The sequence below is a fragment of the Rutidosis leptorrhynchoides genome, chromosome 10 (assembly GCF_046630445.1).
Source record: "Rutidosis leptorrhynchoides isolate AG116_Rl617_1_P2 chromosome 10, CSIRO_AGI_Rlap_v1, whole genome shotgun sequence".
Classification (NCBI taxonomy): Eukaryota; Viridiplantae; Streptophyta; class Magnoliopsida; order Asterales; family Asteraceae; genus Rutidosis; species Rutidosis leptorrhynchoides.
Genome location: NC_092342.1, coordinates 133,370,545 through 133,442,633, shown reverse-complemented (window position 1 = coordinate 133,442,633; position 72,089 = coordinate 133,370,545).

Genomic DNA, 72,089 nt, shown 5'->3' with positions numbered 1-72,089 from the left:
AGAAACAGAAGCAACATTAATGACTGCAAGTGGTGATGGTTTGTGGTAGAAATTGAAGACGGTGGCCGGTGAGGTGGTGGTTGGTTTGGGTCGTTCATGACTGAAAAGAAACAGATGGTATACAACAGCTTTAAGATATTGTTGATCGATGAGAAGGAACTAAAACAGAAAATAAAATATAAGTGAGTGTATAGGTGAAGGTGTACGGTGGTATACTGGTTGTCGTGGTGGGCTATGGTGGTGCAGGTTGATGTGGGTGACGGAGATGTAAGATGGTGATTTACGAGTCTCTTATGGAAAACAAAGTCTTGGTTGAACTATGTATCCTTCCAAATATATGTATAATATATGCATACCAATTATGAATTAGATAATAGGAGATAAGAAAGAAAGAGTGGATTCTCTTTTAGTAATACTAGTCACGGATCAAACAAGAAATCAAAAAGAAGAAAATGACGTATAACAGAAGTTAGACAAGAAGAATCAATTTAGAAGGGAAAGTAGTAAACAGACAATGGAATTTATCTGATTTGTACGATCCTGATATCAATAATTATCAAGAAACAAAAATCATAAAACTTGAAAGTGATCTGTAACAGAATTTAATAATTTGTATCTGCTGTTATATATATTTTATATCAATAATAAATAAGTATAAATTCATTAATAATTATAATACATTTATTAATATTAGAAGTAATAAAATTACAAATATTACTAATAATAGAAATAATAATAATATTAATATCAAGTATAATGATAATTATTGATAATAATGTTAATAATGATAATAATAATAATAATAATAATAATAATAATAATAATAATAATAATAATAATAATAATAATAATAATAATAATAATAATAATAATAATAATAATATTAATATTAATATTAATGATAGTAATATTAATAATAATATCAGAATAATGCTAATTATAATAAAAGTAATAATAATAATATCAATAATTTTAAATAAAAGATATTTTTAGTTATTCATAATAATAATAATAATCACGATAATAACTAAAAATATAATTTTATTACTAATTATAATATTAATAATGATAACAATAATATTATTAATGCTGATACAAATAATGATTATTAATGATAAAGGTAATAATAATATCTAATGATAATACAAATAATATTTAGGATATAACAAATTATATATATCAAATTTTATATCTACATAATGTCTATAATATAACTAATACTGATATTAGTTATTAATATTAGTAGTCATAATAATGAAGTAATAATATTACTATTATAATTTAACTTATAATTAACCTTATTATATTAGATATTAATATTACATATTATTAATTATATAATATCATACATTAAATATTCAATAATCAAACATTATAATATAGGAATCATATTTTTGTAACAACTTAATAATTTTATGTATTACATTAAATATTCAATTAAATTTAAATGATTAAATTGTATTTTATTATCTCAAATTATTATATATATATATACTATTATTTATATTTACCTATATATATGTATATACATTTTTATTTACAATAATTGTTCGTGAATCGTCAGGAGTAGTCAAGGTCAAATGCATTCATGAAAAATAGTTCAAACAATATGAAACTCGGTTTAATAGACTTTGCTTATCGTGTCAGAATTCTTATAAAGATAAAGTTTAAATTTGGTCGAAAATTTTCGGGTCGTCACACGGACCATTTCCAAAAGGCCGAGGTAATATAATCATTTATTTTCTACCATATGCTACTTAAATCAGAATCTTACGCATACTCTGCACACGCAGGAAACATCAAGTTTTTGATTGTTGCAATTGACTATTTCACAAAGTTGGTGGAAGCAAGACCGCTGTCAACAATTTTAGGAAAAAGAGTGCGAAATTTTGTATGGGAAGACATTGTCTGTCGATTCGGCATACCAAACGAAATTATTAGCAATAATGGAACGCAGTTTACGGGGGATCCTTTTTGAAGTTAGTGCGCGGGGCTTAATATTAAGCAAACTTTCACGTCCGTCACGCATCCGCAAGCGAATGACCAGTGCGAAGTCACCAACCAGAATATAGTAGCTGGAATTAAGGCTAGACTGGGCCACAGTCGCATCGGTTGGGTGGACGAACTACCAAAGGTATTATGGGCGCATAGAACAACACCTAAAGCAAGCACTGGTGAGACTTCGTTTAGTTTGGTATATGGATCAGAAACTGTGGTACCCGTAGAGATTGGGGTACCAACGTTACACATACAGAATTTTGATGAGTAAAACAACTCAGAAGCTTTGCGGGAAAATATTAATTTGCTGGAAGAACACAGACTCTCTGCGGCGATTAACGAAGCTAATAATAAGCAAAAAATCGCAAAGTACTATAATCAGCATGTGCGTTCACGCTCTTATAAGTGCGGGGATCTAGTTTGGCGTCAAAACAACGCAAGTCATTTAGAAGATACTGGGAAGTTGGGCCCCCATTGGGAAGGTCCGTACAAGGTGGTAGGAGCAAGCAACACCGGGGCATACCATCTCACCACATTAGATGGAAAACCTGTGAAGCGCACTTGGCACGCGACGTTGTTGAAAAAATGTTACATGTAGCTGGTTGGACCTGATCACTCCAAATATTTTAGCACATTATTATTTCCTATGTAATTTTTGTTCGTTTGGATGTGTCGCGGTTGTAATTATGATTAATGCCAATTAAAATATTTACTCGCGCATACACTTTCTATATGTATGTTTCTTTTTGTATCCGGTTCCTGCCTACTTAAGGGGTGTCCTCTAGACCCCGCATGACAGAAGCCTGTTTGGTTACATGGCTAGACATAAACGGCAGGTAAAGGGAATTGGTTTTCCCCTAACCAAGCGCCACGCAGACTAGATGGCTGCCAAGTCGACTTAAAAATACAAGCATTGGGTTGCTTGTGCGTGATTAATCTCACATTGGTTTGCTTGAGGAACTCTTAAGTATAAAAGCATTGGTTTATTTTTAGTTGTGTTGCTTACCATACAGCTAAAGTGCACCTCTAGCACATGAAAAAGCAAGAACGCAGTAGCTTTTGACTCTAAAAATCTAAGGGTAAATTTGCTAAAGTATTGGTTTATTTTACGCAGTACCCGCATATGTGCATGAGTTTTGGTTAACTTACGCGCATAGGCATGCGGTTTACATTTTGTTTTAATTCGCAATATATAAACAATGAAATACACAACAACGCATGCATGATACGAACATATATAGCAAAATAAGTTATTACACATACAAATTGTTTTCAATGCCTGCCCAACAAGGGACTTAGGGCTCAACAAAAAATAATAATTACACATTGCCCGCCTAAACATAGGACTTACGACGCGAAGGATTAGTTAATTGTTCAAATTAAAATTCTTCCTCGAGGAAGCCATCAAGTGACATATTCTGGTCCGCAGCAAAATAGTTTAGTACGGGGATTGGGATGGACTGGATGGCCTGCTCAGCTTCAAGTAGCACCGCAGCTGTACCCTCCGTCAAATACTTCTGTACAATTTCGGGGTACGGTGGTATAAGGCTGCAGCCTGTAATCACCTCTAGCATTACCTTGTTGCGGTCATGCTCCTTCACTGCATCAACATAGGCATTGATTTTTTCGGATACGGGCTCCGAGTCCATCACCTTTTGCGCAATGGTAGGAAGGGAGGTACGAAGCTTCAACAAGTCCGCCTCTGCCAGCTCGCGGCCAGTCACTACGTCATCCTTCTCCGTATGCACCTTTTCAAGCTCTACTCGCAGACACTCAGTCTCCCCTTTCGCCTGATCAACTGCCCCCACTAGCTCACGATTTTTCTTCCTTTCATCAATCAATGCGGTTTTTGTCTCAGCCGCAGTCACCTCCACAGCTTTACGCGCCTCTTCCGCGTCCTCCCTGTCTTTCTTTACCTGATCAACACCCGCCTGCAGCAATCCTAGCTCCGTTTCCTTCCGCAAGGCCACTTGGTACAAATTGGTGGCACGGTGTGCGTGATCTGCAAACATGCCAAAGAACACAAGTCCGTTTTGGATAAAGGCATTATGCGCTTGGTGGAAGGGCAGTGCGGCTAGTTGCTCGCGGAATTCAGTCGGAAAAATTTATTGCAAAAAAGCGGACTGCTCTGCGGCATTTTCGGCGGAGGACTGGGTGAGCTGCGCCAGGTTTGCTAATCAGAAGCTACCGCGTGGTGAAGTTGGTGTGGAATCAGAGTCAAGATGTATCGCCTTATCTCTTGACGTGGCAGTGGCTTCAAGGTCTGAATTTCCTCGCGGTGGCGTCTGCTGAGTTTCCTCAATATGCTCTGCAATTAGTGATTCATTAGCATGCAGAAACTATTTGTGCAATATTTTCACAAACGAAAAGAGACGCTTACCAGTAATAGGGAGAGGCAGATCGGTAGACGCTTGCTCCACGGGGACAAAATTGTCGTTCCGCATGTCCTCCCTTTGTTTCGGAGTGAGCTTTTTCTTCTTCTGCTTCGTTTGAGGCATTTCGGTTGCCTTGCGCTTGTTGGCCGAGGTAGCAGGTGCTGACACCTCGTTCTCACCGGTCCTCTCTTGCTCAAGCTGTTCGTCAACATTTTGCTTGCGGAAAGAGATACCAGCAATCTCATCCGCGGTGAGCACTTTCTTCATCCTCATCTCTGCAAACATACGCGCAAAGTTAGAGCATATATGTATGCATCAGCGGTTATATATTCAAATGCATTTATACTATTCCTACCCTTGCCATTCGGTGCGATTATGGATGGACGCATGTTCTCCCATGGCCAGTGCGCGGAAATCTTTCCTAACCACAGCATAACGTTCCCGTACGATCGGTGCACAAGCTGTGCGTTAGCGCAGTCCGCTAACAGTTTCGTTTCTTCATCATCAAGGACGGGGGTCTTGTTTACGTCCTTTGCCACCCTTTCACACCAAATTAGCCTTTGCGGAAAGTTGTCTCCAACAACTGATTGGTCAATGAAAAAGAAAGTTTCTTTCCAATGACCCGCATTCAATTTGGGAGTTTTGGTAAAGTTTTGCCAGGCGAAGAAAGTAAACCAGGACTTATGGTGGGTGGCTAGGCGGTATAGATGGCAGAACACCTTAACTAATGGTACCTAGTTTAGCGCAACGCACCTCATCTCAAATAGCACTATCTTTCCTATGGCATATGGGTGTAATTGCCCTAATCCTACGCGGAAGTGATCTAGTACGCCTAGGAAGAAGTCAGAAGGTGGAACCCTAAAATTGCCATGCTTAAACGCATGTTCGTATATGGCTACCTTCTTCTCCGGTGGTTTATGGGCACGTTGGTTAGGAAGGGGTGGCACCGGATTGTACTGTTTTAATGGCGGGTATTGTTTAACTAAAGAATCTATATGTCTCTACTCTATTATCAATTCTACGCTATCTACAAAAGTCTCATTTTACTTTGTCATTTTCTAAGAGTAATCGAAGAGTAACTAACCTTTTGTAGTTTGGCGGAATATATGGGATTTGATCGGAGTTGATTGAGCAGCGTATCGGAGAAGCTTTGGGCAGAAAAATAGAAATGAGGGTGAATCACGTCTATTTATAGTGAGGCATGAGTGTAGTGGGGTGAAACGGTTTCATCGTGGACGTACACATGTAAAAAACTGATGGTCGACGTTTTTTGCATGCGCGGGGGTTTTTGTTTGCTCTACCCAATGTTGAGTGAGTGGCTCACTCACGCCTGCTCACTATCACTTTATGTCTTGTCAGTCGAATGGGCTTTTGCGACAGTGACAGGCATTTAATGACCTCGAGCCACACGTGGAAAATTTAATGGTGGATGTTTTCTTTTTTCTTTTTTCTTTTTTATTTTTCGCTAATTAGTTTGATATCATATGTCTTGAGTTACATAACATCAAACTGGGGGGACATAATGATACCGCAACCCGCATGCGCATTCTATACGTATGCGGACAATCACTAGTGTGCGTACGCGTATACTTTATATGCGGTATGCGGTATGTGGTAGCGTATCGATTACCTTTGTTCCCGGAATGGCGGTTACTTGGCCATCAAGCCTGAATATCTTTTCCATAATTATATCCGAGATTCGGGGAGTTTGTTATGGAATGGATCATCATTATATTAGACGATTCTAGATTTAGGGTTTTCCTATATAGACCCTAGTCGTCTTCACAAAACAACACAACACAGCCTACAACACGTAGTAACGATCATCAACTCTAAACTTCTAAGGTTTACAGGTTAGTTCTTCATAAACTGGCATCTACAACCTTATCTGGGGCCTTCTAATCAACGAACGTTATTGAAGGTGGACTTAACCACCTAGCCACTCCGCCGACATCATCATGTCGGCCAGGGTTATTCATGGTAGCCGGACCAGAGAGCTAAGTCCTAAGATCCTTAAACCCCCCTTAAACATGGTGAACATGCATATTGACCCTATGAAAAATATATGCATGATCAACAACAAATTGTGTTGAAGGTGCAACTTTTGAAACACGTTTACCAAATTGAGAACGTAGAGAATTTTTAAGAATGGTAATGGGTTTAGCATCCTTAGACGTTGTTGTTCCCTTACCCTTCTTACTAATCCCACCAACACATTCATATACATTGGTTTCAACAGAAGATGGTTGCTTAAGTGTGTTAGCCTGTTTCAGTTAAATTATCTTTTGTTTTAAGCTTTTAATCTCAAGACATAATTCCTCAGCAGAAACTATCACTTCACCTTCCTTAAAATCATAAGTACATTCTTTCTTAGGAAGTGGAGGCAATTTATCACACAAAGCAAGCATTTGTTCTAATGATTGACACTTAAGTTGCAAATTAACATTTTCCTTTTCCAGTATAGCTACTATACGTTTCAAGTTTCGTACAGCGGGTATGTTTGCATAAAATTCATTCATAGGATCAATTGTTGCATTAAAGTCTATCAAATTTTCAACAAATGGTTCTTCTCGAGGTTCTACCTTTACATCTAAAGAAGTTTGATCTAGGGATTCTGTCTCAAAGAAGACAGTTAAATCATGTGCTAGGTCTTCACAGAAAAAAACATCAGAACATGCATGTAAGGCCGGTAGAATTGATTTCACATCAAAAGTTGGTTCATCAAATACTTCATCTATGGTAATAATGCTAGAACTAGGGTTGTTAAACACTTCATTCTTTAGCATTAAAATGTATTTCTCTAGCATAAGTGTAGGAATATAAACCAATCTATGTTTAGGAACATAGTTAGCACGTTGCACATTCTTTTTAGTTTCAACAAGTTCCTTCAAGAAATTAGGATTTGATTTACCCATTTTAGCATTGATTTTCTCATAAATTAAGCTAATTTGATGGTATTTTTTAGATTTGCGATTAACAATAATATCATCAAAATATGCATTAGATGCATGCACAAAATGAGATGGTAAACTAGCTTGAAAATAATCAGAATGATATAATCCTGGAATCTTTTTGGAAGCATCATCTAAAATCTTAGGATCTTCATAATCCAACCCCCACTTTTCACCATGAATCGTTTTTTGGTCTATTCATGAAAATTATTTGTTTTGAAAGTTCCATATCAATGATAGCTTTAGATTGCTCTGTTCGATAGAGGTTTTCCTCATATTGAGCAAGTTGAGCTTTCATTTGAAGAGACTCTTTTGACAATCAAGAAATTTCAGTGTTCTTCTCAATTTTGTTGTCTTCCAATTGAATAATTTTCTTATTTAGCTTTGAAAGTGTGGGTTCATGTTGATTTTTCAAATCAGAAAGATCTTTTTCTAAAAATTGAACTTTTTCTGCAAGTCGTTCCGATTTTAGACAATAATCTGTCTGTTCGACTTTAATCGGATGAATTGATTTTTTAACATCTTCCAACTCAGTTTCTGTAGAGTTGAGTTGGACATTCAATCTTTGCAACTCTGATTGTAATTTAGATGGAGATGGTCTGGTCTCATTAAGATTGATTTTATCTTTTAAAACCTTGTTTTCAGATTTTAAACCTTTGACTTCTTTTGACATTGAGACCAAATTCTTCATCATGTCGTTTTGCATTTTTATAAAATCAGGTGAGATTTCAGATGATTATACCTCATCATCATCAGATGTTGAGTCAGAATTCTCCATTGCTTCATTTGCTTTGATGAGCATAGTCACCTTGCAAACATTTGCATGTTCCACCTCTGAATCTGAATCATCAGTCCAGTTAAACCAAGTATCATCAATCGGTTTCAGCTCTCCTCCAGTTTCCACAATTTTTGCGATCAACATTTTATTCTTGTAGTAAGCTGCGTTCTTCTTCTTAGGCATCTTGCACTCACGAGGGTAATGACTAGCTTTGCCACAATTGAAACAGATTGAATCATTCTTCTTGAAATCTTCAGCACGTTGATTCTTTGAATGATCTGGTTTCTTGTAGTAGGAGGAAGAAGATGAGTTCTTTCGTTGATTGCTTTATTTGCCTTTAAACTTGTGTTTGTTCAACGCTTTGGTGAACATGGCTGCCATCTTGAATAATTCAAGGTGAGAATCATCAACATCAGAAAGAATCAACTCTTCAGAATCAGTTGATTCTTCAACAAGCACTTTCTGGGACAAGCTTTTGGAAGTTGTAAAACTAACAACACTGAGGTCGGGAATCTGATCCAATGATCAAAGTATCTTGTGTAGACATCTTGAAATTAAGGTAGATTCGGCAAAGATTCTGTATTACACAAATCTAGGATAAAGGTTCACAAAAATCTAACAAAATGTCAGATTCGGTATCTGGTTCGGTACTGTAGCATATTCAATAAAGATTCGGTAAACCAGATTCTATATCAGAAACTGATCAGTAACACAAGTAACACACCTAGATTCGGTGAAGATTCGGTAATCAGAAGATTTGAAGCTTTAGAACACTTAAAACCAATTAATTAAGTGATACCGAGACTCTAGTTCGGTATTTGACTCGGTAGTCAAATTCTGTAAACTTTTGAATGAAAACTCAATCCATTTCCTTGAATTAGATTCGATAAACTTGCTGCACAAGGAAACAAGTTATTAACACACAGAATATCAAAGATACCGAATGTATAGGATACCGAATGTCAACTGTAGCACCTAGGAAAATTGCTTTAACGGTAGTCACCTAGGTAGTAGGTGGACATGCGGTTGTAATATATATATATATATATATATATATATATATATATATATATATATATATATATATATATATATACATATACATACATATATATATATATATACATACATACATACATATGTATACATATATATATACATACATATATACATATATATATACATATATATATACATACATATGTATATACATATGTATATACATATGTATATACATATGTATATACATATGTATATACATATGTATATATATATATATATATTATAGTATAGTATATATTTGTGCGGTGTCCTAGGGACGAGTCTATTGGAGACATTCATTTTTTGGTGGTTTTGAATGATCAAATTCACCTTAAGGATTTTTATTATTTGGTGTACTAGAAGTTCTCGCGTGTTTTGTTTGGTGAGAATGTCGTACTAGTCCGGGTAAAGTACTTTATATAGATATGTGGAAATGGTAAGGTACACAAATGCATTAATGCTTGATCACCATTATTACAACCATGTATCTTGGTACCAAACATGACATGTTGGGTACTGAGCGGAGGAACGTGACATGGATGGGTTAGATTCGGGGGCAATTTAGGAGTCATGTATTGGTTCCTAGGTTATGATGGTCTCAGGTGATGTGCTTGTTGTCACATCAGGAGCATTACGAAATGAAGAATGTCACAGTGGATATGGTTAGCTAAGGTGAGTTGGTGGACTCACGAGTTTGGCGCGTTCATAGTCACCCTAAGTAGTGGGTGTACTATTGAGATTGACTTGGGTGTTGTTATCTACCATAACTAGGATAATCGACGTGAGTATGTGATGGAGACTTGGATCGTGTATTGAGATGTAATAGGTCTCTTGAGTGTCTCTTGTGATGGCTCTCGGTATAGTGTATGGTTAGGGAATCATGTTGTGGTTCTAGTGGTGAGTCATCTCGAAGATGGTGTCTCGGTAAGTCTTCGGGTCGTTAAACTCGCTGGTGGGAGACCCTTATGATGATGGTTCATGTTAGTGTGTTTGTGGGATTATAGGGTAAGTTCCTTATGGAATTTTACCTGTATTGATAGTTGTATCGATGTGCGGAGGTGTTTAAGCCTTGGTGTATCCAAGCATTTTCTTAGTGCGTTGTGAGAGGTTATGCTAGGCTATATCGTTTGGCCTTGGTAGATTCATAGGTGGCGTGTGTCCGCTAGGAAGATTGATGGGCTAATGACCATAAGGTTCGTCGAGTAGGTATGAGGTCGGGTCATTTAGTTACGTATTGGGTGACATAGGATGTATGGAACCCTACGACTGAGTTTCTAACCCTCAGTGGATGGTGGTGAGGAGTTTGTATGTCACTGCGACAGGTGCCCTTTTATACCTGCTAGTGTAATGTTCGACTCTGATGACGGTGTAGTCATGTGGTGCTTAGGTTACCGGTGGAAGACCCTTGGAAGCAATAGTGATGACAATGGGGAAGATCGATAATGACTACTTGCCAGTGGTGAAAGTCGAGTTTGAGAGGGTTGTGGTACATGCTTCATTTAAAGTGAAGTAAGGCGAATGAACTCTACTGTCATTAGTTATGCACAACCCTGGGGAGGTGACATGTTGCGTGTGTTGATGAGCTCACGAGATGGGTAAATCCTGTTGCTCTTAAGTGCTCGGTGGGTTAGGATGATTGGTGAGTCGGTTATGGACATAACAGTCTGATAGGTCGTGGTTGATGATAAGGTGTTGTTAATACGAGAAACTTATTCATTGTGTCAGATTGGTCACTCTTCTCCTTGAAAATGAGCAAAGGTCTGTTGGCAATTAACTGATAATTAAGTGGAAGGTCGAGTGGGCTTGGCTGACAGGTAGGACTGCTGCAACACAGTGGCGTATGCCTACGCTCAGAGGTGTACATTAGAATTTGTGAGAGTCTACCTTGTGATTGACGGGTGCTACTTACGTTATGAAGGTGTAATGTCATGGTAAGTATGACGTGTAGGGTGATTGTGTTTGATGGCTTCAAGAGTTTGAAGTTGATTCTCGAAAATTTGGTGTTTATATGACCAACGATGATGGTGGTCATGTTTATTTGTGGAATGATAAGTTTGCAAGATGTTACCATCTTGGAGACTTGAGTTTGGAACAAAATCCTAAGTGGGGGAGTTTTACTATTTCCCTAGGGAAGTCTGGTGGTGTTTAATGGGAAGAGAAGTCAGAGAGTACCGTTCTAGACCACAATAAGGATGTGAATTCCTAATGAGGTAGAATGATGTGCTGTGACTTTGGACTCAAGGTCGGGCGTTACGATCGTCGAGTCATGATCCGAAGATGTTATGCGTGGAATCTTATGTGATGGGGTTGAATGGTGCATAAGTCCTCGTGAGAAGGGGGATCAGGAATCACCAAAGTGTGATATGGGGCCTAATGTGATCCCTTAGAATTTAGAAGTAGATGTGTGGGTATACCCAAAAGGGGTGAATCTCGGATAGTGTTAGTGAGTGATTCCGAGTTTTGTGTCGAGGGGATTGCTTCGTTTTCCCTGTTTGGGAAGCGTGCTCGTGGGAAATTGTTAGTGGATTATTCCACTTTATGAAAAATTGTGATGCATGGTGTGCCAGTTGCAAATGTTTCATTTAGAGGCACACAGTTGCAAGGTGATTTTTTTTCCGAGTTTGTGCTGCCTATCATTGTGAGACCTCAGATGTGTTAGAATGCTGAGGCCTTCCTTAATGGGCAGTCAAAGTGACAGGCTCATCCGGCGTTGGTGAGTGTATCGTGGGTTGTGTGTCGAAGTGTGGAAATTAGTTAAAATGAAAACTCAATATTGATTGAATCCTAGTACATTAGTAGCTTACATGCTAGTACTAGGATCCGCCTTGTTTAGTGCGCCATAAGGTCTAATGAAGAAACCCAGTGTTAGAGGTTACGCGGGTCGAATGGACTGTTAACATTCCTGGAGTTGGTATGGCTTGTTTCCATTAGTGGTATTCCATTACGACGATAACCTTGTGCTAGGATTGGAGTGCCACCGTAGGAAGTGCTCGTTGGAGGAGTGTGTCGGATGACTTACCGGCATTGATTTGGCAAATTGAGGTTTACTGATTGTAGTTTGTGGAAGAAAAACTCTTACACGAAACAAGTGTTCGACAGATTGTGTTGTGCAAGTGTGGGCCATTGATGTACATATGATTATCGCGACATGAATCCTTCTTGATTTGGATTAATGCGAGGCTCCGTTCACGTCGTGGTGAGCTTATTAGATCATGATTGATGTCGAAACTGTGGAACGTAGTTCAGAGCTGCTAGTGGTTGATGCGTAGATGCTGGGATACTTACCATTTGGTGTGTGGCGTTGATCATGGGGACGTGATCCGTTATAAGTGGGGGAGAGTTGTAACATCCCGAAAATTGAAATTATTATTTGATTATACTTTTACATATTAATTTGATAATACCGGGAGTGACCGAGATGTTTCGGGATGTTAGATGTAACTTGAAATATTATTTTTATAATAATATAGTGTTTGGAGTGTTGGGAGTTTTAACATGTAAAGTTATGGGTATGTTGAGAGGTTATGCACACCTTCACTATTTGGGCCATAACTTTCTCGTACGAACTCAGATTGAGGCGTTTCAAAAGCCCATATGAACGTAACTCGAGCTCGGAAACTTTTGTGAAAATATTATGCTGGAAAATGGCAAATACGCCTCACTTGGGGCACAAATGTGCCACATTTGTTCCTGTACACATTTTGTCAGTTTTAGAAAGTGGGAAACTCGAGGGGTTTAAGTGCAATTTTGCATGTATACGGGTTTTAAACACAAAATCTGATGTAGACCTTATTTTTATCACCTTCAAATTTCAAGAACACTCTCTCCAACCTAGTGAGAGATTAGTGTGAGAAAGTGAAGTCTCAAAGTTGAAGATCGTGAAATTTCAACCCATTTTGGTGTCTAGCTTCAAGGTTTCAGTTGTGAGATGGATTTTGTGTCAACGTATAACCCTAATCCAAGTTTGACGATTTAATTAGAGAAATTAGGGTTAGGGTTTGGGTTAGTGTTTGTCCATAAACCCCATTTCTTATGAAATTAGGGGGTTTTGTGTGTAATTGGGTATGTAAGACCTAATTATGTGGGTCTTATGTTAGATGAAGAACTTGTGAGGAAATTGGTCTTGGATTTTGGTATTAATCACTAGATTGTAAGTGTATTGTTGAAATTGATGTTCTTAAGAACGTGTTTTGAGTCAAACTTGAGAGTTGGCTTTCAATTGTGTCAAAGCTAGGGTTTATGTCAAAATAGTAGTGAAACTAAGTGTAAGTATTTAGTGTTGTTTAAATTGTGTTAATTTGGTGTATTAGGACCATAATCACTTGTCAATAGTTATTATTGGTGGTTTTTGTTGGTTAAGTGCAAAATGAGTCACTTTTGAACTTAGAAGTTATATGGGTTGGTTGAAAGTCCAACTAGTATGTTCGTTGGTGTGAGTTTGAATTATCACTCGTAGTGATAATGGGTTATGTTTAACTTGGTTCATTTTCCTAATTTTCTAGGGATATATGGTGTTTCTCTAATACGAGCCTTCGTTTTCCACAATGGTTTAGAAAAACCTGGTGGTTTAGAGGTTCCTGGATTATTGTTACAATTTAAGAAATACGGATGTTGCCGATACATATAAAGTTCATCGGGGTTGGAATCAAGTTTCTCTATTTTTAGACCTTTTCCCTTATTATTTTCTTTTGTTTTGTTAAATTGGGTCGAGGTAAGTTCTATAACATCATCGGAACCCTCATCGGGATCCGATTCATCGAAAAATTGGTAATCTTCCCAATATTTTGCTTCCTCGGCGGAAACACCATTGACCATTATTGACTTTGGTCCGTTGGTTGAGGATTTTCTTTTATTTAACCGATTTACTGTAGGTATCAATATTTCTTCCTCCGGAACCTCTTATTCTTCTGGTTCTTCCTCTTCCGGTTCCTCCTCTTCCGGTTCCTCTTCTTCCGGTTCCTCCTCTTTCGGTTCCTCCTCTTCCGGTTCTTCTTCTGGAATATGTGAATCTTCCCAAAATATATTCGACTCTTCATTATTATTAGGTGAGTCGATGGGATTTGTACTAGTGGTAGACATCTATCACACAATATCAAACACATTAAGAGGTTAATATATCACATAATATTTACATGTTAATAATATATAGTTTCCAATATATATATATATATATATATATATATATATATATATATATATATATATATATATATATATATATATATATATATATAGCAATCGTTTTTAGAGAAAACACGGTCGAAGTCCAGACTCACTAATGCATCCTAACAAACTCGGTAAGATACACTAATGCAAAAATTCTGGTTCTCTAAGACCAACGCTCTGATACCAACTGAAATGTCCCGTTCATATTGATTATAAACGTTCCATTTTAATTGACTTCGTTGCGAGGTTTTGACCTCTATATGAGACATTTTTCAAAGACTGCATTCATTTTTAAAACAAACCATAACCTATATTTTATCGACAAGGTTAAAAGGACACCACCTAGATTATCCAAAAATGATAATCTAAAAATATCACACTTACACACTACCAATACATATTGGTTTACAATATTAATATGTTACAACAAAGTAAATCTCGAATGCAGTTTTAAACAATATTATACAAGCATGCTGACACCAAATCTTGTCCATATTTTAGCATGCAACAGCGGAAGCTCTTAATAATCACCTGAGAATAAACATGTTTTAAACGTCAAAAAAATGTTGGTGAGTCATAGGTTTAACCTATATATTTATCAAATCGTAATAATAGACCACAAGATTTCATATTTCAATATACATCCCATACATAGAGATAAAAATCATTCATATGGTGAACACTGGGTAACCGACCTTAACAAGATGCATATAGAATATCCCCTATCATTCCGGGACTCCTTTCGGACATGATAAATTCGAAGTACTAAAGCATCCGGTACTTTGGATGGGGTTTGTTGAACCCAATAGATCTATCTTTAGGATTCGCGTCAATTAGGGTGTCTGTTCCCTAATTCTTAGATTACCAGACTAAAAAGGGGCATATTCGGTTTAATAATTCAATCATAGAATGTAATTTTACGTACTTGTGTCTATTTTGTAAAACATTTATAAAACTGCATGTATTCTCATCCCAAAAATGTTAGATTTAAAAAGTGGGACTATAACTCACTTTCACATATTTTTACTTCGTCGCGAAGTAAGACTTGGCCACTGGTCGATTCACAAACCTATAACAAATATCTACATATATATCAAATATGTTCAAAATATATTTACAACATTTTTTATTACGTTATAATGATTTGAGTTTATTAAGTCAGATGTCCTCGTTAGTAACCTACAACTAGTTGTCCACAGTTAGATGTACAGAAATAAATTGATATATATTATCTTGAATCAATCCATGACCCAGTGTATACACGTCTCAGGATAGATCACAACTCAAAGTATATATATTTTTGGAATCAACCTCAACCCTGTATAGCTAACTCAATCATTACTGCATATAGAGTGTCTATGGTGGTTCCAAATAATATATATACATGGGTCGATATGATATGTCAAAATATTTGCATACGTGTCTATGGTATCTAAAGATTACATAATATATTAGAATACATGTATGATATAATATAAGTTAGCTAGGATATGATTAATATAGATTTGTTACAAATTTTCACGTAGCTACATCAAGTAAAATTATCCAATCTTGTTTTACCCATAACTTCTTCGTTTTAAATCCGTTTTGAGTGATTCAAGTTGCTATGGTTTCATATTGAACTTAAGTTTATTAATCTAAACAGAAAAAGTATAAGTTTATAGTCAAAAATACATATTACAAGTCATTTTTGTAAAGGTAGTCATTTCAGTCGAAATAACGATGTCTTGATAACCATTTTGAAAAACATACTTTCACTTTGAGTGTAACCATGATTTTTGGATATAGTTTCATGTTCATAAGAAAAATCATTTTCCTAGAAGAACAACTTTTAAAACAAAGTTTATCATAGTTTTTAATTAACTAACCCAAAACAGCCCGCAGTGTTACTACGACGGCGTATATCCGGTTTTACGGTGTTTTTCGTGCTTTCAGGTTTCAAATCATTAAGTTAGAATATCATATAGATATAGAACATGTGTTTAGTTGATTTTAAAATTTAAATTAGAAGGATTAACTTTTGTTTGCGAACAAGTTTAGAATTAACTAAACTATGTTCTAGTGATTACAAGCTTAAACCTTCGAATAAGGTAGTTTTATATATATGAATCGAATGATGTTATGAACATCATTACTACCTAAGGTTTTGTGGGTAAACTTAATGGAAATGAGAAAAATAGATCTAGTTTCAAAGGATCCTTGAATGGCTTGAAAGTTCTTGAAGCAAAATCATGACCCGAAAACAAGTTCAAGTAAGATTTTCACTCGAAATAAGATTGTTATAGTTATAGAAATTGAATCAAAGTTTGAATATGAGTACTACATTGTATCAGAGAGATATATTACTACAAACAAAAAAGATTTCTTGAGGTTGGATGATCACTTGAAATGGATTTGCAAGATTGAAAGCAAGCTAGCAAACTTGGAAGTGTTGTTGGTGTGTTCTTGAGTAGTTATTTTGTATCTTGGTTTATGTATGGATTTATGAACTAGATTGAGCTAGATTTTGTTGAAGATGATGAAGAACACTTAGAACAAAGGAATAACACTTGAGAGAGAGTAGTTTGATTCAAGAAAATTGCAAAGTGAATGTGTTTGTGGTACCTCTCATTCACGTGAATGTTAGTCTCCATATAGGCTCCATTAGTTTGTAATTTTGTGAGATATTTCATGCTAGATGTTAAATGATGGTTCCCACATGGTTAGGTGACTCACATGGGCTACTAAGAGCTGATCATTGGAGTGTATATACCAATAGTAAATACATTTAGAAGCTGTGTATTGTACGAGTACAAATACGAGTGCATACGAGTAGAAGTGTTGATGAAAATGAATGAGAATGTAATCGTAAGCATTTTTATTAAGTAGAAGTACTTTGATAAGTGTCTTGAAGTCTTTCAAAAGTGTATGAATACATATTAAAACACCACATGTATATACATTTTAACTGAGTCGTTAAGTCATTGTTAGTCGTTACATGTAAGTGTTGTTTTGAAACCTTTAGGTTAACGATCTTGTTAAATGTTGTTAACTCATTCTTTATTATATCTAATGAGATGTTAAATTATTACATTATCATGATATTATGATGTATTAATATATCTTAATATGATATATATACATTTAAATGTCGTTACAACGATAATCGTTGCATATATGCCTCGTTTCGAAATCCTTAGGTTAGTAGTCTTGTTTTTACATATGTAGTTCATTGTTAATATACTTAATGATATGTTTACTTATCATAATATCATGTTAACTACATATATATATATATATATATATATATATATATATGTATATATATATATCCATATATATGTCATCATATAGTTTTTACAAGTTTTAACGTTCGTGAATCACCGGTCAACTTGGGTGGTCAATTGTCTATATGAAACCTATTTCAATTAATCAAGTCTTAACAAGTTTGATTGCTTAACATGTTGGAAACACTTAATCATGTAAATATCAATTTCATTTAATATATATAAACATAGAAAAGTTCGGGTATTTCTTCTTCATCTGATCTTCTCATTCCCAGGTGAACTCGGATCCTCTACGAGAATTCCATTGAACCTTAACAATTAGTATCTTGTTTTGCTTAAGTCTTTTAACTTCACGATCCATTATTTTGACGGGTTCTTCGATGAATTGAAGTTTTTCGTTGATTTGGATTTCGTCTAACGAAATAGTGAGATCTTCTTCAGCAAAACATTTCTTCAAATTCGAGACGTGGAAAGTGTTATGTACAGCCGTGATTTTTTGAGGTAACTCAAGTCGGTAAGCTACTGGTCCGACACGATCAATAATCTTGAATGGTCCAATATACCTTGGATTTAATTTTCCTCATTTACCAAATCGAACAACGCCTTTCCAAGGTGTAACTTTAAGCATGACCATCTCTCCAATTTCAAATTCTATATCTTTTCTTTTAATGTCAGCGTAGCTCTTTTGTCGACTTTGGGCGGTTTTCAACCGTTGTTGAATTTTGATGATCTTCTCGGTAGTTTCTTGTATTCTCTCCGGACCCGTAATCTGTCTATCCCCCACTTCACTCCAACAAATCGGAGACCTGCACTTTCTACCATAAAGTGCTTCAAACGGCGCCATCTCAATGCTTGAATGGCAGCTGTTGTTGTAGGAAAATTCTGCTAACGGAAGGTGTCAATCCCAACTGTTTTCGAAATCAATAACACATGCTCGTAGCATGTCTTCAAGCATTTGTATCGTCCTTTCGCTCTGCCCATCAGTTTGTGGATGATAGGCAGTACTCATGTCTAGACGAGTTCCTAATGCTTGCTGTAATATCTGCCAGAATCTTGAAATAAATCTGCCATCCCTATCAGAGATAATACAGATTGGTATTCCATGTCCGGAGATGACTTCCTTCAAATACAGTCGTGCTAACTTCTCCGTCTTGTCATCTTCTCTTATTGGCAGGAAGTGTGATGATTTGGTGAGATGATCAACTATTACCCAAATAGTATGAAAACCACTTGCAGTCCTTGGCAATTTAGTGATGAAATCCATGGTAACGTTTTCCCATTTCCATTCCGGGATTTCGGGTTGTTGAAGTAGACCTGATGGTTTCTGATGCTCCGCTTTGACCTTAGAACGTATCAAACATTCCCCTACGTATTTAGCAACATCGGTTTTCATACCCGACCACCAAAAATGTTTCTTGAGATCCTTGTACATCTTCCCCGTTCCAGGATGTATTGAGTATCTGGTTTTATGCGCTTCTCTAAGTACCATTTCTCTCATATCTCCAAATTTTGGTACCCAAATTCTTTCAGCCCTATACCGGGTTCCGTCTTCCCGAATATTAAGATGCTTCTCCAATCCTTTGGGTATTTCATCCTTTAAATTTCCCTCTTTTAAAACTCCTTGTTGCGCCTCCTTTATTTGAGTAGTAAGGTTAGTGTGAATCATTATATTCATAACTTTTACCCGAATGGGTTCTCTGTCCTTTCTGCTCAAGGCGTCGGCTACCACATTTTCCTTCCCCGGGTGGTAACGAATCTCAAAGTCGTAATCATTCAACAATTCAATCCACCTGCGCTGCCTCATGTTCAGTTGTTTCTGATTAAATATGTGTTGAAGACTTTTGTGGTCGGTATATATAATACTTTTGACCCCATATAAGTAGTGCCTCCAAGTCTTTAATGCAAAAACAACCACGCCTAATTCCAAATCATGCGTCGTATAATTCTGCTCGTGAATCTTCAATTGTCTAGATGCATAAGCAATTACCTTCGTTCGTTGCATTAATACACAACCGAGACCTTTCTTTGAGGCATCACAATATATTAAAAAATCATCATTCCCTTCAGGTAATGACAATATAGGTGCCATAGTTAACTTTTTCTTTAACAATTGAAACGCTTTCTCTTGTTCATCCTTCCATTCAAATTTTCTCCCTTTATGCGTTAATGCAGTCAAGGGTTTTGAAATTCTGGAAAAATCTTGGATGAACATTCTGTAGTAACCAGCTTGATGTGGTTGCGTGGGGGTACGTGATAGTACTATATTTTACTACGAAATACGATACAAATTACACAAGTTTTAATTATTTATTTACAAATGGGATATACCTAAACCTTGCTACAACACTATAGGCAGTGTACCTAATCGTACAGTAGTGTAGTTTTTAATAAGTCCGGTTCGTTCCACAGGGAGCGGGCTTATTGCACACTATATTTTTAAACAATTATATTTGTACAAAATATATTATATTAATAATATATAAAAGGGGGTTTTTACCGTTTAATGACTGGTTTGTCGATTTTAAAACTTTAGTCGCAGTTAAAACCGAATGTAAAATAAATATAACTTAATTTAAAACGTAAAATAAATAACGATAATGAAATTTCGATAAATAAAAGTGCGATAATTAAAAAGTACGATAATTAAAAGTGCAATTAAATACAATAACAATAAATAAAAGTGCAATAATTAGAAGTGCAATTAAATATGAAAATAAAGGAATTATGCTTATTTAAATTTCCATAATCATGATGTTTGACGTGTTGATTTTAGTTTTATGCCCATGGGTTAATTGTCCTTTGTCCTGGATTATTTAATATGTCCATACAGATTTGTCCATAATAGTCCATCAGTCATAAATATAAAGAGCGAAAGCCTTCGTCAAATTATTCTTATTCCCGAAGTCAAATATTCCAACTAATTGGGGATTCGAATTGTAACAACGTTTTAATACTTTGTTTAATGAATACACCAGGTTATCGACTACGTGTAAAACAAGGTTTTACTACTTTGTTAACAATTACACCAATTACCCTTGAATGTAATTCACCCCTGTTTCAACAAGTCTATTAACTATTAATCCAGTTCCGTGTCCGGTAAAATGAATAATTATTGGTATTTATAGATATCCCGCCCACCGTACCCAGTCATGCGTATGTGGTTATATATAAATACGTCAAATTATAAGTTTGTATATTAAATTAACAAGGTATTGTTTAGTTAATATAAAACCCATTAATAGTCCATAGTCTAATTTCCACAAGTGTCGTTCTTTTATCCAAACCTCAATTATGGTACAAAGCCCAATTACCCAATTTTAATATTTTTAGCCCAACATCATGATTACTTTGGCTCAAATAAGCATAATAATAACTTAAGTACGAGACATTAATTTAAAAAGGAGAACATAGCTTACATTGATTATTTATCGCGTAGTGTTACACGGACAGAGCTCCGACTTTAAAACCCGTAAAATAACCTTTACATAACCCGAACTAATCTAATATAAAACTACCCTATACTATATATATTATATATATTTATTTATTTATTTATTTATTACAGAGTATTATTATTATTTTTTTTATATTTTTACTCGGCAGAATGCATGGCCTTTTATAGGCGTTTTGATTTCTGACAGCTCCGCGAGTCGTGGAGTTTTAAGCCTGCAAACTCCGCGAGTCGTGGAGTTTGAAAATCCATCTCACATAATTTTGGAACGTTGCTTGTCGACATAATTTATATATAAATATAAAATATAAATAATTAATATAATTATTTATATTATATTATATTCTTGTGCATAGTAGACTTGTAATTTTTAGTCCGTTGCGTCGGGTGTTGATAGTTGACTCATGTCCCGATTCTGGATTTTCGAACGTCCTTGCGTACTATTTTATATCGTGTACTTTGCGTTTTGTAACTTGTACTATTGTCATTTTTAGACGTTTCTCATCAATAAATTGAACCTTTTGAATTGTATCTTGTACATTTGAGCTTTTTGGACGTTTGTGTCTTCAAATCTTCATTTTCGCCTTTTGTCTTCGAACTTACTTAATATAAACGATTATAACTTACAATAGGAAAATTACAACTAAATAATTTACATATTGGGAGGATATTGCTACTAAATATATGTTCATTTGGAGCACTATCACAGCTAGTCCTAAAAATTGGCGTATATGCTTCAGAGTTTTCGGGGTTTCCCACTTTTCAACGGTTTCAATCTTTGCTGGATCCACCTGAATACCTTCTTTGTTCACTATGTGTCCGAGGAATTGAACTTCTTCCAACCAAAATGCACACTTTGAAAACTTAGCGTACAATTTTTCTTTCCTTAACAACTCTAGCACTTTTCTCAAATTTTCTTCGTGCTCTTGGTCATTCTTTGAGTAAATAAGTATGTCATCGATGAAAACAATGACAAACTTGTCAAGGTATGGTCCACACACTCGGTTCATGAGATCCATGAACACAACTGGTGCGTTAGTCAATCCAAACGGCATAACCATAAACTCGTAATGACCGTAACGCGTCCTAAAAGCAGTCTTCGGAATGTCATCCTCCTTCACCCGCATTTGATGATAACTAGAATGTAAATCAATCTTCGAATAAATCGACGAGCCTTGTAGTTGATCAAATAAGTCGTCGTTTCTCGGTAGTGGGTAGCGGTTCTTGATGGTAAGTTTGTTCAACTCTCGGTAGTCGATACACAACCTAAATATACCATCCTTCTTCTTGACAAACAAAACAGGAGCTCCCCACGGTGATGTGCTTGGTCGAATGAAACCACGCTCTAAAAGTTCCTGTAACTGACTTTGTAATTCTTTCATTTCGAAGGGTGCGAGTCTGTATGGAGCACGAGCTATTGGTGCAGCTCCTGGTACAAGGTCTATTTGAAATTCAACGGATCGATGTGGGGGTAATCACGGTAATTCTTTCGGAAATACATCGGGAAATTCTTTTGTGACGGGAACATCACTGATGTTCTTTTCTTCATGTTTAACTTCCTTGATGTGTGCTAGAATGACGTAACAACCTTTTCTTATTAGTTTTTGCGCCTTCAAACTACTAATAAGATTTAATTTCGCGTTGTTCTTTTCTCCGTACACCATTAAAGGTTTTCCTTTTTCACGCATAATGCGAATCTTATTTTTGTAACAAATGACCTCTTCTCTCACCTTTTTCAACCAGTCCGTGCCAATTATTACATCAAAACTCCCTAACTCGACTGGTATTAAATCAATTTTAAACGTTTCATCCCCCAGTTTAATTTCTTTATCCCGACATATATTATCTGATGAAATTAATTTACCGTTTACTAATTCGAGTAAAAATTTACTATCCAAAGGCGTCAATGGGCAACTTAATTTAGCACAAAAATCTCTACTCATATAGCTTCTATCCGCACCCGAATCAAATAAAACATAAGCAGATGTATTGTCAATAAGAAACGTACCCGTAACAAGCTTCGGGTCTTCCTGCGCTTCTGCCGTATTAATATTGAAAACTCTTCCTCGGCCTTGCCCATTAGTATTCCCTTGGTTTGGGCAATTTCTAATAATGTGGCCCAGTTTTCCACATTTATAACAAACTACGTCGGCATTATTTGTTTCGACATTATTTGTTTCTTTATTTTTGTTGTTCTTTGGTCGGTAAACCTCACATTTTGCCGCGCCATGACCACTTCTCTTACACTTGGTGTAAAATGTTGTGCAAAACGCATTCGGATGGTACTCTGCACACCTGAAGCATGGTTGTTTCTGTTGTTTGTTGTTATTGAGGTTGTTGTTGGGATTGTTATTGTTGTTGAAACGGTTGTTGTAGTTGTTGCTGTTATTGGGACGTTTGTTGTAGTCATTGTTAGGATTGCGGTTATTGTTGCGATTGTTGTTGCGGTTATGGTTGTAATTATTATTGTTGTTGTACTGGTGACTCTTGTCACCGTTTTTCTCCCACTTCCACTTGAGTTATTTCGTGTTGGCTTCTTTGGCCGCCTGCTCTTTAATTCTCCCCTCAATCTGATTTATGAGTTTATGAGCCATTCGACTTTCCTTCGGTATGAAAGCGGGCTCGTGTGAACTCACATCTTCTTGGATCCTAACTGGTAACCCTTTTACAAACGCGTCGATCTTCTCTTCTTCATCTTCGAATGCTCCCGGACACAATAGGCACAACTCTGTGAATCGTCGTTCATATGTGGTAACGTCGAACCCTTGTGTTCGTAACTCTCTAAGTTGTGCCTTGAGTTTATTGACTTCGTTTCTAGGACGGTACTGCTCGTTCATCAATTGCTTGAATGCCGACCACGGTAGTGCGTAAGCAGCATTTTGTCCTACCTGTTCAAGATAGGTGTTCCACTATGTTAACGCAGTACCTGTAAAGGTATGCGTAGTGTAACGACCCTGATTTTTCCGATCATTTTATACCTATGAGATTAATATTTACATAAATTAAACCTTACCAACATGATAAGTAATCTAAATTGTTGAGATTTATGTTTTTAAAAAGAGTTTTACACAACGTTTGACCGTCCAATTTGACCGATGATATCACGAACTATATAACAAACGATAATTATACGTTTGTGTATATATATGTATTTATATATATTTAACATAATCAAAGAATGGTTTAACATCTTATTGTGTACTAATAACAATAAGTTATAAGTATACTTTGAGACTACTAACTTAAGTTTTCAAAATGATAACTATACGTAACGTTATTTGACATATATACCTTTAACCTATAATACTTATACAAGTATCGTATAAATATGTATTTAATCACTTTTAAAGGGCTTACATACATAAAACAATATAAGTATATTTACAAAAGATAGCTATTTTTGAATCCTCGTTCCGTTTTCTCAAGATCTCTATACATACATCTAGGGTATATGTACCCGTATCATACCCAGCTTCTATACATATTTACTATTGGTATATACACAACAAATCAACATCCTAATCAACACCTAATCAGCCCTTGTTCATGCCCTCAAGGAGAGGTAATTAGAATTGGAAGCTAGCATAGATTTTTATACAAAATAACAAAATTAGGAATCTTTTCTTTCTTTATAAACTAAAAACGTTTTTATGAATGAACACCATTTCTTCACCCCATTTTCACATACTTACACTCCCATTTCTCTCTCAAAATACTCTTAACTTCATACTTGATCATCTCCAAGCATTTTCCCCATCATTTAGCTTCAAAAACAACCCTTAATCATCATAAGAAAACCATACAAGAACACTTCAATAATCCTTCCAAAAATACAAGTTTACTTTCAACCTTTCAATCCCACTCCACCACTCTTTTGATTCCAAGATTTTTCTCATCTTTTCCAGTAGCTTTGTCCAAGTAGCTTGAGGTAGTAACCTTATTCATAACCTTATTCGATTCATATTTATATAGCTATCTTATTTTGTGTTGTAAAATTTTAACAACAAGAACATAGTTTGAATGATTTCAAACTTGTTTGCAAACTAAATAGATCCTTCTAACTTAACTTTTAAAACACTTCAAGACCTGTATTATATCATAAGGATATGCTAACTTAACAAGATACAACTTGATTTTACAAAGAACACCTTAAAACTGAATCTACATCGTCGGAGTGCAACCGGGACTGTTTTGGGTTGGATAATTAAAAACCATCTTAAACTTTGAATTGGAAGTTTATGTTCTGGAAGAATGATATTTTTTATTAATATGTTAACACATAAAAATTTCATAGTTTAACTCAAAGTGTAAGTTTTTTTAGAAAAATGATCATTAAATGTTGTTTTTATGATGGATAATGATCACTTTCATAAGTTTCACCAAAGTTTGACCTACAACCTGTGATTTCAAATACAAACTAAGGTATTTTCAGTTCATATTCTTAAAATTTGACTCGATCCAAGGAAGTGGCAAGTTGAACCAACAAAAACGGAGTTGTAATGAAGAAACTACGACTAAAACAAGATTGGGTATCCGAAGCTAGTTTAGCTACGAAAATATTTGGATAAAAAGTAAATTAATCATATCTTTTCTAATTAATATGATATTTTATATATAATTACTAATGATTTGATTTTATATATTTCAGGACCACCCGTAAACAACACGAGAAGATTAATCATAAGACCTCATGATTGTACGCAACTCGTCATTTGACAACACGGTACTTTATGTACGCAACACGTCATTTGACAACATGGTACCATGGGTCGAGATTAATTCTGATCAATACGAATATGATGGGGTCTTTATTTATTTTATTTAAGCAACTAATTGTGGACCACTAACATCGGACTGCTAACTACGGACTAAGAAAATATTAAAAGTATTAAAAGTATATATATATGTAACGATTACTTAAAAAGAAAATATGTTGATATATTATATATATGGTTAGGTTCGTGATATCTATCGGAGACCAAGTCGAATTAAATACCTTCAAGGCAAAAGTGAGTATATAGTCCCACTTTTAAACTCTAAATATTTCGGGATGAGAATACATGCATTTTATGATTTACGTTATGGACACAAGTGATTAAAAATATATATTCTACGTTGAGTTGTACCACTGGCATACTTCCCTGTAGCTTCGTAACTACTATTTACATGGGTATTGTAAACGCGAATCCTGTTGATAGATCTACCGGGCCTGACAACCCCAACCGGACTGGACGACCAGTATTCAACGGTTGCACAGTACTTCGTTTCGGTGACTACACTTGGTACGGTGTAGTAAGATTTCATAATAAAGGGAATATGCGACGTTGATTAAATGTTAAGTATGGTTATCAAGTGCTCAACAACTTAGAATATTTTTATTGAAACGTTTATATATGAAATCTTGTGGTCTATATTTATAACGCTGCCGGCATTAAACCTATATCTCACCAACTTTATGTTGACGTTTTAAGCATGTTTATTCTCAGGTGATAACTAAAAGCTTCCGCTGCAACATGTTGAATTTAAGCAAGATCTTGAGTATGCATATTTGTGTCAAAAATAAAACTGCATATCGGAGGATTTGTAATGTAAAATATGTTGGAGGTCGTATTGTTATTATCACATGTAAAGTTTGTAAGTCTAAGATTGTCGCTAAACGATAATCATTATTAAGTTGTTTAAACCTTGTATTTGTAATAAAAGCTATGGTTTGTATTGTAAAAACGAATGCAGTTTTTGAAAAATGTCGCATATAGAGGTCAATACCTCGCGATGAAATCATTTGTTATTGTAATCGTCCTTATGGTTAAGGTCGGGTTATGACATGTGGTATCAGAGCGTTGGTCTTAGAGAACCAGAGAATTTGCATTAGTGTGTCTTATCGAGTTTGTTAGAATGCATTAGTGAGTCTGGACTTTGACCGTGTTTGATTTCGAAAACTATTGCTTATCCTTTTTGGTTAAAAATTAATATGTAAATATTATGTAGTATTAACGTGCTAGTTGTTATGTGATAGATGTCTGGCTTAGAACTTATTATCACATTCAGCGACTCCGAACCAGACTCTTCAGATGGTGTTCCAGTCATTAATCTATCTGATGATGAAAACGACACCTTTGGGGAAGACTCACAAGTTCCGGATGAATCAATTGAAGAGGAACCGGAAAGTGATCCTGAGGAGGAAGAAATACAGGAAATTACGAAAGACAAGTTCGAACGAGGAAAGAAACGAAAGGCTACTGAAATGGAAAATCTAAATCCCGAGTCTAGAGAGGATGTTGTGGCACGAACTCCACCAGATACTTCCACACCTATTCCCGCTATTCCTATTAGTTCTATCCCGACATCCAGTTCTTCGGTTCCTCAGCCAAAACGCAGGGAGACAACCAGGATAACCTTTAAGCGATTTCTTTGAACACAAACGCTTTGGGTTAAATGATGCGCTGTTGTTTTAAACCATGGGATCATATAATGTTTTGTATAATATTACTAGTGTGGTTTACTTAATGTTTGATGTAAGATAAGCATATGTAAAATAGTGAAGTGTGAAATGCAATAATTTTCCATGGTTAAGTATTATTTGGGTGGTAGTAATTGATTTTCGTACTAAGCTATTAAGTATGAACTTTAACGGGTAGGTACTACCCTAGATATAATTATAAAATGCTAATAAGAAGAAAAGGCTTTTATAATAATAACTGGTTCATATTATTAATAAGCTACGATGTACTGTAAATACATACTACATCTATAATATTCCATGTGAATAATTATTTTTTTTCATTCTTGTTGAAGATTATGGCGCGATTGAACCGAATGATGGAACAAGAAATCCAGGAACTCATCAATCAGCGAGTGAACGACAGAATGTTATGGGTCGAGGCTGCAAGAGGTGCTGCAGTTAACCCAAATCCTCATGTGGGATGCACTTACAAAACTTTTCAAGGTTGCAAGCCCTCATCATTCAGTGGAACAGAAGGACCGGTCGGTTTAACCCGGTGGATCGAAAAGATTGAGTCTGTGTTTAAAATCAGTGGTTGTATTGAGAAGGACATGACCAAGTATGCATTGTGCACCTTACAAGATAGTGCACTCACGTGGTGGAAAAACTATGTGAAGGCCGTAGGAGGAGATGTAGCTTATGATACTCCCTGGGAAGAATTCAAAACAATGCTAATCAACGAGTATTGTCCAAGGAATGAGGTTAGGAAGTTGGAAGCTGAATTACGAAGCCTGAAAGTTGTTGGTACTGAACTCACCAACTATAATCAGCGATTCATGGAATTAGCTTTGCTATGTCCCGAATTGGTACCAACCGAAGAACGGAAGATTGAACTGTACAAAGACGATTTGCCTAAAAAGGTCAAGGCAAATGTTACAGCATCCAAACCCAAGACTATTCATGAAGCTATCACCATGGCGAACGAGTTGATGGACCAGATTATTCTGGATAAGAACACCGATGTCAAGACATCGGGAAACAAAAGAAAGTGGGAAGGTAATCATCAACAATCCAACAAGAAACAAGGAACCACGCAAGGTGTGGGTAGTGGTTCGAACTCAAGTTACAAGGGATGAAATCCTTTATGTAACAGATGCCACAAACATCACTCTGGTTATTGTAATGTGGTGTGCAACAATTGTAATCGAAAAGGTCATCTTGCTGAAGATTGTAGGGTTCCCGCTACAAATACAAACGGTACCAAGACTCCTGCCACCAATGCAAATAGAACTGCCTTGGCCACTGTTACTTGTTATGGGTGTGGGAAACAGGGTCATTATAAGAGTAAGTGCCCGAATCCAGAGAAGAATAACGGATCTGCACGTGGAAGAGCATTTGTTATTAATGCTAGAGAGGCGTATGAAGACCCGGAGCTTGTTACGGGTACGTTTACCATTAATAACTTATCCGCATCTATTATATTTGATACTGGTGCCGATAGAAGTTACGTGTGTAGAGACTTTCACGCTAAATTGAATCGTTCATCATTACCTCTAGATGCTAAGTACATGATTGAGTTAGCTAATGGTAAACTAATTAAAGCCGATAAAATTTGCCGTGATTGTAAAATAAATTTAGCTGGAGAAACATTTAAGATTGATTTGATACCCGTAGAATTAGGAAGTTTTGATGTAATAGTCGGCATGGACTGAATGTCCAAAATAGGAGCTGAAGTTGTGTGCGCCAAGAAGGCAATTCGCATTCCTCGTAAGGATAGAACGCCATTAATGATTTATGGAGAGAAGGGTAACTCAAAGCTAAAACTCATTAGTTATTTGAAAGCTCAAAAGTGCTTGAAGAAAGGGTGCTATGCTATCCTAGCACATGTTAATAAAGTCGAAACGAAGAAAAAAGTGAAGAGCATCAACGACGTGCCTGTGGCAAGAGATTTTCCTGAAGTATTTCCGGAAGAGTTGCCGGGATTACCTCCATTTAGATCTGTAGAATTTCAAATAGATCTAGTACCAGGAGCTGCACCAGTGGCTCGTGCTCCATATAGACTTGCACCATCTGAGATGAAAGAGTTACAAAGCCAGTTACAAGAATTACTGGACCGTGGTTTCATTCGACCGAGCACTTCACCGTGGGGAGCTCCGATTTTATTCGTCAAGAAGAAAGACGGATCTTTCCGAATGTGTATAGATTATCGTGAATTAAATAAGTTAACTATCAAGAATCGGTATCCACTACCGAGAATTGATGACTTATTTGATCAATTGCAAGGATCATGTGTTTACTCGAAAATCGACCTAAGGTCGGGCTATCATCAACTACGCGTCAAAGAAGAAGATATTCCGAAAACTGCTTTTCGGACACGCTACGGTCATTATGAATTTTTGGTCATGCCGTTTGGATTAACGAATGCGCCAGATGTATTCATGGACCTCATGAATCGAGTTTGTAGTCCATATTTAGATAAGTTTGTTATCGTTTTCATTGACGATATTCTTATCTATTCCAAGAGTGAGCAAGAGCATGAGCAGCATTTAAGGTTGGTATTAGAATTGTTAAGAAAAGAACAGTTATACGCCAAATTTTCTAAGTGTGCATTTTGGTTGAAAGAAGTGCAATTTCTTGGCCACGTTGTTAGTAGCAAAGGAATTCAGGTTGATCCAGCTAAAATTGAGGCCATTGAAAAATGGGAGACTCCTAAGACACCAACGCATATACGCTAATTTTTGGGTTTAGCCGGTTATTATAGAAGGTTTATTCAAGATTTTTCCCGAATAGCTAAACCATTGACAGCGTTAACACAAAAAGGGAAGAAGTACGAATGGACCGTTGAGCAGGAGAGTGCATTTCAATTACTCAAGAAGAAGTTGACCACGGCACCTATTTTATCGTTACCTGAAGGGAACGATGATTTTGAGATATATTGTGACGCTTCGCGACAAGGTTTTGGTTGCGTCCTTATGCAACGAAAGAAAGTTATTGCATACGCATCTCGACAATTGAAGATTCACGAGCAGAATTATACGACGCATGATCTAGAATTGGGGGCAGTAGTGTTTGCATTGAAGATATGGAGACACTATTTATATGGAGTTAAATGCACTGTGTTTACTGATCATAAAAGCCTTCAACATATTTTCGATCAGAAACAGCTGAACATGAGGCAACGTAGGTGGGTCGAGCTGATAAACGACTATGATTGTGAGATTCGCTATCATCCCGGGAAAGCGAATGTAGTAGCTGACGCTCTAAGCAGAAAGGAATGGGAACCAATTCGAGTACGAGCAATGAACATAAAAATTCGCATGAATCTCAACTCACAAATCAAAGAGGCTCAACGAGAAGCTCTTACTAAAGAAAACATAGGAAATGAAATAATGAAGAAGTATGGGAAACAACTCGTTATACAGGAAGATGGAATTCGATATTTTGCAAACCGTATTTGGGTACCGAAGTTGGGTGGATTAAGGAAGTTGATATTGAATGAGGCACATAAGACAAGATACTCGATACATCCTGGAGTTGGAAAGATGTATCAAGATCTTAAGATGCATTATTGGTGGCCTAATTTAAAGACAGATGTTGCAACATATGTTGGGGAATGTTTAACTTGTTCCAAAGTCAAAGCAGAACATCAGAAGCCGTCAGGGTTACTTCAACAACCAGAAATCCCAGAATGGAAATGGGATGGTATTACCATGGATTTCATCACAAAGTTACCTAAGACTGCCTGGGGTTATGACACCATTTGGGTAATAGTTGATCGTCTCACCAAATCTTCACATTTCTTGCCTATAAAGGAAACGGATAGAATGGAGAAACTATTACGATTATACATAAAGGAAATTGTTTCAATGCATGGAATACCTATTTCCATTATATCCGATCGTGATAGTAGATTTACATCAAAGTTTTGGCAATCACTACAGGAGGCCATGGGAACCCGTTTGGATATGAGCACCGCATACCATCCGCAAACTGACGGGCAGAGTGAAAGAACAATTCAAACTCTTGAAGACATGCTCAGGGCATGTGTGATCGATTTTGGAAATGGATGGGATAAATATCTACCATTAGCAGAATTCTCGTATAATAATAGTTATCATGCGAGCATTAAAGCTGCACCATTCGAAGCACTGTATGGAAGGAAGTGTAGATCCCCTATCGGTTGGAATGAAGTAGGAGATCGACAATTAACTGGTCCCGAGATCATCCATGAAACTACTGAGAAGATAGTGCAAATCAAGGAGAGATTGAAAACAACCCGTAGTCGCCAAAAGAGCTACGCCGATGTCCGAAGGAAACCATTAGAGTTTCAGATCGGTGACATGGTTATGCTAAAGGTGTCACCTTGGAAAGGTGTAATACGTTTTGGAAAAAGGGGTAAACTGAACCCAAGGTATGTAGGCCCGTTCAAGATCATCGAACGCATTGGACCGGTAGCTTATCGACTCGAGTTACCGCAACAACTCGCCGGAGTACATAATACATTTTGCGTATCAAACCTTAAGAAATGTCTTGCAAAGGAAGATCTCACCATTCCTCTTGAAGAAATCCAAGTCGACGAGAAACTACAATTCATAGACGAACCAGTCGAAATCATGGACCGTGAAGTTAAACAACTCAAGCAGAGCAACATACCGATCGTTAAGGTTCGTTGGAATGCTCGAAGGAGTCCCGAGTTTACTTGGGAACGAGAGGATCAGATGAAACGAAAGTACCCACATTTGTTTCCCGAGAACGCAAAATAGGTACAATTTTAAAATTTCGGGACGAAATTTATTTAACGGGTAGGTACTGTAACGACCCGGATTTTTCCGATCATTTTATACCTATGAGATTAATATTTACATAAATTAAACCTTACCAACATGATAAGTAATCTAAATTGTTGAGATTTATGTTTTTAAAAAGAGTTTTACACAACGTTTGACCGTCCAATTTGACTGATGATATCACGAACTATATAACAAACGATAATTATACGTTTGTGTATATATATGTATTTATATATATTTAACATAATCAAAGAATGGTTTAACATCTTATTGTGTACTAATAACAATAAGTTATAAGTATACTTTGAGACTACTAACTTAAGTTTTCAAAATGATAACTATACGTAACGTTATTTGACATATTTACCTTTAACCTATAATACTTATACAAGTATCGTATAAATATGTATTTAATCACTTTTAAAGGGCTTACATACATAAAACAATATAAGTATATTTACAAAAGATAGCTATTTTTGAATCCTCGTTCCGTTTTCTCAAGATCTCTATACATACATCTAGGGTATATGTACCCGTATCATACCCAGCTTCAATACGTATTTACTATTGGTATATACACATCAAATCAACATCCTAATCAACACCTAATCAGCCATTGTTCATGCCCTAAAAGAGAGGTAATTAGAATTGGAAGCTAGCATAGATTTTTATACAAAATAACAAAATTAGGAATCTTTTCTTTCTTTATAAACTAAAAATATTTTTATAAATGAACACCATTTCTTCACCCCATTTTCTCATACTTACACTCCCATTTCTCTCTCAAAATACTCTTAACTTCATACTTGATCATCTCCAAGCATTTTCCCCATCATTTAGCTTCAAAAACAACCCTTAATCATCATAAGAAAACCATACAAGAACACTTCAATAATCCTTCCAAAAATACAAGTTTACTTTCAACCTTTCAATCCCACTCCACCACTCTTTTGATTCCAAGATTTTTCTCATCTTTTCCAGTAGCTTTGTCCAAGTAACTTGAGGTAGTAACCTTATTCATAACCTTATTCGATTCATATTTATATAGCTATCTTATTTTGTGTTGTAAAATTTTAACAACAAGAACATAGTTTGAATGATTTCAAACTTGTTTGCAAACTAAATAGATCCTTCTAACTTAACTTTTAAAACACTTCAAGACCTGTATTATATCATAAGGATATGCTAACTTAACAAGATACAACTTGATTTTACAAAGAACACCTTAAAACTGAATCTACATCGTCGGAGTGCAACCGGGACTGTTTTGGGTTGGATAATTAAAAACCATCTTAAACTTTGAATTGGAAGTTTATGTTCTGGAAAAATGATATTTTTTATTAATATGTTAACACATAAAAATTTCATAGTTTAACTCAAAGTGTAAGTTTTTTTAGAAAAATGATCATTAAATGTTGTTTTTATGATGGATAATGATCACTTTCATAAGTTTCACCAAAGTTTGACCTACAACCTGTGATTTCGAATACAAACTAAGGTATTTTCAGTTCATATTCTTAAAATTTGACTCGATCCAAGGAAGTGGCAAGTTGAACCAACAAAAACGGAGTTGTAATGAAGAAACTACGACTAAAACAAGATTAGGTATCCGAAGCTAGTTTAGCTACGAAAATATTTGGATAAAAAGTAAATTAATCATATCTTTTCTAGTTAATATGATATTTTATATATAATTACTTATGATTTGATTTTATATATTTCAGGACCACCCGTAAACAACACGAGAAGATTAATCATAAGACCTCATGATTGTACGCAACACGTCATTTGACAACACGGTACTTTATGTACGCAACACGTCATTTGACAACATGGTACCATAGGTCGAGATTAATTCTGATCAATACGAATACGATGGGGTCTTTATTTATTTTATTTAAGCAACTAATTGTGGACCACTAACATCGGACTGCTAACTACGGACTAAGAAAATATTAAAAGTATTAAAAGTATATATATATGTAACGATTACTTAAAAAGAAAATATGTTGATATATTATATATATGGTTAGGTTCGTGATATCTATCGGAGACCAAGTCGAATTAAATACCTTCAAGGCAAAAGTGAGTATATAGTCCCACTTTTAAACTCTAAATATTTCGGGATGAGAATACATGCATTTTATGATTTACGTTATGGACACAAGTGATTAAAAATATATATTCTACGTTGAGTTGTACCACTGGCATACTTCCCTGTAGCTTGGTAACTACTATTTACATGGGTATTGTAAACGCGAATCCTGTTGATAGATCTATCGGGCCTGACAACCCCAACCGGATCGGACGACCAGTATTCAACGGCTGCACAGTACTTCGTTTCGGTGACTACACTTGGTACGGTGTAGTAAGATTTCATAATAAAGGGAATATGCGACGTTGATTAAATGTTAAGTATGGTTATCAAGTGCTCAACAACTTAGAATATTTTTATTGAAACGTTTATATATGAAATCTTGTGGTCTATATTTATAACGCTGCCGGCATTAAACCTATATCTCACCAACTTTATGTTGACGTTTTAAGCATGTTTATTCTCAGGTGATAACTAAAAGCTTCCGCTGCAACATGTTGAATTTAAGCAAGATCTTGAGTATGCATATTTGTGTCAAAAATAAAACTGCATATCGGAGGATTTGTAATGTAAAATATGTTGGAGGTCGTATTGTTATTATCACATGTAAAGTTTGTAAGTCTAAGATTGTCGCTAAACGATAATCATTATTAAGTTGTTTAAACCTTGTATTTGTAATAAAAGCTATGGTTTGTATTGTAAAAACGAATGCAGTTTTTGAAAAATGTCGCATATAGAGGTCAATACCTCGCGATGAAATCATTTGTTATTGTAATCGTCCTTATGGTTAAGGTCGGGTTATGACACGTAGCCTACTTAAGTTTATCCTCTTCAGTATACTTACTTATGAAAAACACCGATTCGACCTTCTCGGTCCACCGTTTCAATCCAATTGGTCTTCGGTTCCATCAAATTCCAAAGGTTTGCAGGCAGTGAATTCTTTGTAGGAGCATCCTACACGATTTTTTGCAGAATTATTTCCACTGCTACATCCAGAGTTATTGTTATTTTGCATCGCAGCCTGTACTGCGGCTATGTTTGCTGCAAGGAAAACACGGAAGTCTTTCTCGCTCATGTTCAAATTCTGACGAGTCGTCGGTGCCATTTCCTTCAAAAATAGCCCAAAAGAATTAAGTTAATCATATAGAATTTTAAGAGTAGTCAATAGTATTTCGTAGCATAGTATGAACTCATTTATAAAAGCTTTTTCTTCATATTAGCGTTTTATAGTTTTAATTCGGGTAGTACCTACCCGTTAAGTTCATACTTAGTAGCTAATATACAATTCAACTACTACAATTCTATGTGAAAAAACTGATTATAATAATATTTCGCGTTCAAATTTTATACAATATTTTACAAACTTACAATACCGTTATTATACATATAGGATGAAATATAGCACATAATAACTTTGCTACTTGGCAGCTATAAAGGCAATTCTAGTTAATACGCAAGTCGTTCAGCAAAAGAAATAAAGACACGTAATTCATAAGTCCAGAAACAAGTCATGCATTCGGGTTTTACTTGTATTATTTCCCATCCTTGATCTTGTGGAAAATAACCGTTGTGACCGTTGGCTAGGCAGCATGTTGTAATGTTGTCAAAAGGATGAGGGTTTCGTAATGTCCAACATCCCCGTAATAATCTAAAAACCTTGTTTCTCACCCCAACTACTGAATCCATCACTTGTGGGAATGTTTCATTTAATAGTTGTAATCCGATGTTCTTTTTCTCACTTTGGTGAGAAGCGAACATCACTAACCCGTAAGCATAACATGCTTATTTTTGTTGCATTTTAGAAGCTCTTTCTAACTCACGAAATCCTATGTTGGGATATGTTGAGTCAAAATATGTTTTTAACCCATAGCATAAACTTGCATTTGGGTTCTCCGCATTTAACGCTTTAAAGAAAACACAACGTAACTTACGGTCTCCCCAATGTGATATACCCCACCTATCAAAGGAAAGCCTTTTATAAACTAAGGCATTTCTGGAAAGTCTTTCAAATGTTTGACAAGTTAATTTCGCCATAACTAAATGTGCTGATGAATTCTGACCGACTCTAGACAAGATTTCCTCAATCATATCCTCTGGCAGGTCTTCTAAAATATTCGGTTGTCTACCCTTAATGTCCATTTTGTTTTTATACTGTAAAATAGACAAGGATTAGATTCGTAAAAGATAATTAACAAATAATATAAGCAATTTTTACATAGAATATAAAAGTACAAGCACACTACAATACATATAATATACAACATGATTACAACCCTCTAATATGAATCACTGGTTTTTTCTTCTTCGGACTTGGTTCGTTTTCCTAATTTTCTAGGGATATATGGTGTTCCTCTAATACGAGCCTTCGTTTTCCACAATGGTTTAGAAAAACCTGGTGGTTAAGAGGTTCCCGGGTTATTGTTACAATTTAGGAAATACGGATGTTGTCGATACATATAAAGTTCATCGGGGTTGGAATCAGGTTTCTCTATTTTTATACATTTTCCCTTATTATTTTCTTTTGTTTTGTTAAATTGGGTCGAGGTAATTTCTATAACATCATCGGAACCCTCATCGGGATCCGATTCATCAGAAAATTGGTAATCTTCCTAATATTTTGCTTCCTCGGCGGAAACCCCATTGACCATTATTGACTTTGGTCCGTTGGTTGAGGATTTTCTTTTATTTAACCAATTTACTGTAGGTATCAATATTTCTTCCTCTGGAACCTCTTCTTCTTCTGGTTCTTCCTCTTCCGGTACCTCCTCTTTCGGTTCCTCTTCTTTCGGTTCCTCCTCTTTCAGTTCCTCCTCTTCCGGTTCTTCTTCAGGAATTTGTGAATCTTCCCAAAATATATTCGACTCTTCATTATTATTAGGTGAGTCGATGGGATTTGTACTAGTGGTAGACATCTATCACACAATATCAAACACATTAAGAGATTAATATATCACATAATATTTACATGTTAATAATATATAGTTTCCAACAAAAGTGTTAAGCAATCGTTTTTAGAGAAAACACGGTCGAAGTCCAGACTCACTAATGCATCCTAACAAACTCGGTAAGACACACTAATGCAAAAAAAATTCTGGTTCTCTAAGACCAATGCTCTGATACCAACTAAAATTCCCGTTCATATTGATTATAAAAGTTCCATATTAATTGATTTCATTGCGAGGTTTTGACCTCTATATGAGACATTTGTCAAAGACTGCATTCGGTTTTAAAACAAAACAAGGTTAAAAGGACACCACCTAGATTATCCAAAAATGATAATCTAAAAATATCACACTTACACGCTACCAATACATATTGGTTTACAATATTAATATGTTACAACAAAGTAAATCTCGAATGCAGTTTTAAACAATACTATACAAGCATGCTGACACCAAATCTTGTCCATATTTTAGCATGCAACAGCGGAAGCTCTTAATAATCACATGAGAATAAACATGCTTTAAACATCAACAAAAATGTTGGTGAGTCATAGGTTTAACCTATATATTTATCAAATCGTAATAATAGACCACAAGATTTCATATTTCAATATACATCCCATACATAGAGATAAAAATCATTCATATGGTGAATACCTGGTAACCAACCTTAACAAGATGCATATAGAATATCCCCTATCATTCCGGGACTCCCTTCGGACATGATAAATTTGAAGTACTAAAGCATCCGGTACTTTGGATGGGGTTTGTTGAACCCAATTGATCTATCTTTAGGATTCACGTCAATTAGGGTGTCTGTTCCCTAATTCTTAGATTACCAGACTAAAAAGAGGCATATTTGATTTAATAATTCAACCATAGAATGTAATTTCACGTACTTGTGTCTATTTTGTAAAACAGTTATAAAACTGCATGTTTTCTCATCCCAAAAATGTTAGATTTAAAAAGTGGGACTATAACTCACTTTCACAGATTTTTACTTCGTCGGGAAGTAAGACTTGGCCACTGGTCGATTCACGAACCTATAACAAATATATACATATATATCAAAGTATGTTCAAAATATATTTACAACATTTTTTATTACGTTATAATGATTTGAGTTTATTAAGTAAGCTGTCCTCGTTAGTAACCTACAACTAGTTGTCCACAGTTAGATGTACAGAAATAAATTGATATATAATATCTTGAATCAATCCACGACCCAGTGTATACACGTCTCAGGCTAGATCACAACTCAAAGTATATATATTTTTGGAATCAACCTCAACCCTGAATAGCTAACTCAATCATTACTGCATATAGAGTGTTTATGGTTGTTCCAAATAATATATATACATGGGTCGATATGATATGTCAAAACATTTGCATACGTGTCTATGGTATCCCAAGATTACATAATATATTAGAATACATGTATGATACAATATAAGTTAGCTAGGATATGATTAATATAGATTTTTTACTAATTTTCACGTAGCTACATCAAGCAAAATTATCCAATCTTGTTTTACCCATAACTTCTTCGTTTTAAATCCGTTTTGAGTGATTAAAGTTGCTATGGTTTCATATTGAACTTAAGTTTATGAAGATAAACTGAAAAAGTATAAGTTTATAGTAAGAAATACAGATTACAAGTCGTTTTTGTAAAGGTAGTCATTTCAGTAGAAAGAACGATGTCTTGATGACCATTTTGAAAAACATACTTTCACTTTGAGTTTAACCATAATTTTTGGATATAGTTTCATGTTCATAAGAAAAATCATTTTTCCAGAAGAACAACTTTTAAATCAAAGTTTATCATAGTTTTTAATTAACTAACCCAAAACAGCCCGCAGTGTTACTACGGCGGCGTATATCCTGTTTTACGGTGTTTTTTCGTCTTTTCAGGTTTTAAATCATTAAGTTAGCATATCATATAGATATATAACATGTGTTTAGTTGATTTTAAAAGTCAAGTTAGAATGATTAACTTTTGTTTGCGAACAAGTTTAGAATTAACTAAACTATGTTCTAGTTATTACAAGCTTAAACCTTCGAATAAGGTAGTTTTATATATATGAATCCAATAATGTTATGAAAATTATTACTACCATAGGTTTTGTGGATAAACCTACTGGAAATGAGAAAAATATATCTAGCTTCAAAGGATCCTTGGATGGCTTGAAAGTTCTTGAAGCAAAATCATGACACGAAAACAAGTTCAAGTAAGATTTCCACTCGAAATAAGATTGTTATAGTTATAGAAATTGAATCAAAGTTTGAATATGAGTACTACCTTGTATTAGAGAGATATCTTACAGTAAATAAGAAAAATTTCTTGAGGTTGGATGATCACTTGAAATGGATTTGCAAGATTGAAAGCAAGCTAGCAAACTTGGAAGTGTTGTTGGTGTGTTCTTGAGTAGTTGTTTTGTATCTTGGTTTATGTATGGATTTATGAACTAGATTGAGCTAGATTTTGTTGAAGATGATGAAGAATACTTAGAACAAAGGAAGAACACTTGAGAGAGAGTAGTTTGATTCAAGAAAATTACAAAGTGAATGTGTTTGTGGTACCTCTCATTCATGTGAATGTTAGTCTCCATATAGGCTCCATTAGTTTGTAATTTTGTGAGATATTTCATGCTAGATGTTAAATGATGGTTGCCACATGGTTAGGTGACTCACATGGGCTGCTAAGAGCTGATCATTGGAGTGTATATACTAATAGTAAATACATTTAGAAGCTGTGTATTGTACGAGTACAAATACGAGTGCATACGAGTAGAATTGTTGATGAAAATGAATGAGGATGTAATCGTAAGCATTTTTGTTAAGTAGAAGTACTTTGATAAGTGTCTTGAAGTCTTTCAAAAGTGTATGAATACATATTAAAACACTACATGTATATACATTTTAACTGAGTCGTTAAGTCATCGTTAGTCGTTACATGTAAGTGTTGTTTTGAAACCTTTAGGTTAACGATCTTGTTAAATGTTGTTAACTCATTCTTTATTATATCTAATGAGATGTTAAATTATTAAATTATCATGATATTATGATGTATTAATATATCTTAATATGATATATATACATTTAAATGTCGTTACAACGATAATCGTTGCATATATGCCTCGTTTCGAAATCCTTAGGTTAGTAGTCTTGTTTTTACATATGTAGTTCATTGTTAATATACTTAATGATATGTTTACTTATCATAATATCATGTTAACTATATATATATATATATATATATATATATATATATATATATATATATATATATATATATATATATATATATATATATATATATATATATATATATATATATATATATATATATATATCCATATATATGTCATCATATAGTTTTTACAAGTTTTAACGTTCGTGAATCACCGGTCAACTTGGGTGGTCAATTGTCTATATGAAACCTATTTCAATTAATCAAGTCTTAACAAGTTTGATTACTTAACATGTTGGAAACACTTAATCATGTAAATATCAATTTCATTTAATATATATAAATATGGAAAAGTTCGGGTCACTACAGCAAGTAGGTGCTCATTGGATGATTGGAGATTTATAGTAGCTTGACTAGAATGCTAGGAGTTGATCATGGCAGGGTAGCATTAGATTTTGGATTTTTGTGCTCGGTATTGGGATGAACGAATCCCCAGGATCATGCTCTTGGTATTAGGTTGGGTTATTGCTTGTTAACTCGTGTATTTTGTAATTGGGTCGAATTTGTCACCATGTGTTGTTAACTAACGAACTTTGAGATTAAATATACAGTTGTGGTAATGGCGTTTATAGTTGAGTTGTTTAACTTGTTGAGAAACGGTTTAATAATTACGTTTTAAAACAGGTGTTAATCGAGTCTTGTGTCGGGTTTTAGATGCACATACTTAAATGGGTCAAAAATGGGATTTTTGAAGTGATTATGCAGCTCTAGGTCAAAGTGTGCCGCATTTTTGTAAAAATGCGCCGCACTAATTGGTGAAATTTTTACTGATCTGGAAGGGGTAGAAATTACACTAAAAATGTGCCGAACCTTGTTAAATAATGTGCCGCACTTTCTATAAATAAAAAACAATTGTGTCATTTTTCGGATATGGGTTCAGATCGTTTCAGTTAATAGCGGTGGACCTTAGAAGGTTTGATAACCCATTTCGATAGTCACGATAAGACTGGTCACCTGACTATCACAGGTTTCCATAATATCGAAGAAGGGCTAAGTTATAGTCATCTTAGGATTTTGGGTAGACGTCGAAGGTAAGAATCAGAATCCCTATACTTAAACCTCCACTGACATACTAAGAAATTAGTTAGAGTTTAAGGTCAAACATCACATGTGCCGATCACTAATAGTCATAGTCAATTAATAACAAGCATATTGCAACTCATAATCCCATATGAAATTACTAGTGAAATCATAGCAAGTACCCTTTTCATAATCTGAATTTACATCTCTTTATTTATCTACTCATTTATTTTCTGTCTTTATTTATCGAAAACCCCCAAATCACTCCTTTTTAAACGCTAAGATTAAAAACCTAATTGTGAGATGACGCTTACTACCTAATGTATTATTTCCTTAAACGGATGACTCTAGGTCATACTACCGCTACTACCCTTTTTAGGAATAGGAGTGATAGCCAGATTTAGACCCGAGCATTATAAAAATTAAAACCTTCCTGATAAACCTTAGATTACGCTTACGCTTAACGACACATAAAAAATATGACTAATCTGAGAGTATCAGGCAACGAGAACACACCTCAGTAGTCCGCGTTATGCATGAGATGAGATTCAGCCGAGATCAGAAAGTCATTTACTCTAAGGTCTACAATGACTTAGCAGGATCTGCGCTTCCTTACTCCACAAATCAAAGGAAACTACTAACGTTGATCAGAAGCTACATGGACCACACCAATGGTCGTGCAAATTATCTTGCCAACTGTAGAATGATCGTTAATCTCCATGACCTCTTCATTCCTTGGCAAGGGATGATTTTAAAAGCACATAGAGTAGGTTATTGATCTGCGTAATTGTAGATAACCACACTGGCCTAATAATCAAGAGTTGAGATCATTAGTAATGAAAGAAGAGACAAGAAACGACCCCTTCTCTCATGTGGATCCCACATAGTTAATCTCGCTACGTTCGTGTTAGATAATCTCAAGAGTATTTTTAATGAGTCAGTAGATCCTGGATTCACTTTCAAGTCTGGATATCAAGAAATCTCTGACATATCATTAAATTTCCTACTAGAATCTATTTTTTCTTCACTTCTCATCAGCTTCAGTTCATTTGCAGTCTATGCCGGTCCACAATTCTTTCTTTGGAGATTTAAACACCGAAGATTTTGAGGTATTGAAGATATAGTTTTTGAAATTATTCAAAGACATCATACAAGAACATCTGAAGCATGAAACTTTCACGACTCACACCGCCTATATGATTGACATGCATGGTCAAGTCACCAGAGTCGTCAACTTAATCTTACTGGGACTTCAAGACTTGGTAAAAGCAACCACAACTCACTACTTATCCTTCAGAAATCATCATTGGAGGAACCAGACCTTCTTCCACTGATAGTCTAGCACTTTTTAAGGATCTATCCATCAAGATTCATTTACCCAAGGCCACGCTATGAAAGCCTAAGCCAACGGGGCATGTCTACGTCTCCTTATAAGATAAGGAGGCGATCGAGTCAATGACCTTAAATAAAAGCGCTTCTCGGGAGGCAACCTGTGTAACAAAATGGACGTAGAAGTAGATGTACTTTCCAAGAAGTGAAGAATGTCTTTGCCAATTATTTACACTTAATATACAAAGGCGTTGTATATTTCAAGTGTTCACACTCATGAGACATTTTACAATAATGACAAATGACCTTGATGGACGAATATAAGTAAAGAGATGATGAGTATGCATGTCTTCTACCTTGTTCAAAGTCAGAAAGCCTCAACAAATGCATCTACGCCCATATGTATGGATGTACTCATCTTTAGCTCTTAATTATATGCATTAAATAAGCCGCATCGTAGCTTATCACTAAGTGTGGGATTTCAGCAGAAGACACTAGACATATATTCCCAAACATTTATACTAAAACTCCTAAGTGTGGGATACATTAGTACACCACAATAGGAACATTACGTACAATGTTCATCTAAGTGTGGGATAGCGATATAAATACCTTTAATGTCATATATTGATAAGCCTAAAATATAAATTCTCTGTCCTTGACCAAAAATTTTCAAATTTTTAAACAATAGAATGAATAAGTACTTCCAAAAAATTAAAAGTCCGCGTTGGAAGATAAGCTCTAGTTAAGGTAGAAATCTTGTTAGGAAGAAGCAATACTCCAAAAAAGCATTGCATGACTAGGCATATTCAAGAAATTTTAATTAGTCTGAGGCACCCTAATAAAGGCCCTGAAAAGTATTCATTTTTAATGCTTCAGTATTTTCTATGGAGTGTTCAGATGATTGTGCTGAGTATCAGAATTGGATTTAGGTCTGCACTTTCGAGTAGAGAAAATGTGATATAGGTATGACCATAAGAGGTAGACATTTGTTGAAACCTTTCCTACCACTAATTACCACTCATCTATCAATCTCATGCACTTACTTTCCACCAAAATCATTCACTACTTCACTATCATCAGAAAACAGCGAGAAATCGCCAGAAAATGAGAATCACCTCAAAGAAGATTCCCAAAGTTACTTACAAGCATTATGGCTAAAATCTTGGAGTACCTACTAACAGAATATCCTGAGAGGACGGTTATTAGAAAATGTATGCGTCTCTCAAAATTTCTGAGAAAAGGAGTATAGCTTCTAAAAACCAAAAGGAAGACTGTTGGAGGACAAAAAACTCAAAGGATGCTTGTTCGTCAGAAAAGAAATTCTCAAAATAAAAGTTAAAAGAATTCTTAAGTGTTTCACAATAATATTAGCACTCTTATCAATCCTTGTCAAAAAAAAAGTCTTTAAAAAGACTATTCTTTATCACCTAAAAGACAACTTCGTCATATCCACCACTTCACAGACGAAACATTTTTCACCTCGCCACCAAATAAACCATTAATTACCCTTCAACCTTTGACAAATGATCTAGAAGCTATGATTATCAACGCCTTCACACTAGTAACAAGGATTTGAATCTTTATCAATCCTATGACGATGGGTGTAACATGACTGGCTACAAGTGAATTCATTTCTTAGATATATAGGGATCCCCAAACACTTATGTGTTATGAGTGACCCGGTTACGGTATCCAAAGTCATGTAACCTCCCCTCATTCTTGCAGAGATAAGTTTCAAACCCTAATCAAGGAGACTAGCCTTATGATCACTCTTATAATAAAATGTAAACCGCTTGAGCATTAGAAAGTAAACGTCAAAAGATATCTCAAAGTTAAAAAAATTGAAAGTTTTCTTAAGGACAAGCAAAGTCTAAGTGTGAGATATTTGATATCGGCTAAAATGTCACGTTTTTACCCATGATATTGAGCCCAAAAAGGATTTAAGCATTTATTTCCTTTATTTTGTAGATCAAGTAATTATGAAAACAATGCAGGAAGAATCGAAGTAAAAGGACTTAAAATGAAGTAAATATAGAGAATATGATGAAACTTAGATTATGATCCCAAAAACAAACTTTGAGCCCTAAAACAATGCGAATCAAGCCACAAGTACATGCCCGAACCCCTTGTACCCGGGGTGCTCAACCACACAGCTGTCACACCTACGCTGCCACACGGCCACCAAACATGACTTCCATTCTTGGGCAAACCAACAAACGACTGGCTCACTTGAACCTTATAAACGGGATTGCTAGTCTGCCTGGCCCTTTCCACGGCTTTCTCACTTCTGAAGTGCCAATATAAAGATCCATTTGTCATCCATTTTTCACACACTTCCCTCACACACCATATCATTCTCTCAATATTTTATCTCTAGAGGATTGTGATATATTTATTGATTAGCGATAATTACCTAGAGTAGACGTTAAACGAAGTCTGTAGAAAATTGGAGGTGCGTCAGAGGTTGTCACTTTTTTAATTTCGAAGCTCATTTAATATTTCAGTGATATATATCCCTTATCTATCTTTTATAATGTCTTTCATATGCTAGATGATGTTATTGCCATGATTAGCGAGTAGTTATCTTTAGTTAAGGTTATGATGTAGAAGTTACATTGTTAAAAATAAATGTGAAATGCGGTGCCATTGTAATGATTTTTGAATATGTTTTAAACTCAATTGCTTTTCCAACTAATAGAACGCGATTATCAACCCAGTTATTGGGACATTGCGAACCTCAACTCAGATTATACTATCTGTGTCAAACGTTTGGTTAAGAAAACTCTATACGATACATAGTGCATCGGGAGAAGTCACAATGGTTGTAGTAAATCCACTTACACTATGGACTCTTCCAGATGAAACTTTTATAATGGAACCTTTGTCTGAGAGTCTGAAGTACAAATTTGGCCTCTAAATTGCGGTGTAGTCACCATCATAATAAACATAGTTAGAATGTGCGGAAGCACAATGGTTGTTGTAAGTCGTAACACTGATATGCACAACTATGGAAACGATCTTCGGGATAGACGTACTACATTATGCCATAACATGGCCTGATCATTACACTAGGCTCAGGGTCTCTTTCAAGGAACTGTTTGTTCATAAAGGAATGGAAATGTTAGGATAACCTGACGTGTTCATGGAAGTTGATACTTAACTTGGCCATGGTGTTTTAAGGTTACTTTCTCTGATTAGAACCTAAATGCTTTTTAAATAAATAATCTCTAAAGGAAGTATTAAGTCGCATCATATCTCTCGGCTAGGCATTAATCTTGAGAACTTTCATCTAACATAAGAACATTAAGACTTTATCGTACATATAGCTGAAAATGTTAATTTACCAACTATTTTGATAGCTCGGACTGTGCTTGGAGCACAAAGAGTCATCTGCACTATCATTTAGCTCTGGTGGTGGATGTTGGGGGTAAAGGGCATTGCAATCTATTAAGAATTAATAAACCAACGTATTTTCTCGGTGACATGTCGATCATTTGACAGGGACTTCTGGTACAACATAACGAGTCTCAGATCATCACCTATCCATGAGTCGATCAGTTCACCATTTCAACATTGCGTAACTTACAAAATCATAGCATGCACTTGCCTTAACCTTATCTGAAATACAATTTTTATCTTTACCGATTTATTTATATACCTTTATCTTAATAGTATTACAAAACCCCAAAAAGAAAACTACTCCTAATTTAAACTGTCTACTAAGATATGATTAGTTTACCACTATAATTGTTTCGATTTTGCTCACCCTTAAGAAGGAGTAGTAGATTTAGGCCCCACTATATAAATTCAAAACTAGCATTACCTCTTAATATCTTGAATTGACGACTAGCCACCCTACGACATAGCACTAAAATAAACTGTCTGTTTAGGCCATATCACATGGGTATATATTATATGTTTCTTTTTAAACAACCAGATGTGGTTCTAAAGTAGTTGGAAAGTTTATGATCTAACTTTTTTGGGGTAGCCACGATCGGTCCAAAAAATCCACTAGATCAAATGGGATATTGCTCTTAATTTGATGGACAAGGGTGGTATCAACATCGGTAATATGAGGGCTTTTAATATCGATTTACTCCATAAGCGGCTATGGAGATTCGTTAGATCTAATGATGCATTGTGGTTTAAGGTAGTAAAAGCAATACATGGAAATCATTATGTTAGCGAAAGAGGGTTGAGACTTGGTAATGGAATTTGGCATAACATTGTGTATAGTTTTTCTAAAAGTAAAAATAAAGGTATTATTCTGCATGATGTTTTGAAGATGAAGGCTGGTGATGGTCGTGTGATACATTATGAAAGGGTTATTGGATTGGTGAGGGTGCTTTGAAAGATAAATACTAGAAGTTATTTCATCTTGAATCACATAGAGACTGTTCATTGGCATTGAGATTCATCAATGGGGGTCTTGGCAATGGTCTTGCTCTAAACAAGCGCTTGGTCCTAGGAATGATAATCTAATTAACCACTTGATTTCATTTATTGGAGATTTAAATTTAACAGGTACTGAATATGCTTGGGAGTGGAAGGTCGCGAATGAACATGGCTATTCAGTTAGCTCGACACGAAAAATAATTAATACTGGCACTCTACAAGCTGCATATATTTATACTATTTGGTTGAAGGAATTACCGAGGAACGTCAATATATTTGTGTGGAGGGTTTCTCATGATCATCTTCGTACTCGCATTAACCTCTCGAGAAGATGTATCGACATAAATAACATTGGATGTATACTATGTCCTCCAGGTCTGGAAACAATCAAACATGTTTTTTCGATTGTTCCTTGGTCGTTGATCTATGGAGAAGAGTAAAGATATGGGTGGATATTGACATACCAAGATTCACGTAATGGACTGAATGATTGTTTGGTTTGATGATTGGCGGGCTACAAGAAACTTGAAGGTATGTCTTTATGTTATCATTGCGTCATTAGGTTGACACATATGAAGATTAAGAAATGGCGAGCTATTCCAATCTTAGACATTAAAGGAATGCTTTTTGGTTCTGTTTGTTTATTTGCTTTCAATTGGTTAGATAGTCGGGGAAAATTTATTGGAAATTGGAACGCTTGGCGCTTGAAGTCATTGTAATTCTTTTAGCTCTTCTAGCTTCTCGCTAGTGAAGTTTTATTTTTAATAATATGTGGATGTTCCAAAAAAACATACACATGTATGCAAGCGACATGATTTAAGTCTGCATTTTGGCCCCCTACTTGCTTAGCCCAATAATAACCAGGCTTTATTGTTGTTTGTTTGAATCGCCATTTTTTGTTGTATTAATGATTTGCTCTAATCGCTTTTGGTAGTAGGTTGATGTTCTGACTAATTTTAGGTAAAGATGTTTTAATTTCAAAGGATATCTGATTGAAAATAACTACTTGAAAGACTACTAGTAGGTGCTACTCACGTGTTGTAGTCAAAACATCTATCTTTGTACAAAACTATGTTTTCTCGTTATAATATTTTACATGCCTTGTTTAACAAAATAAAAAAACAGTTAAACATATCAAATATGTATAACGTAATTTTATAATTTAAAGAATCAAATTCACATAATTTAGTTGTCTGAATCGCTTGCACAAGATAATAATTGTTACTAGTAGCTTGTTTTTTTGCTGTTTCCGGCTTAAAGATCAACCTTCTTAAATCATCACTGTTTGGTTTTGGTGTTCCTTCCAATGAAGTCAACAGGCTGGCAAACATAATGGGCTGTTCATCGGCAGAAACCCCATTCAGTTTCCTTGGCATTCCGATTGGTCAAAATATGAATCTTTCTAAAGGTTGGTCCCCTATTATCGAGAAAGTGGAAAAGCGTCTAAATTCTTGGAAAGTAAATCTACTTTCTTTTGGAGGTAGATTAACTCTAATCAAGTCGGTTCTGGGATCTCTTGGGACATACTATATGTCACTTTTTAAAGCGCCTTCAATCGTCATCAACAAAATCGAATCTCTTCGTTCCTCTTTCTTTTGGGGGGGCAAAGAAAAAGCTCGTAAAGTCCATTGGGTAAGCTGGGACAAAATACAAAATCCTATTGATAAAGGAGGGTTATCAGTTGCAAGTTTAAAATCGGCGAACCTAGCTCTAATTTATAAATGGCGATGGCGTTTAGTAAACAACCAAGACGCATGTTGGGCAAAAGTTATCTATGCAATACATGGTAAGAGCAACGGTGGAGATCTACCATGTGCCAAAAATGCTACTAGTACATGGGCGAACATTGTTAGATGTATAGACTTGATTCACGCAAGAAACTATATTTCATCAAATCGTCTACGTCTCAAATTGGGCGACGGCTCGAAAGCCCTATTTTGGCATGATCCATGGATTTTCGATTCATCTCTAGCTTCACGTTATCCTCGTTTATACTCCTTGGATATGAACCGCTCAAGTAATGTGGCTTCAAGATCTTCAAACGGTTCATGGTTATGGTTTTGGAGACGCCCCCCTAGAGGAGGTGTTGAAGAGAGCCAACACGCGGATCTAAGAGAGGCTCTTTCATCGATAAGCCTATCTGCATCCACAGACTACTGGACATGGGAAAATCCTCCAAACAACGTATTCGAAGTTGCTCAAGCTAGACGCGCTATCGAGAGTTCTATCATGCATAATTCCCCTTCTTTCTCCATGTGGTGCAAAACGGCTCCAATTAAAGTGAACATCTTCATTTGGCGCCTTAATCTTGACCGCCTTCCAACGATTCCGAATCTGGAGCATAGAGAGGTCACAGTGGACAGAGATTGTTGTGCCCTTTGCGACGTCTCTGAAGAATCTCGGGATCATCTTTTTATAAGGTGCGATACAAGCTATCAGATTTGGTGCAGGATTGGTATTTGGCTAGACATCTCTTTCCCAATTTTGGATTCAATAGAAGATCTTTGGTCTTGGATCAATTCCCTCCCCCAGATTGGCAATAGACGGTTCATTGTTAAAGTGGCGGCTATTTCAACTCTTTGGCATATCTGGAGTCTCAGGAACGGCATCATTTTCAAGGATCACAACATCAGAAAATCTTACGTTTTTGATTATATTGTATTGTCCGCTTTTAATTGGATCTATTCGAGGTACCACAAGTCTACTTTAAATTGGACTACGTGGTTACACTCGCCTCTCTATTCCTTGTAATTTCCTTGTACTTTTCTTAGCTCCTTGCTAAGTTTTCTTTAATATATTTTGCCGTTCTAAAAAAAGATAATAATTGTTACACAAAACTCACTAATAATCGTTATGTACATCTAATTATGTACATTAACAAAAACTAATAGGGTTATCGTTAGAAATATTTAAAAGATATACAACATCCTTTTATAAAATATAAAATTTTAAAAAGTAAAAAAAAAAAAAAAAAATCATGTGATATATATACTAAAAATTAATTTGTTTTAAAGAATAAGCTTTATCCAGTTATTTCTATTTTTTCCTAAATTAAAAGAATTAAATAAATAAACCAAGTGGTCACGTGCCAAAAAAGAAAAGTCACATTAATGACTACAATGCACTCGCATATCCAGTGTCGTCAATACTTGAGGGTATTTATGTCATTTGATGAACCATCTTGAACTATGATTAGTTGTTACATTCAAAAGAAAATAAAAAATAAAAAAATATATATGACAGGACCTAAAAGGCCAAATGGAACAGTAAAACCATTTGGTGTTTTAGAATATATGTACAAAAAAGAAAAGTCACATTAATGACCATAATGTACTCGCATATTCAGTGTCGTCAATACTTGAGGGTATTTATGTCATTTGATGCACCACCATCTTGAACTGTAACACTCTAGCTTTTTCCGTTAATCTTTATTAACTGTCCGTTAAGTATTTAACGGTGATTACTTTTGATTTGTGTATTTAATTGATTTAAAATTTAAATGCATACTTGAGATTATGATGAACTTACGTAATTAATATATGATTATATTAGCCGAAAAACTTATTTCATGTTTTGAAATACTGTGAATATGATACGAATCTGAAAACTGCAACCGAGGTCTCGAGAGACTGCATAACGACTAATTTTTGATAAAATAATTATTTTTAATAATTATTACTTTAATAAAAAAACTTAATTAATTTATTATGTATTTAATGAATTAAACCCGGTGGGTTGCGTTTTAACGATCGGTTAACGTTCCGGAATCACGGTACGGTTAACGACACTCGAAACGGACCTCCACACGCACACTAGTAAGCAAGATGAGCCCAATGACCACCCACATAACTCCATCATCAACTAAATACGGCCGACCCCTCCCCCTCTCCCCCTTTATTTTGTTGTTTGGGCTTGTGTTGTCATTAACTTACTTGATTTAGGCCCTAATCCATACTTTAAATAGAAGCAAACACGACAAACATAACCCATAACCCTAAATCAATCGAATAGAGCCTCTCCCTCCCGCCTTCTTGCACGTCGAACACCATCACCACCATAACTCCATCATCAACTAAAAATTAGACAAAGTCTTGAGCATAAACGGTGTTCTACGCGTCATTCTACATCTAGTAACGCCCAATGATTTCTCTATTTAGGTATAATTGCAAACCCGAAATTCATAATTATGAATTTTATTGTTATTATGTTGATTTAGTTGTTCTATTGCTCAATTGGTCACGATCGTGTATGTAACTAGACGTTATTTTGTTCGGTTTGCGTGTTAGGGTTTTAAAACGAATTAATATGCTATGCTACTGGCTTTGTAAGTTTGTTTTCTGTATTTTCAATGTGTTTAGATGGATATCCATTGAAAAACCATTGAATTTGCTCACTTTAATCCCATGATTTCGTTTAGTATAGCCTAAGTTATGATCGTTTGAAGTTTCGGTATGTAATTATGCAACAAAACGAAAACTTCAATTTGTGTGTTAAGAATTGGCTTATGAAATTATGTTAGTTGGACAGAGAATTGAAAAACACATAAATAGACTAGGATATCATAGTAAAAGGATTTGTAAAAGTCGTTTTATGATTACTCGAAAGTTCGTGCTACAACGTGTTGACTGCGAATTTGTTCATGGACCAAACGACCACTTAACATGCTTTTTGATGACCAAGCTTTTATTTTCTATAAATTTCATGATTAGTACTTGATATTTCATGTAGACTTCATGTTCTAAATGCTTCTAGATATTCGTATATTCGACCCCGAAAACGACTACCTTATTAGGATCGAATCTGTCTATTTTGTACCAATAAATATCTAGCATGAAGTAGGTGTTTAATTGGACTTTGTGCTTCTAATACGTGGTAGTTTATATGCTAACCAGCATATCATGTCTATATGTCAAGCTCTGAATGCTTTGTTTGCTATGTGTTACATGTGTACCGAAATCGAATGTCTGAATTCTGTCTAATCGGAATGTCCGAAAAGTTGGTCAAAACACTACAAATTGGCTACATGAAATTCTTTGATTATTTTACCACAGATAAGTTAGAGTGTTTAAAGTCATCTCAAATTAGCTGTTCATTAATTTCTATTTTCTAAATTAAATGAGAATTTTTACAAAACTGATGCTCAAACAGAAACTGAACTTGATTATGTTGCATGCTACGTGAGTTCTAGGAACCGTATGATAGTGTGCTTAGTCTTTTTAGAAATCTTATAGCATGAACTAATGATCTGGAGTTGTTCATAATTGTTTGATGTGTCATTTGTGAATTATGCTTGTCCGATTGCATGACTGCCGTGAAAACATACGAAAGCTAAACTAGAAATCGTTAATTGACCAAACGAACGTGTGAAACTTATAAGTTGACATTGGTTTGACTATATGATAACATTGGCATGACCAGATGATGTATTTGACCTAGGTTTACTACTTTGACAAAGTTTGACTATTTGTTGACATGCTTGACTAGTTGACTTCTGTGTTGACTTTTACTATTCGATTACGTCGGTCTGAGCAATAGGGCAACTGAACTACGAGTCTGTATTTTGAAACAAAACGTATGTAACAATAAATGCTATATTTAGGTTGCATACTTGATCGTTGTAATTCGACTACTGTTGCTTTTGAATTTGTGAATAGCACTCAAGGTGAGTCTACAGTCCCATACACTTTTACTTTTTGGGATGCGAACATGCTGATTTTTAAACTATTTTACGCATTAGACATGAGTACAAAAACTGAACATACACTATGAGTTTGATCCAAAAGCCTCTAGCTTGAATATATTAATTACTTTGTAAGGGTCAATTTTATAAGGACGGTACCGTAGGTTTGACAAATCTTACTCAACGAACTAGGGTGCTTATAACTTTGTTACCGAATGCTTGATCAGCATTTGCAATATGGGGTCAAGGAAGACGTGTAGCGTATTTAAGCTATCCGCGGGTTAAAGCTTTATATTCAAGTGCTCATAACTGTTGTATTACTTTTACTGTTTTGACCTAAATCTCGAGGTCTAACTATGATAAACTGATTTACTCAAACCTGCAAATTTCACTCAACATTGTTGTTGATCATTTTCATGTTTTATCTCAGGTTTTTAAAGGTATTAGCTTCCGCATACTTTGATGACAATGTGCTTACGTGGTGCATTCACTATATTTGAGTCCAGCATGGGTTTTTATGTCAAGAACATTTATGATCGTATTTAAAACAATTCCTTTTTAAATAATGTTATGGATTATTTACTTATGTCATTAACGTCAACGTTTGGTTTTATTTTACTTTAATGACAACATCTTTTGAAATAAATGTGATTACTTTTCGAAAAACGTCTCATATAGAGGGCGTGACCGTTAACTGTGGGACCAGGAGTTAATATTCTGTTAGTGTGTTCTGACGGGGTATTACATTTGGTATCAGAGCTAATGGTTGTAGAGAACTAGGTTTTAAATTAGAGTGTCCGTGTGAGTCATTAGGACACCTAAGCGAGTCTAGACTACGACCCGTACTTAGAACTGTTGTGATTTACTACACTATTACATATACTTGTTTATGCTATGTGTGTACTAACTTGACTTGTTTCTATTAGCTTAGATGTAACATCCTCAATCGGGCCTAGATGTAAGATTACTAAAGTGCCCTTAAGTTAGTATTGTGTTATTATATGCTTTTATTTTTATTTAATATTTATTATTAAATAATAATGTGGTTAGGATCAGTTTGTGACAAGGGTCACAGAATAGGTTTGTTTATTTAAATTGGACTTCGTATTTGATTTAATCCCAAATAATAGACTGATGTCTATCCCCTTCTTGCATTTTCTAGACTTTTCCCAAAAATAACCCGTTCTTCATCTTCTCACCTACATCAAACCCTAATTTCTAATCCTTGTTTTAGAGCTCGAATCATTTACATCTTTGTGTTCCTTGCGATTCACTGATTCTTTCAAGGTAAGAATCACAAGTTTTCATGCTTTAATCTTCAAGAAAATGGGGTTTTTGTGTTAGTTTTTATAAAGTGTGTATTTTGGGTTAAAGTGGTTAGATTTGATGTTGTTTGAGTCTAAATCTTGTGGGTTTATGTTTCTTAATGTTTAGTGTCTTCGATTTGGTGAGTTTTGAGGTTAAAAACGAGCTCTAGATCGAGAATTGGTGAGATTGGTGAGAAACCCTTCACTTTGGTTGCTGCTGCTGCAGATGAACTACCATCGGCTGATGGTCTCTGACCACCGACCGATGGTGTGTGACGATCGGTCGATGGACTAGACGATCGACCGATGGTGGAAGTCCTTCGACCAACGGTTGTAATTTTAACGATCGGCCGATAGTGTGGTCGATCGGCCGATGGTGTAGTGACGATCGGCCGATAGTCTCTGGCGATCGACCGATGGTCTATGCAGTAGAAATTTTTACTAAGTGTTGATTTTTAGCCGTTATGCTGCCCGTTTTTATTTTGATGATTTTGATGTAAATTTTGAAAGTGCACAAGTGTTAAGCAAAAATTTTTAGCGGATACTTTTTCTGACAAAAATTTCAGTATTGTGCTGTTTTTTGCTATCGGATAGAAACTAACTTGTGTATATGTTTTTCTCAGGAGAAAAGGAGAAAGAGAAGGTTCAGTGATTAGATAGCTGAATACCTTCTCGTTTGCTGGTATTTGGTGAGTGGGACTAACTGGAGAATATAGTATATAGTAGCATGTTATATTATGACTGTCATGCTTGTTAGATATACTTATTGTTGTGGATAGTTAGTACATTGTGATGACTGCATGTTGGTTGATGCTTGTCTGCTGGAGCCCAGTGCGTCCCTATTGTGTGGTGGCCTCGGTAGGAGAGATCAACCTGCAGGTTGGGTTCCTCATGTGGTGGCCTAGACAATCGTGGTGTATATATATATGAATGACGCGCCCGTCGCGTGTGGATTATGTATATACATACGGTGGTGGAGGAACTTATGGTAAGCCCCAGTCCGATCAGCTGGTGGTTAATGGTTTGGCCGAGCCGCCAGAGTCTCTGTAGACGGCACTTGGGTGATGTTTGTGTGTTAGACTAAGTGACATGATTAGTACAACACTTCTGTATGCTATGGCCTGTAGTTAGTCGTACTCACTTAGCTTCGTGCTAATTCCCCTCCATCTCCTCCCTGCAGGTTGTTAGCTTTTGTAGATAGTGCTTTTGGGAGAAGACGGGCATGATGATGTTATGTTTGACAGGATTAACTCTGATGTGGTCTTTTAGAATATGAACCGTGTACTTTTGAAAACAGAATGTATTTACGTCTATTCCTGTTAATATGTAAATTGTTTTAATGACACGTGACATCGGTTTGTACAAATGTCGATATCGTATTTAATTAATATTATGCTTCCGCCACGTATTTATAAAATAAAAAAATTAGCGGTGTCACAAGTTGGTATCAGAGCTGAGTTTGGCAGCATGTGCATTGTGATCTACATGTCATGTTCCCAAACTTAGAAGAGTCATGTCAAACATAACATCCTGGAGATGGGTTAAGTGAGTATTAGGACAGGATATGTGTTAGTTGTTAGTACTAACAGAATTTATACTAAGCTTTAGTGTGAGTGTTGTGGTAGTGCAGTAATGGCAGATAATGAAGCAACCGCTACTGGCCCTACTGTCCCTGGAACTGGTACTTTTAGAGCCCCAGACGAAGATGGACATGTGTCTTCACAAGAAGAAACTTCCCAAGAAGTAATAGAACTTCAAAGTCGGTTACTAAAAGCTCAGGAGAAAATTAAGGAATTGGAACAAGAACAGGCGCAATGGAACCCTAATACCACTGCGTTAAATACAACCTTTCCTCCTAACTTTTATAATCAAGCCGGTGGCAGTTCTCAGTCACAATTTCCACAAAATACCTATCAAAACTATCAAATGCCATTTCCGTTTAACCAGACTTTTCCTAATCAAATGATGTACCCATTTCCAGTCCCTGAGACAAGAAGGAAGTGTACCTATAAACAGTTTATGGACTGCAAACCCCCTGAGTACAGTGGTCACACAAACCCTACAGCGACGCTCAATTGGTTAAGAGAAGTGGAACGAGCATTAGAAGCATGTTTCTGTGAGCCTGAATCTATGGTACTGTTTGCAAGTAGGCTTCTCAAGGGTGAAGCAATGGAATGGTGGGACTCTATCACTGCATATTTACCCAAAGAACAGATCAGTCAGATAACTTGGGAACAGTTCACTGCTAAGGTTCGTGAGCAGTATTGTTCTGAGTATGAGATGGAAAGATTGAAAACTGAGTTTCTGAGTATGAAAATGACCGAAAACATGACGATTGATGAGGTTTTCAGAGATTTTACATCGAAGTTAAGGTTTGTTCAACAGTGGGTACCAACTGAAAAGGATAAGATTCAGCATTTTATACGAGTGATTAAGCCAGAATATAGGACAGTTGCAAGATTTGCAACCACATTGGCACAGGCTCATGAGATGGCTAAAGTTACTGAAGGTGATATAATGGCAGCGAAAAGAGAAAGTTCAAAAGGTGGATCTTTTGGGGGAAAACCAGAGGGTCAAACAGGTGGTCAGTCTGGTCAGCAATCAAGTAAGCAATCAGGATTTCGTGGTAAGAAGTCAGGTGGGTTTAAACAGAAAAGTAAGTCTGGTATGAGTGGATCGGGTTCTAGTCAGTCTGGTTGGTGTAATGTTTGTAAGTCGACTCATGCCGGTCCATGTTCTCCAATGACCCGAAGATGCTTGAGATGTGGAGTACTAGGTCATGAAACAACAACTTGTTCCTTTAAGTCCGATGTTTGTTGGACCTGTCATCAGGTAGGTCATAGATCAGCGAATTCTCCATCTGCGTCGAGAGCCGGTTCTGGGGCAGGGTCAGGGGCGAGGTCGGTTACTCCTGGGGGATCTTCTGCGTCTACTGCCGGGCAGAAGAGAAAGAATCCTCCGACAGCAGAGGCAAGGGCATTTCAGATGACGATAGATGCTGCAACCGCTACCGATGACGTCATTACCGGTATGTTCTTGGTTAATTCCTTGCCAGCTTGTGTGTTATTTGATTCTGGAGTGAATCGTTCTTTTATGTCCTTAGGCTTCTGTGATAAGTTGAAGTGGCCTGTTAGGATGTTAGATGAGCCTTTGGGAATAGAAGTAGCTAATGGTAAAATGGTTCCATGCACATCATCTGTGTCTAGAATTACCATCGAAATTGACGGCCATTCTTTCCCTTTAACCTGTTTGTTGATGCCTATACCTAGCTTTGATGTAGTCATAGGCATGAATTGGTTAGAGCTAATAGGGCTAATATTAAGAGTGATAAGAAGATGATTTCTTTCCATTTGGCCGACGGATCCCGAGTGATAGCTAGGGGAGAGCGCAGTGGACTTAACTTCCCTATGGTTTCCCTAATGAAAGTTCATAAGGCAATATCGAAAGGGTGTGATTCATTATTAGCCTACGTGATCGATGTAAGAAAGAAAAGAAGCAGGTGACCGATATTCCTGTTGTGTCAGAATTTCTCGAAGTGTTTCCAGATGATCTACCAGGGTTACCTCCAGTACGTGAAGTAGAGTATAAAATTGATTTGGTTCCAGGTGCTACGCCAGTTGCAAAAGCTCCTTACAGATTAGCTCCGTAAGAAATCCGAGAGATGATGTCTCAAATTCAGGAACTGTTAGATAAGGGGTTTATCCGACCAAGTTCTTCACCGTGGGGTGCTCCTGTTTTGTTTGTGAAAAAGAAAGATGGGTCGCTTCGTATGTGTATAGATTACCGCGACTTAAATAAGAGAACAATCAAGAATACTGTAACGACCCGGAAATTTCCGACCAAATTTAAACTCTAATCTCTATATGGTTCCGACACGATAAGCAAAAACCCTAAAGTTGACCCGCACTTTTTCGATCGTTCTATACTTATAAGATTAATATTTACATAAATTAAACCTTACCAACATGATAAGCAATCCAAATTGTTGAGACTTATGTTTTCGGAAAGAGTTTTACACAACGTTTGACCGTCTAGTTTGACCGATGATATCACGAACTATATAACATATGATAATTATACGTTTGTGTATATATATGTATATATACATATTTAACATGGTTTATGGATGTTTTAATATCTAATTTTGTATTAATAACAATAAGTTATAAGTATATTTTGAAACTACTAACTTAAGTTTTCAAAACGATAACCATACATAACGTTATTTGATATAAATACTTATGATTTATAATGTTTATACATATAACGTATAAGTAATGTATTTAATCACTTTTAAGGACTTAAATACATAAAACAATATAAGTATATTCACAAAAGATAGCTATATTTGAATCCTCGTTCCGTTTTCTCAAAGATTTCTACACGTATATTTAGGGTATATGTACCCGTATCATACGCAGCTTCTAGATGTATTTACTATTGGTATATACCAATAAAAATCTGCTCCTTAGCAGCCTTAAATGATTAAGAAACATGTGGAACCAACCATTTGTCATGTAGCATGAATTATTTAGCAAGAAAACAAAGTTAGGTATCATTTTTTTCTTTATATACTAAAAACGTTTTTATGCATGCACACCATTTCTTCACCCCATTTTCTCATACTTACACTCCCATTTCTCTCTCAAAATACTCTTAACTTCATACTTGATCATCTACAAGCATTTTCCCCATCATTTAGCTTCAAAAACCTTACTTAATCACCATAAGAAAACCATACAAAAACACTTCAAGAAATCCTTCCAAGAACACAAACTTACTTCCAATCTTTCATCCACTTCCATCACCCTTTTGGTTCTAGGTTCTTACTCCTCTTTTACAGCAACCTTGTCCAAGGAACTTGAGGTAGTAACTATGTTCATAACCTTATTCGATTCATATATATATAGCTATCTTATTTTGTGGTATAAAATTTTAACAACAAGAACATAGTTTGAAAGTTTTCAAACTTGTTTGCAAACTAAATAGATCCTTCTAACTTAACTTTTAAAATACTTCAAGACCTGTAATATAACTTAAATATATGCTAATTTAACAAGGTAAAACTTGGTTTTTCAAAGAATACCTTAAAAACTGTTTTTACGACGTCGGAGTGCAACCGGGGACTGTTTTGGGTTGGATAATTAAAAACCATCTTAAACTTTGAATTGGAGGTTTACTTTCTGTAAAAATGATCTTTACTATAAATATGTTAACACATAAAAATTTCATGATTTAATTCAAAGTATAGGTATTTTTAGAAAAATAGTCATTAAATGATATTTTTGTAACAAAAATGTTTAACTTCATAAGTTTCACTAAAGTTTCACCTATGCCGTGTGATTTTGAATACAAACTAAGGTATTTACAGTTCATAGTCTTAAAGAGGGACTCGATCCAAGGAGATGGCAAGTTGAATCAACAAAAACGGAGTTGTAACGAAGAAACTATGACCGAAACAAAATCGGATATCCAAGACTAGTTTAGCCACGAAAATAATTGGGAGAAATTAAATAAATCACATCTTTCTAAGATAACATGATATTTTATATATATGTACTCATAATTCAATTTTATATGGTTCAGGATCACCCGTAAACAATACGAGAAGATTAATCATAAGATCCCATGATTGTACGCAACACGTCATTTGACAACACCGGTACCGTGGGTCAAGATTAATCTCGACCAATACATATACGATGGGGGTTTTATTCATTTCATTGGGGGTTTATTAAACACCTAAAAATGAACCATTAAAATTGAATTACTAACATCGGACTGCTAACTACGGACTAAGGAATTATTAAAAGTATTAAAAGTATAACAAGTATATATATGTGACGATTGTTTAAAAATGAAAATATATTGATATATTATATATGGATAGGTTCGTGATATCAACCGGAAGACCAAGTCAAAATATTTATATCTTCAAGACAACAGTGAGTATATAGTCCCTTTTAAACTCTAAATATTTTTGGGCTGAGAATACATGCGCTGTTTTTATAAATGATTTACGTTATGGATACAAGTAACTGAAAAATATATTCTACGTTGAGTTGTACCACTGGCATACTTCCCTGTAGCTTGGTAACTAATATTTACAGCGGTATTGTAAACGCGAATCCTGTTGATAGATCTATCGGGCCTGACAACCCCAACCGGACTGGACGACCAGTATTCAACGGTTGCACAGTACTTCGTTTTGTGACTACACTTGGTACGGTGTAGTAAGATTTCATATTAAAGGGAATATGCGACGTGATTGAATGTTAAGTATGGTTATCAAGTGCTCAACCACTTAGAATATTTTTATGAAAATGTTTATATATGAAATCTTGTGGTCTATATATATATATATCGCTGCCGGCATTAAACCTATATCTCACCAACTTTATGTTGACATTTTAAAGCATGTTATTCTCAGGTATGAATTAAGTCTTCCGCTGTGCATTAGCTCGTACTAAGGATACTACTTGAGGCTATTAAGGACTTATATCATAAGGCGTTGCATTCGAGTCATTGAAGTTTATAGAGACTATTATTAAGTAAATGGCGGTTTAGGTCATTTGAATATTATGAAATGTCAGGCGATTATGTCAATTCTGGATGTAACTATAGATTGCCTTTTAAGAATAAATGCAACGTTTGTAAGATGTATCATATAGAGGGCAAGTACCTCGCAATGTTATCAACTATTGTAATTCGTTTGTAATCAATATGGACAACGTCCGGATGATTAGTTTCGGATCCTTTCAGTTGGTATCAGAGCGTTGGTCTTAGCGAACCAGGCCTTGCATTAGTGTGTCTAACTAGTAGTTGTTAGGATACATTAAGTGAGTCTGGACTTTGACCGTGTCTGCCTTTCAAAAGTTTTGCTTATCAATCCTAGTCGGAAATCATCTGCTTATCATCCTTAGGGAACTTCCTGCTTATCATTCTTAAGTCTAGACACGTCTTACTGCATTTAGTGCATCGATAGTGTATAGACAAAATTCATATCCTAGCGTATCTGTTACTATAGACATTGCCTGACGTATTTCAAAGATACTCCGTAATTCATGGGATTTTGATATTATATATACATATGTAAATTATGTATTGAAGAGTACCAAACCCAACTCCTATAATCTATTCCAAACCAAAAATTCATTTCTCCGACCATACAAGATGGATTCTTCATCCAGCTCAAATTCCTCCGACTTCGATAGCTTCGCCGATATGGATTTCCATTCGAGCTCCGAGAACAGCGTTACCGGAATGGATCAACCAATTTCCCATCATCTATTCTGGATGAATTGGGGATGGGTTTGTAATATACTAAATTTCTGGAGGCAAGAAGAAGGTGATCCATTCCATCCACCAAATTGTCCTCTTAACGATGAACCTGAAGCACTTACCGGCGAACCTATTCGAAACACCATTTTCTCACTCATTTCTAGAGTATCTCGTCATGACTACATACTATCCCATATTTCGAATCTTGTTCATTCGCTCGTTCCAACTGTCAATCATCCCGGTATAATAGAAGAAGTCAACGAGCTTCGCGCTCGGGTAGTGGCTTTAGAAAATACGGTGCGAAGGTTACAAACACCAGCAGCAGCACCAGCAGCATAATCTGTATCACTATCAACAACGCCGACAGTACTCTTGTCACCCCCAAAATCTCAACATCACAAACTGTATCTCGGATATCAACATCACATACCTCAAAAACCTCATCGGAACTTCGAGTATGATCTTCGTTCTATATATCGTTCTACATCGATTATCTTCGCTTTACGTATCGTTTTACCTCATTTATCTTCGTTCGACTTGGCGATTATGTAATCTCTAATGCTTTAGAAGTTATGTAATCTAGTATTAACGATAAATCAAATGAGTTTAATACTTCATTGACTCATTGAATCTATGATTACATCTGAAGAAAATATATATGCAAGTATATTTTTATAAAGATTGTAATTAAAAATTCTTTCGTACAAACTGTTAATGATGAAAATATTTTAACGGGTGGGTAGTACCCGAGGAATATTTAGAATTCACATTAATAAGTTACGTTGTACATTCTCTAAATCTGATTCAACGGTCATTTACTATCCTACTTACAACTACCGATATACGTATCCGTTCACCACAGAATAACCATTTCTATTCAAATTTCATATTTGGATTTTGATCTATCAGAATCCAACAAGTGGCATAATGAAGAAAACATTGGACAAAAATAAAAAGTGTTAGAAACAAACGAATTAATTAATTGAAATTGTGATAGGATTTCACGCTAACTGTTCCGGCTAACTGTTCCCAGTTAACTGATTAACATTTAATTTATCGCAATTTACATTCTCGCAATTTTATTTATCATCATTTAATTTCTGTTATTTACTTTTACGCACTTTAAATAACGGGACACGTATGCAAGGTTTCGACTTATCATATCGACCCATCTATATATATATTTCGGAACAACCGAAGACACTCTATATGTGAAGGCGGGAGTTGGCTATACAGGGTCGGAGTTGATTTCAAAATATATATATATACTTTGAGTTGTGATCGACACCGAGACCGGTATACGGGTCACGATACGTATTATTTAATTCGAATATTATATATTAAATTATATATGAATCATTGAACCATCGGACTATTGGACTGCTAACTTTGGACAATTAAAATGAATTAAATTAAAATATTGATTATAACATATGAAACTAAATAATTCTTCAAGTTTGCCACTTGATTTCATCCTAAACCTCATTTGTACTTCGACAATTATAATCCTCGTTCAAATCTTTTCATGATTCTTGAAAACACTTCAATCGAGAAGTTGAACCAGCCGCACCTCGTTTATGGAAGAAAGATTTATGCATACAGTTATACACCTGAAACTTTCAAAACCGAAGTTATCGTTAAAACTTATCCGCGTCAAATTCCTTATCATTCATTGGCAAAAACAACCTTACATTTCTCTTTTCAATATAAGTCAATTTTGTCACAGCTCCACTTTGATTTCTCAGTAGGACCACTCTTATTATAACCTCGATATATATACCTTGTCCTTTCACCATTGTTACCGGAGAACCTTTCATATTCCACGACATCATGTACCAGCAGCTTGTCATCTTTTTGGCAGAATCCGCAATTAGTATTTTAAAAATCTCGCAAAACTTCTCAGTCATACCTATAACGTCTATTCCTAAGGATTTCATACTCCGAAGGTGAAGTTTCTGAAAAACACCCTGAATTATGAAGTAGTTCTTTAAATGCTGGTGAAGCAGCGAAAATTGTAAACGATATTAAACAGTCAAAAGTTTGATGATGAAGCACAGTGTGTCGATAAAACTCAGAAAAAGAGAAGAGTTGGAACCGGAAAACGGTTTGAGCAAAGTATGAAAGAGGTTGTGGATAAATAACAAGAACTGAATCTGCTTTCAAAGGATTCAAACGATTCAGTGCCTGCTGAAACCATTAGTAAAAAACCTACCCCTTATTCTAAACCTCTCCCGATGATATTCTTCATCATCATCTTATCTTAGATATTATAAGATATCTTCATATCTTCCGTTATACATATTCTCCATATTTCTGGAGATATTTTCACAACTATTCTTATCTGAGAATATTTATCTCTCCGTAATATCTGCATTACAACATAAAAGAAACTGTGTCAATTTCTAAATTTTGAAACCTCCAAGTTTAAAATATGAATGTTTTAAAGTAGTGTTGGGAACTGATGCATGAATTAGTATAATATAATGAAACTTGATCAACTTCATTATATTACAGTAAGTCATGTTAAGTTTCTAATGGAATGTGATGATTCACAGTACCGTCATCATGTGCCATGTTACACGGCTCTTACCTTCTATCAAGTCTCCAAACATATTAGAACGTATCACCTTGATAGTTCTATTTTTTCGAAATATTCGAGTAATTTAACGAATCAAGATCGTGCCATTACAATTTCATTCTAAAACCAATAGCTAGGTTCATTCCAAATTTCCTACCTACGAATTTCGGACCATTGTTCGCTTGGCTCGATGACGGGAAGAAGAAATGAAGGGACAAAACCTCAGAATAGAAATAGGAACATAAACCACAGCAAATAAGAGAGAGCATTAACTGTGGATGACAATGATTTTAAGGGACGGGAGTAGGAACATCGAAATATAAGGGAAGGTATAAAACCTAACAACAACCCCGAAACTACAAACCGTGCATATCAATACGTATTGCAACGTAAAGGCACGGGAGAATTAAAAACATTATAATTCCAAGGAAAGGATAAAAGAGAATAGATTCTTCTGGTGATAGATGAAAAAGAAGAATGAAAGATATGAAAGTTAGAAATATAACAAGGGTTAGAATGGGATGGAGCATATTAGCGAATGTCTTAAAGTAGGAACTAAAGAGAAAGAATAGAAGATGTGGGAAGAAAGAAAGGGAAGGAGGTAAATTTATAGTGAAATATTCGACAAAGAAATCAAAACAGATTGCCGCGTTAAATCAAAGAAGATCCTGATCGCCGCAAAACTAAATCTTATTACATAAGATTTTCTTTAAAACCCTTAAATCCCGGAAATCGATCATAATCACGTCATCGGTTACAACAATTCTATATTTACTCATTTCACTCTTTTGTGATAGCTTCGCTCGTACGTCTCACATAACCAAATCGTTTTATCTAAATCTTTCAATAATGATAAAATTTCATTATTACCTCATATTCGTCATGAAAACATTCCTATTGTTATTTATGACAACCTCTACCAAATTTCGAGGACGAAATTTCTTTAACGGATGGGTACTGTAACGACCCGGAAATTTTCGACCAAATTTAAACTCTAATCTCTATATGGTTCCGACACGATAAGCAAAAACCCTAAAGTTGACCCGCACTTTTTCGATCGTTCTATACTTATAAGATTAATATTTACATAAATTAAACCTTACCAACATGATAAGCAATCCAAATTGTTGAGACTTATGTTTTCGGAAAGAGTTTTACACAACGTTTGACCGTCTAGTTTGACCGATGATATCACGAACTATATAACATATGATAATTATACGTTTGTGTATATATATGTATATATACATATTTAACATGGTTTATGGATGTTTTAATATCTCATTTTGTATTAATAACAATAAGTTATAAGTATATTTTGAAACTACTAACTTAAGTTTTCAAAACGATAACCATACATAACGTTATTTGATATAAATACTTATGATTTATAATGTTTATACATATAACGTATAAGTAATGTATTTAATCACTTTTAAGGACTTAAATACATAAAACAATATAAGTATATTCACAAAAGATAGCTATATTTGAATCCTCGTTCCGTTTTCTCAAAGATTTCTACACGTATATTTAGGGTATATGTACCCGTATCATACGCAGCTTCTAGATGTATTTACTATTGGTATATACCAATAAAAATCTGCTCCTTAGCAGCCTTAAATGATTAAGAAACATGTGGAACCAACCATTTGTCATGTAGCATGAATTATTTAGCAAGAAAACAAAGTTAGGTATCATTTTTTTCTTTATATACTAAAAACGTTTTTATGCATGCACACCATTTCTTCACCCCATTTTCTCATACTTACACTCCCATTTCTCTCTCAAAATACTCTTAACTTCATACTTGATCATCTACAAGCATTTTCCCCATCATTTAGCTTCAAAAACCTTACTTAATCACCATAAGAAAACCATACAAAAACACTTCAAGAAATCCTTCCAAGAACACAAACTTACTTCCAATCTTTCATCCACTTCCATCACCCTTTTGGTTCTAGGTTCTTACTCCTCTTTTACAGCAACCTTGTCCAAGGAACTTGAGGTAGTAACTATGTTCATAACCTTATTCGATTCATATATATATAGCTATCTTATTTTGTGGTATAAAATTTTAACAACAAGAACATAGTTTGAAAGTTTTCAAACTTGTTTGCAAACTAAATAGATCCTTCTAACTTAACTTTTAAAATACTTCAAGACCTGTAATATAACTTAAATATATGCTAATTTAACAAGGTAAAACTTGGTTTTTCAAAGAATACCTTAAAAACTGTTTTTACGACGTCGGAGTGCAACCGGGGACTGTTTTGGGTTGGATAATTAAAAACCATCTTAAACTTTGAATTGGAGGTTTACTTTCTGTAAAAATGATCTTTACTATAAATATGTTAACACATAAAAATTTCATGATTTAATTCAAAGTATAGGTATTTTTAGAAAAATAGTCATTAAATGATATTTTTGTAACAAAAATGTTTAACTTCATAAGTTTCACTAAAGTTTCACCTATGCCGTGTGATTTTGAATACAAACTAAGGTATTTACAGTTCATAGTCTTAAAGAGGGACTCGATCCAAGGAGATGGCAAGTTGAATCAACAAAAACGGAGTTGTAACGAAGAAACTATGACCGAAACAAAATCGGATATCCAAGACTAGTTTAGCCACGAAAATAATTGGGAGAAATTAAATAAATCACATCTTTCTAAGATAACATGATATTTTATATATATGTACTCATAATTCAATTTTATATGGTTCAGGATCACCCGTAAACAATACGAGAAGATTAATCATAAGATCCCATGATTGTACGCAACACGTCATTTGACAACACCGGTACCGTGGGTCAAGATTAATCTCGACCAATACATATACGATGGGGGTTTTATTCATTTCATTGGGGGTTTATTAAACACCTAAAAATGAACCATTAAAATTGAATTACTAACATCGGACTGCTAACTACGGACTAAGGAATTATTAAAAGTATTAAAAGTATAACAAGTATATATATGTGACGATTGTTTAAAAATGAAAATATATTGATATATTATATATGGATAGGTTCGTGATATCAACCGGAAGACCAAGTCAAAATATTTATATCTTCAAGACAACAGTGAGTATATAGTCCCTTTTAAACTCTAAATATTTTTGGGCTGAGAATACATGCGCTGTTTTTATAAATGATTTACGTTATGGACACAAGTAACTGAAAAATATATTCTACGTTGAGTTGTACCACTGGCATACTTCCCTGTAGCTTGGTAACTAATATTTACAGCGGTATTGTAAACGTGAATCCTGTTGATAGATCTATCGGGCCTGACAACCCCAACCGGACTGGACGACCAGTATTCAACGGTTGCACAGTACTTCGTTTTGTGACTACACTTGGTACGGTGTAGTAAGATTTCATATTAAAGGGAATATGCGACGTGATTGAATGTTAAGTATGGTTATCAAGTGCTCAACCACTTAGAATATTTTTATGAAAATGTTTATATATGAAATCTTGTGGTCTATATATATATATATATATATCGCTGCCGGCATTAAACCTATATCTCACCAACTTTATGTTGACATTTTAAAGCATGTTATTCTCAGGTATGAATTAAGTCTTCCGCTGTGCATTAGCTCGTACTAAGGATACTACTTGAGGCTATTAAGGACTTATATCATAAGGCGTTGCATTCGAGTCATTGAAGTTTATAGAGACTATTATTAAGTAAATGGCGGTTTAGGTCATTTGAATATTATGAAATGTCAGGCGATTATGTCAATTCTGGATGTAACTATAGATTGCCTTTTAAGAATAAATGCAACGTTTGTAAGATGTATCATATAGAGGGAAAGTACCTCGCAATGTTATCAACTATTGTAATTCGTTTGTAATCAATATGGACAACGTCCGGATGATTAGTTTCGGATCCTTTCAAATAAGTATCCGTTACCAAGAATAGATGACTTATTTGATCAGTTACAGGGTGCTTCCTACTTCTCAAAGATTGATTTACGTTCAGGGTATCATCAGGTACGTGTTGCAGAGAGTGATATACCGAAAACAGCGTTCAGAACTAGATATGGTCATTATGAATTTTTAGTTATGCCATTTGGGTTAACAAACGCGCCAGCAGTGTTTATGGATTTAATGAACAGGGTGTGTCGTCAGTATCTTGACAAGTTTGTGATTGTCTTCATAGATGATATCTTGATATATTCGAAAAGCGAGAAAGATCATGCTACGCATCTGAGGTTGGTGTTAGAGCTTCTGAAACAGGAACAGTTGTACGCTAAGTTTTCTAAGTGTGAATTTTGGCTGCGGGAAGTACAATTTCTGGGTCATGTGATTTGTGAACAGGGTATTAAAGTAGATCAGACTAAGATAGAGGCCGTAATGAATTGGAACTCATCGAAAACGCCGACAGAAATTAAGAGTTTTCTGGGTTTAGCAGGTTATTACCGCCGATTTATCAAAGACTTCTCTAAAATAGCAGGTCCGTTAAATAAGTTAACTAGAAAATATGTAGCCTTTCGATGGACTGATGAACAAGAAAAGGCTTTTCAGACTCTCAAATAGTTGTTATGTTAAGCGTCGGTTTTAGCTTTACCAGAGGGAGCCGAAGATTTTGTGGTTTACTACGATGCGTCACACGCAGGTCTAGGTTGTGTTTTGATGCAAAGAAATAAAGTTATAGCGTATGCTTCACGACAGTTGAAGAATCATGAACGAAATTACCCTACTCATGATTTAGAGTTAACTGCAGTCGTGTTCGCCTTGAAGCTTTGGAGACACTATTTGTATGGTACGCATTGTGAAATCTATACAGATCATAAGAGTCTTCAATATATCTTTTCGCAGAAAGAATTAAATATGCTTCAATGACGATGTTTAAAATTGATTAAAGACTACGATTGTGAGATTAAGTACCATCTGAGTAAAGCAAATGTGGTCGCAGATGCTCTGAGTCGCAAGAAAATAGTCGAAAATGTTAGGTTTATGAGAATTGAGATAGTTTCAGACTTGATTGATCGATTGAAAACCGTTCAGTTAGTAGCTTTGAATGACGAAAACCTAAAGATGAACAAATGACTAAAAGAAAATTTGACCTATGCAATGATTCTAGAGGATTAAAGACCTATAAAGATCGAATTTGGGTGCCTATGCTTGGAGATTTGAGGGATCTAATCCTTACTGAAGCGCATAAATCGAGATTAACAGTGCATCCAGGTAGTACTAAGATGTATAGAGACTTGAAAACATTGTATTGGTGGCCAACAATGAAGACAGATGTTGCTGGTTTTGTTGAGAAATGTCATATTTGTGCGCAAGTTAAGGCAGAACATCAGAAACCGTATGGATCTCTAAGACAGTTAGAAATTCCTCAGTGGAAATGGGATCATATAACGATGGATTTTGTAACCAAGTTACCCCGAACCCAGAAAGGACACGACATGATCTGGGTGATTGTGGATCATTTAACAAAGAGTGCTCACTTTTTAACTACACGTGAAACCACTTCGCTAAGTGATTTGGCAGAGTTATACTTAAAATAGATAGTTAGTCGACATGGTATACCGTTGTCAATAGTTTCCGATAGAGATACTAGGTTTTTATCGAACTTCTGGAGCAGTTTACAACAGAATCTGGGTACGCGTGTGAATTTAAGTACAGCATATCATCCACAAACAGACGGTCAGAGTGAACGAACGATTCAAACGTTAGAAGACATGTTGAGAGCGTGTGTCTTAGAATATGGTGGTTCTTGGGATTCGCATCTTCCACTGATAGAGTTTGCTTACAATAATTCGTATCATTCGAGTATCGGAATGCCACCGTATGAAATGTTGTATGGCTGAATATGCAGAACTCCTACGTGTTGGTTAGAAGCATGTGAGAAACAATTTGCAGGTCCCGAAATTGTTCAGATAACTGCAGAAAAGGTTGAAATTGCACGAGAAAAGTTAAAAGCAGCCAGAGATCGACAAAAGATGTATGCTGATCTGCGCAGACGTCCGGTAATTTTTAATGTAGGGGATCGAGTGTATTTGAAAGTTTCACCATGGAAAGGAGTGATCAGATTTGGTAAACGTGGTAAATTAGCGCCGAGATTTATTGGGCCATTTCCAATCATAGAAATTCCGAATGATCAAACTGTTATTTTAGATCTTCCATCAGAGTTAGCAGGAATTCACAACACGTTCAACGTGTGCTATCTGAGAAAGTGCAAAGTAGACGATGAAAGTCAGATTCTTTCATTGAAAGATTTGAAAGTCGACTTGACTAAGAAACTAGTAGAAGAGCCGGTTAGAATAGTGGACAAGAAAGTCACAAAGTTAAGAAAGAAACAGATTCCAATGGTGTTAGTGGAATGGCGGCACAATTTAGGTTCTAACTTGACGTGGGAAACTGAGGAGTTAATTAAGGGGGTAGATTTGTAACATCCTCAATCGGGCCTAGATGTAAGATTACTAAAGTGTCCTTAAGTTAGTATTTTGTTATTATATGCTTTTATTTTTATTTAATATTTATTATTAAATAATAATGTGGTTAGGATCAGTTTGTGACAAGGGTCACAGAACAGGTTTATTTATTTAAATTGGACTTCGTTTGTGTTGCCAAATGATGTACGAAAGATATCAGATAACTGGTAAATACCCGTGAGTTGCACAGTATGGGATTTAATCCCAAATAATAGACTGATGTCTATCCCCTTCTTGCATTTTCTAGACTTTTCCCAAAAACAACCCGTTCTTCATCTTCTCACCTACATTAAACCCTAATTTCTAATCCTTGTTTTAGAGCTCGAAACATTTACATCTTTGTGTTCCTTGTGATTCACTGATTCTTTCAAGGTAAGAATCACAAGTTTTCATGCTTTAATCTTCAAGAAAATGGGGTTTTTGTGTTAGTTTTTATAAAGTGTGTATTTTGTGTCAAAGTGGTTAGATTTGATGTTGTTTGAGTCTAAATCTTGTGGGTTTATGTTTCTTAATGTTTAGTGTCTTCGATTTGGTGAGTTTTGAGGTTAAAAACGAGCTCTAGATCGAGAATTGGTGAGTTTGGTGAGAAACCCGTCACTTTGGTTGCTGCTGCTGCAGATGAACTACCATCGGCCGATGGTCTCTGACCACCGACCGATGGTGTGTGACGATCAGTCGATGGACTAGACGATCGACCGATGGTGGAAGTCCTTCGACCAACAGTTGTAATTTTAACGATCGGCCGATAGTGTGGTCGATCGGCCGATGGTGTAGTGACGATCGGCCGATAGTCTCTGACGATCGACCGATGGTCTATGCAGTAGAAATTTTTACTAAGTGTTGATTTTTAGCGGTTATGCTGCCCGTTTTTATTTTGATGATTTTGATGTAAATTTTTAAAGTGCATAAGTGTTAAGCAAAAAGTTTTAGCGGATACTTTTTCTGACAAAAATTTTAGTATTGTGCTATTTTTTTTGCTATCGGATAGAAACTAACTTGTGTATATGTTTTTCTCAGGAGAAAAGGAGAAAGAGAAGGTTCAGTGATTAGATAGCTGAATACCTTCTCGTTTGCTGGTATTTGGTGAGTGGGACTAACTGGAGAATATAGTATATAGTAGCATGTTATATTATGACTGTCATGCTTGTTAGATATACTTATTGTTGTGGATAGTTAGTACATTGTGATGACTGCATGTTGGTTGATGCTTGTCTACCGGAGCCCAGTGCGTCCCTATTGTGTAGTGTCCTCGGTAGGAGAGATCAACCTGCGGGTTGGGTTCCTCATGTGGTGGCCTAGACAATCGTGGTGTATATATATGTGAATGACGCGTCCGTCGCGTGTGGATTATGTATATACATACGGTGGTGGAGGAACTTCTGGTAAGCCCCAGTCCGATCAGCTGGTGGTTAATGGTTTGGCCGAGCCGCCAGAGTCTCTGTAGACGGCACTTGGGTGATGTTTGTGTGTTAGACTAAGTGACATGATTAGTATAA